The 72,089-nt window shown below is 35.4% G+C and overlaps 2 protein-coding genes across 2 annotated transcripts in view; one reads left to right on the top strand and one right to left on the bottom strand.

The window, feature by feature from the left end:
* Window positions 1–24,810: 24,810 nt before the first annotated feature.
* dicer1 (dicer 1, ribonuclease type III) lies at window positions 24,811–55,963 on the bottom strand. The gene is made up of 26 exons (XM_073826754.1): window positions 55,790–55,963; window positions 54,193–54,346; window positions 53,974–54,101; window positions 53,688–53,822; window positions 50,534–50,694; window positions 49,385–49,553; window positions 48,823–49,295; window positions 47,407–47,539; window positions 47,074–47,316; window positions 46,837–46,991; window positions 46,622–46,754; window positions 46,331–46,406; window positions 46,104–46,243; window positions 44,815–44,994; window positions 44,435–44,648; window positions 42,494–42,647; window positions 42,194–42,376; window positions 41,994–42,099; window positions 41,643–41,818; window positions 39,355–40,174; window positions 37,495–37,647; window positions 34,579–35,347; window positions 31,982–32,250; window positions 31,170–31,332; window positions 30,915–30,990; window positions 24,811–28,737 (listed from the first exon to the last, which is right to left on the bottom strand). Exons 1-26 carry the CDS (start codon window positions 55,901–55,903, stop codon window positions 28,572–28,574), a joined length of 5,643 nt encoding a protein of 1,880 aa, XP_073682855.1. The 5' UTR covers window positions 55,904–55,963; the 3' UTR covers window positions 24,811–28,571.
* A 12,537-nt stretch (window positions 55,964–68,500) lies between these two features.
* Window positions 68,501–72,089, top strand: part of kif11 (kinesin family member 11) — an 11,524-nt gene continuing 7,935 nt past the window's right edge. Inside the window, 9 exon segments of the mRNA XM_073827179.1 lie at window positions 68,501–68,635; window positions 69,144–69,276; window positions 69,385–69,482; window positions 69,701–69,779; window positions 70,508–70,693; window positions 70,805–70,929; window positions 71,192–71,282; window positions 71,368–71,610; window positions 71,693–71,788. Of these exon segments, the coding sequence (XP_073683280.1) occupies window positions 68,562–68,635; window positions 69,144–69,276; window positions 69,385–69,482; window positions 69,701–69,779; window positions 70,508–70,693; window positions 70,805–70,929; window positions 71,192–71,282; window positions 71,368–71,610; window positions 71,693–71,788 (1,125 nt within the window). The 5' untranslated portion in view covers window positions 68,501–68,561.

Genomic DNA, 72,089 nt, shown 5'->3' on the forward strand with positions numbered 1-72,089 from the left:
TTTACTTTTGATAATTCAAGCCTCACTCCCCAAGCTGGAACCAGCAGTGGCATGGCAATTAGGCAATTAAAACTATTTCACAGAATAAGCCATAAACACCTCTAAGTGTATTGTAGCCGGGGTCACATGCCTAGATGGCCATAATGCGTGATCTTTCACCAACTTCTTTTCCAGGATGATTAATAGTTTAATTTCTACGAATTATTCAGACACACAAAATATTTGATAGGCCGACAGCTATTACCAAATCTAGTAATTGACATGTTGTCAGGATGAAAGGTGTAATTTGTTTTCAGAGCACTTAACAGGGTTAGAAAAGCCACCGGTCTTAGCATCATCAATCATCCGTCATTGAGCGGCGGGGCAATAGCGTGCGCGCGGGTGAAATGTGCTGAGCTGAATGAATACTGTCAGACAGCTCACTTCCTTTCTTTGAATGTGTACACACTGTTTTTACTGTAAAGATAATTACAACAAGTCCTCTGGTGCGTTATTTGTCCTATTGAAATGAGTGATCCCTCTGGCAGAACAGTTTTTTTTTCTCCTGTTGAGGTAATTGAGTCACAAACATTTTCCAAAAAATAAAGTTTGTGACACAAATAACTCTGCCATTCATTTATCAAAGGATCCTGACAAAAATGTACTCGGCTGTCTTGAACAGCAAATCAGCATTTTAGAATGATTTCTGAAAGATCATGTGACACTGAAGACTGCAGTAATGATGCTGAAAATGTAGCTTTGATCACAGGAATGAATTACATTTTGAAATATATTCAAAGAGACAGTCGTCATTTTATACTATATTTATACTACTACTTTTGCTGTATTTTAGATCAAATAAATGCAGACTTGGTGAGCAGAAGAAACTTCTTCAAAAATATTGTAGTCCATTGTGTTTAATATGATTATGTTTAATTAGAATGTTTTTTTTTTCTAGAATTAAATTAAATCTGGGTTTATATTAGGTGACCTTAACTACTGTGTAATTACATCAAAAAACAAGTAAAATGTACATAATGTGTTCATATTGTATTGCAAAACACTTTTGCTGCTATTGAGGTGGGCTATTGAACCTGCTAAAGACAGGTTTGGTGCTATAGGTAGTTGTAAGAGTGGGTTAAGGTGCAGTGGATTTATAAATGTAATTACAGAAATTATTTACAGATGTGATTACATGCATGTATTTTTTAAAATATAAGTACAATGTAAAAACACAATAAATGCATTGTATCAAATTATTAATTTAAATGTAAGTACATGGTAGTTAAAACCACCTAATGGTGGTAAAGGGGGACCCACATTTATTATTGTATTTACTTTTTTGGTTCTTAATATTTGTTTGAGTATAATGGTCAGCATGACAGCATCGGCACCCAAAGAAAAAAGCGTAGCGATTAGGAAACCTGTTTGAAAATGATAGCGAAAACTGAATGACTTTTCAGCATACACTATACTCTTTACCTTACTATTCATGTTTTTAATGCAGATAATTAATGCTTTAATGTAAAGTCAAAAGTTTTTGAACAGTAAGACTTTTAATGTTTTTTTTAAAGAAGTATTTTCTGCTCACCAAGCCTGCATTTATTTGATCCAAAGTACTGCAAAAACAGTAAAATTTTGAAATATTTTTTTTCTATTTAAAATAACTGTTTTCTATTTGAATATATTTTAAAATGTAATTTATTCCTGTGATATCAAAGCAGATTTTTTTTCAATATCATTCTAACATTCAGATTTTCTGCTCAAAAACATGCGCTGAGTAGAATTTTTTTTTCAAGTTTCTTTGATGAATAGAAAGTTCAGAAGAACAGCATTTATCTGAAACAGAAATCTTTTGTAACATTATAAATGTCTTTATCATCACTTTTGATCAATTTAAAGCAACCTTGGTAAATAAAAGTATTAATATCTATCATTTCATTCCCCAAATTAGACTGACTCCAAGCTTTTGATTGGTATAGTGTATGATGTTACAAAAGGTTTGTTTTTCCAGATAAATGCTGATCTTTGGTTCTTTCTATTCATCAAAGAATCCTGAGAAAAATGTATTCAAATATTAATAATAATAAAACATGTTTCTTGAACAGCAAATCAGTATATTAGAATGATTTCTGAAGGATCATGTGACACTGAAGACCGGAGTAATGATCAAATTTAGCTTTGATCACAGGAATAAACTACATTTTAGCAGTTATTTTAAATAGTAAAAATATTTCATAATATTACTTTTGCTGTATTTTGGATCAAATAAATGCAGGCTTGGTGAGCAGAACAGACTTCTTTAAAAAACATTAACATAACATGTTTTGACTGCTAGTGTATGTTGTTCTGTGTGTTTGTCATTTAAATGCAATGCAATACGCCTTTCTGTCTTCTTCATCTTTGTCCTTTTGCCAAAGCTAATCTCAGTGCCACGTGTTCAACCCCCAATGGAAGGTGAGCGAAGAGTTTGGGAAACCTGTTTGAAAACAGTAATTTTTTTGGCATGACTTTGTGCAGTAGTGACAGACTTCACCCTAATATTCCTGCATTTCCCTTTAGGTAATATTTCAGATATAAAGTTAATATTTATTTATCATATGCTATTCAGCGCACTCTCGCTGATATTCTTTTATTTAAATTTTATTTCTTTTATTTTCCTGCTCACAAACATTTTTTATTGTACTTATTTATTAAAATATCCACTTGTTTGAGCATCACAACCTTTCACTTTCTTGCTTATCCTTGTCCTTTTGGCAAAGCCAGGCTCACTCCCGCTGATATTCTTATGAGTTTACTTCAAAAGAGCGCGGCAGCAAGTACAGAACGTACAGCATGTGGCGATGAGACGTTAAAGCCAATCACATTGGGAATGGGGCAAATCTGAAGCAGATTTCTTGTATTTACATTATTCTGTGCTTGTGACTTTAAACAGCGTCAGCCAATTACGAGCTCAATTCGCACAAACCCGGCCATGACTATCTGAGGCCTTTGTTTTCCTTTATGTGTACTGTAAAGGAGTTTTCTGTGCTCAGGGGAAGCTGTTTTTCTAAGCAAGCATGTTGACACATCATTGTACCGCTACACAAGGCCATGATTGGGGCCGTGGGTTTTCCAGCACATTTCAACTTCTGACAGACTGAAGGTTAAGATGTTCTGAATTAGATTTGAATTACAACCACTAAATGCCCCTGTCAGAGTTAATTACGCCTGACACTGGCCATATACATCCAGCTGACTGGCTCTTATAGGAAAGCTCATAGCTTAAACAAAGACAGACTCTAAAGGCATATCTCCTAAAATTGTCAAAAGATAATGAGCTAACAGAGGCACATTTCTGGTTAAAGAATGCTAATCCATCTTTTAGCCGCGACTATTGCTCCACAAAAATGCCAGCAGGATATTCGCGCACAGCTGTGAAGAGGGAAAAAACTGGACAAATCGTGAGCCAAGGGCTGGTTTTAAGGTTTTGATTATAAGGATCACACAAAACGCATAAACACACAGCAATTTTCTAATGCATTTCACATCCAAGTGTAGAGCCTGCTTTGAGTTCGCTAATATTTGCAGTCGAGTCTCTAGCACGTTTGAGGGATTGGGATTCAAAAGTGTCTTGTTTGATATTATCATAACGTCTAGCAGTGATGAAAATACATCAGGATTTTATTTCAGGGATTAGAACAATTTTTGGGGCTTCGGGGAGGCGGATTCGCACAAGCTGCAGTGAGGAGCGGCACAGAAAATCAAAATGTAAAGCTCCCTTTCACTCCGCTGTAGTTGTTTAAGTCTTTTGACACAGTAATTGCCCAGGGCTGTGCACATGGGAACAAGGTATCCTTAAACAACGGTCAAAGTCTTTGCTAAAAAAAAAAAAGAAAATGAAAGAATGAAGAAATAAATTAAAATTCCTGTGTGAGATGCTGAAAATAAACAGTGTGCTAAGGCTGGCATCAACAATTTGCAGGACGGCCTCTGCTCTTTCTCAGACCGAGAGCCTCCCAACTTGACTGCAGCTCAGATCACACTTCCCACCCCACCAGGTGTGAAAGGCCCACCTCGTCCAAAAACTTTAGAGTCCAAAGACACAAATTTATAGGCAGTGACCTGGGAAACATGATCTGGGAATTTAATCTAGTATTAATTTGTGTACCATCCTTAAGTTTAGGGATTTGATGTAAACCTGTTTTCACCTCAGAGTGCAAAAATAAACATGCAATTACAAGATACAGTTTAAAATAAGAAATGAACTGACACTGAAATAAAAAACTACACTTTGAAATATAGTCACATTTCTGAGAAATAATTGCAGTTGTTAGATATAAAGTTACAATTATGACGTGAAGTTAATATTGATGTAAAGCAATTATGAGGGAGCTGTAATTGTTAGTGATATAGTCAATATTTTGAGAAATAGTTGCAAAATGAGATAGTCAAAATTGCAACTGTTAGATTCAAAACTAGTAATTGTGAGAAAGAATTGAAATTTTGAGATTTAAATAAAGTCACAATTGAGAGATATGACATAACGATTACAAATAGTCGTAATTGTTAGCTATAAAGTCACAATTCTGAGAAAGAGTTGCTATTGTTAGATATGAGAAATAAAGTAGTAATTGTTAGTGATATAGTCAATATTCTGAGAAAAAAGTTGCTGTTTTGATAAAGTCATATATAAAGTCGAAATTATGAGAAATAGTCACAACTATAAGTCACAATTTTGAGGAATAGTTGCAGAATTGAGACTATTAGATTTCAAGTCATTGTGAGACATAATTTAAATTTTTAGATTCAAATAAAGTCACAAGTGCAAAATATATAGTCACAATTGCAAGATATGAAATAACGAATGCTAAAAATAGTCACAACTGTTAGATATAACGTCAAAATTCTCGGAAATAGTTGCAATTTTTAGATAGCAAGTTGTAATTATGAGAAACAAAGTAGTAATTGTTTAGGGATATAGTCAATATTCTGAGAAATAGCTGCTGTTTTGATAAAGTCATAATTGCGACATATAATGTTGCAACTAGGGTTGTTCCGATTCCGATACTAGTATCGGAAATGCCGCCGATACCACAAAAAAATCTAGCATCGGAATCGGCGAGTACTTGAACCCACAATAAAATAATTTATTACTATTATCTACAGCTGTATATACAATTACACACCCAGGTATCGGATTAGTACTCGGTATCGGCCGATACCCCGAGCCCAGGTATCGGAATCGGTATCGGGAAGGAAAAAAGGGTATCGGAACATCTCTAGTTGCAACTAAGATAAAAGTCGCAATAACAAGAAATAGTCACAATTTTGAGAAATATTTGCAAAATTGAGTTATTCTCACAGTTGTGAGAAATAGTTGCAATTGTTAGATTTAAAGCCATAATTGTAGATACTTGAAATTTAGAAATTGACAAAGTCACAAAGTGCAAGATATGTCACAGTTGTGAGATACAAAATAATGATTATTACAAAAAAGTCGGCATAGTTATATATAAAGTCACAATTCAGGGAAACAGTTGCAATTTTTTAAATAGCCAATAAAAATTTTAGTAATTGTTAGAGATGCAATCAATATTCTGAGAAACAACTGCTGTTTTGATAAAGTCTTAAATGCAAGATTTAATGTTGCAACTAAAATATAGGTCGCAATAATGAGAAATAGTCACAATTGTAAGTGACAATTTTGTGAAATAGTTGCAAAATTGAGATATTCTCACAGTTGTGAGAAGTAGTTACAACCGTTAGATATAAAGTCACAATTCTGGGAAATAGTTGCAATATTTAGGTAAGTTACAATTTGGATGTAACGTTGTAATTATGAGAAACAAAGTAGTAATTGTTAGAGATATAGTCAATATTCTGAGAAATAGTTCTGTTTTAATAAAGTCATAATTGCGAGATATAATGTTGCAACGGCGATTAGATATAGAAAGTCATAATTACAAGAAATAATTAAAATTGTAAGTCACAATTTTGAGAAATAGTTGCAAAATTGAGATATTCTCACAGCTGCAAGAAATAGTTGCAAATGTTAGACCTAAAGTCACAATTATAAGAAAAGATTTCAATTTTGAGATTTAAATAAAGTCACAAGTGCAAGATATAAAGTCACAATTGCGAGATACAAAATAATGATTATTACAAAAAGTCGCCATGGTCAGATATAAAGTCACAATTTAGGGAAATGCAATTTTTAGATAGCAAATTACAATTAGGATGTAAAGTTGTAATTTGAGAAACAAAGTAGTAATTGTTAGAGATACAGTCAATATTCTGAGAAATTACTGACGTTATGATTAAGTCATAAATGCGAGATACAGTGTTGTAACTAAGATATAGGTCATAATAATGAGAAAGTCACAATTGTAAGTCACAATTTTGAGAAAAAGTTGCAAGAAATAGTTGTAATAAATAACTATTAGATTTAAAGCCATAATTGTGAAAAATAATTGAACTTTCAAGATATAAAGATATAAAGTCACAACTGTGAAGTATAAAATAAAGATTATTACAAATAGTCGCAATTGTTCGATATAAAGTCACAATTCTGAGAAAGAGTTGCAATTGTTAGATATAAAATTACGATTAGGATGTAAAGTTGTACTTATGAGAAACAAACTAGTAACTGTTAGAGATACAGTCAATATTCTACATAGTTGCCGTTTTGATAAAGTCATAATTGCGAGATATAATGTTGCAACTAAGATATAGGTCACAAAAACAAGAAATAGTCACAAATTTGAGAAATAGTTGCAAAATTGAGATATTGTCACAGTTGCGAGAAATAGTTGCAACTGTTAGATTTAAAGCCATAATTGTTAAAAATGTATATAGTCGCAATATATAAAGTCACAATTGTGAGATACAAAAAAACGATTAGTACAAATAGTTATATAGTAGAGCAGTTGTTAGATATAGTCACAATTCTGAGAAATAGTTGCATTTTTAAAGTCACAATTTCAAGATAAAAGTCACAATTATAGCAGTCACACTGTAACAAAGTAACAATTATGATAAATGAATCTGCAGTATTAGTTGTGCGTTACAAAGTCACAGTTGTGAGATACAAAGTTGCAATTCCAAAATCTAACTTTAAATTTAAAGGGATAGTTCACCCAAAAATGAAGATGAGTGGGTCTTACGTGTTTGGAACGACATGAGGGTGAGTAATAATGACCGATTTTTTACTTTTGGGTGAACTATGCCACTAAGACAACTACCTTTTTTATTTCTTTATTCAGTTTTCATACAAATAACACACTTTTGCGGTGGCGTACCTCAAAGCTTAGCTGTGTAATTTAAACTGAGAGCCTGGCCCAGAAACACCTCATTAAAAACTCACAAGTACCCTCTCAGGTGTGCCTAAATGGATGCCCACTTCATGACGCTTAAAAAAACGTTACTCGCCGAGCTATACACATCACTGGGGAGCCTCAGAGTTGACCCAGAGAATCAGCTCCCCTGCTATTTATAGGTATACATTACACACCAAGTGAAAATTAGGTTACCCAGTAGTGTACACAGAGCAGTGGCCCACGGGTCCTAGCCGACCCTACGAAGCGTGTTTAACAAAACAGTCACTGAGCTTAATATACTCCGCTTATTATCAAGGGTAGGATTAGGGTAGGATTTGGCAAGCCATAAATATATCATAGCTTCATTAAATCTGGACACTGCGGTAACGTACACCAGAAAATAAACGATTTAACCTCCCAACACTCAACAAACCCTAAATGCTCTTGTGCAGTGCTATAAGGGGGGAAAAAGGCCTGGTCTGAAAGGGGCTTACATATGAAACCACTTAATTAGAGCTCCCAAAAACTATGCCCCGCTGTTCCAAGCAGGCATTAAGCAGTTGACATGGTGAGTTTGTTGTGGTGGGGCCTAACAGGCTTGTGTTTGTGTCTCATCATCAGCTGTTGCGGTCTTAACTCAAATGTTATCTGAGAGGCAAGAGCCATTTAGATCAGCTTTGATGGCTTTTAGGATAATTGTATAAACAACCAATTGCTAGTTTAGAGGGATTACTTTGTCTGAATCAGCCCTCTGGTTCATTTTGAAAAGCGAAATACTCCTAATGGCCAAGTAGGTCTTAAAGGAATAGTCCAGGTTCAAAAGTTAAGCTCAATTACTGCATACGTGGCATGTTGATTAGTATCAATAACGTGATATCGCGATAGCAAAACTGTCTCGATTTAGAAAATAGTATAGTAACTTCTTATTCTAACATAACAGGTATTTATGGTTGTGTTTTGGGCCATTATGTTTTGGAACAGTATCTGTCAAATGAACTAAAACCGAAAGCACAATATGGCTCAATTCTTTTTATCAAGTCTGTTTTCGCTGTGCATTTCAAAGCGAAGTGCGCACTTTAATTAGGTGATCAGCTCGTGATCCAGTGTTTTCTGCATTTCAGAACGGCTCAGTTCACAGCGAATGCAGTTGAACTGTGATTTTAGCACATGTTTGGGAACGCAACAGCCATCGGTTATGCTTTATTTTCATGGCAGATGATTACAGCATTTCACTAGATTTGTAGTGAGCCTGTTTTCACTGAAGCTTAAAAGTGCAGTATGAACTGCTGACAGCTAGCGGTTTAAATGGTAACATTACTGCAGTCCAAATTCAAAATATCTCTTTCAAGTGTAGAAATTAGGAAAGAAATATTGTATCTCCCTACTGTAGTGTAAAGCAATAGTAATGTACCTATGAAATAACATTTTCATTTATTTTGCAGTGCAGCTGTTTTGCACTATAAGGCTATTACTGTCATTGTTATTATTATGTGAATATAATTTCGATTGAGTAAGTATATCACAAATAAAAAGAGGGTTAGAGTCCTTTAAAGTTCAAGTACAAGTCAATTCACTGACTTTTTCTGAAGTTTTCTTAGTTAAGAACATGGGTTGGAGCTCTTATTTGGAACTCTCAAAGTGCATTAGATAGAAGAATTTAACTTTAAAATGTACAAAATGTTCCATTTTCTTCAATTTTAGTCACAATCTCTTATCGTGAGATTTTGATATTTTTACACCCCTAATTGTTTTTTTTTTTTTTAACGTTTCAGTGACGCACTTAGAGTGAAAGTCAATAGGGCCGTTTTTGAAAGATTAAAAGATGTGAAGCTTATTCTGTTAAAATTTGTATATAATTTTAGTTGTCAAGTTGTATGGAAATTTTAATGTTTACATCTTGTGGCTTTATTTCATTAAGTATTTTAACATGAATGGATGGGCCCCTTTTACTTCCATTGTTAGTGCCTGTAATCCAGATTCAATCCAGATTTTTTTTTTTTTTTTTTTGAGGGACAAGTAGATGTAGTAATATAATCAAAATGATTCCGTAAGAGCCGTCCGGTGAGCTTAACTTGTACTGAACCCGGAATATTGCTTTAAAACCATTTTGATGTTCATGCATAGTGGCAGACGTTACATTTAGCAAAACACATTTAAGCATAAAAATCGGTTTTAGCTCCAGCATGTGCAAGCCAAAATGTTTTTTGTCTAGTCCATATTTCTGACATGCATGTCACAGTTCCTCTGATTCCATCATCCGCAAAACACATCGATTATACTCGCCCCATGACAGATCTGGCTAATTGTCGGCCTGTTGGTTTATTTAAGCTACATACCAACCTTACATTCTCATGCGTTGCGAGCATACAAAATCAATTCAAGCCCTTCCCTCAGACATGCCTGCGTGGAGCACTTTACGTACAGTAAGAGAATATGCGCTCTAATAATACTGTAATGTTATATATTGGCTTATTTTTCTTTTCCTTAATAATACATGTGTTGTGTTAAGTTCAGCCGGCAGGAATTTCACTGCGTATGTTTGCCTAGACAGAAAATAGACAGTCCAAATCTATCCCAGGTTGCCTCTTGGTGAAAATCTGGCCTTCTTAAAAGGAAAAATATATAGATGAAGGGTTTGGATATCAGATTATCATCAAGTAGCACAAGTTCCCCCTGTATTTTGTAGCAGATTTTAGTATCAAGTCTCGACTTCAAAGTAGCTCATTACACTAAGTCCTGATTTCATGGTCACAGCTGCATTGTATTAGCAATCACAGCATCTATACATAGTGAGCTGTGGTTTCTTCTTAGGGAATGGGCGGAATATTGCGGCTTATCTTACAGATATCCATGTCATTCAGGCGTGTGTGATTGAGACGCTCCTTTTGAGGCTCCATCGATGATGAATCAAGTTCAGCAATGAAAACAAGCCCAATAACAATTTGATTGCCACACACACAAGGTTGATAGTTCTAAAAAGAAAATACAGGAGTTTTTACCTTCTCTGTTGGAGTGCAGATATTACAGCCACTCATGAGTTTCCAATGGAAGTAATTTTCCCAGCATTTCCCGCCTGGCACACCAGTCATCGGCCTCCTCACGCTCTTGTCAGTCTTGCGGTGAGTCACAATTTGTGGCGTAAACATGATACGCCAAACAAAATATGTGACGTTATCAATTCCTAATTCAAATGGACACATAAATTGCAGTGGTTTAATTCCTGAAGCATACAACAATTATTTGAATTCATCCCATTTAATAATAGATGCCTGATGGCTGTGTGTTCACAGGGATCCCGGCACAATCAAGCTCAAGGATTTGTATCGAGTTACTCATGACTACGAGTAAAAAGAGGACTAAGTAACCAGACTGTTTGAAGACTGGACTGTCTAATCACACTATGTGGGCTCACATGAAAGCCTAGGAGGGATTATGATTCAAACATCAGTTCTTAACATATTTCTGGCATCTTTTTTCCCATTTATGGACTATACATCAGAGACAGTTTCACTAAATCCTTTAAGAATATTGAACACTTAAAAAAACTATGGTACGGTGACGAAATCAGAATCGTTATTTATCTTTTCTTCACAATGACAGTCAACAGTGGCCTATAGAGGGGTGTCAAGCACTACTTTTTTATACAGTCGTGGCCAAAAGTTTTGATAATTACATAAATATTGGAAATTGGAAAAGTTGCTGCTTAAGTTTTTATAATATCAATTTGCATATACTCCAGAATGTTATGAAGAGTGATCAGATGAATTGCATAGTCCTTCTTTGCCATGAAAATTAACTTAATCCCGAAAAAAGATCTTTCCACTGCATTGTTAAGAAGGCTTCAGGGCGTCCAAGAAAGTCCAGCAAGCGCCAGGATCGTCTCCTACAGAGGATTCAACTGTGGGATCGGAGTGCCACCAGTGCAGAGCTTGCTCAGGAATGGCAGCAGGCAGGTGTGAGCGCATCTGCACGCACAGTGAGGCCAAGACTTTTGGAAGATGGTCTGGTGTCAAGAAGGGCAGCAAAGAAGCCACTTCTCTCCAAAAAAAACATCAGGGACAGATTGATCTTCTGCAAGAAGTATGGCGAATGGACTGCTGAGGACTGGGGCAAAGTCATATTCTCTGATGAAGCCTCTTTCCGATTGTTTGGGGCATCTGGATAAAGGCTTGTCCGGAGAAGAAAAGGTGAGCGCTACCATCAGTCCTGTGTCATGCCAACAGTAAAGCATCCTGAGACCATTCATGTGTGGGGTTGCTTCTCATCCAAGGGAGTGGGCTCACTCACAATTTTGCCCAAAAACACAGCCATGAATAAAGAATGGTACCAAAACACCCTCCAACAGCAACTTCTTCCAACAATCCAACAACAGTTTGGTGAAGAACAATGCATTTTCCAGCACGATGGAGCACCGTGCCATAAGGCAAAAGTGATAACTAAGTGACTCGGGGACCAAAACGTTGAAATTTTGGGTCCATGGCCTGGAAACTCCCCAGATCTTAAAACTTGTGGTCAATCCTCAAGAGGCGGGTGGACAAACAAAAACCCACTAATTCTGACAAACTCCAAGTGATTATGAAAGAATGGGTTGCTATCAGTCAGGATCTGGCCCAGAAGTTGATTGAGAGCATGCCCAGTCGAATTGCAGAGGTCCTGAAAAAGAAGGGCCAACACTGCAAATACTGACTCTTTGCATAAATGTCATGTAATTGTCAATAAAAGCCTTTGAAACGTATGAAGTGCTTGTAATTATATTTCAGTACATCACAGAAACAACTGAAACAAAGATCTAAAAGCAGTTGAGCAGCAAACTTTGTGAAAACTAATATTTGTGTCATTCTCAAAACTTTTGGCCACAACTGTACATATAAAATGATAATTATGCTCGCGTACACAAATGATATCCAACTTATGATAGTACTGATAATAAATTGCGCGCTATAGCGTTCATCACTTGACGCGCTATAACGACTTTACGCGCACTTCTTAATACTCAATACAGTAAATAAGCTGAACTAAACAAGTAGCGACTTAGACTGTGATCATGTGCTATGATAATTATTTACTACATATAAATGGAGAGGCTCATAACATCTCACCGATCTGTAGAACAGCGGCCATTCTACACTCCTTCATTATGGCAAATACCATTTTCTTTAATGCGGAAGTAACGTTAAGCTTATGAGTGAGACTTCTGTTTCATTAGCCCCTATATGGAAAAATAAGAATAGCATCCAGTAAATGGTAAAACTGCTTGCACTACAAACCAGTGTGTTCATAATTAAGATAATACCCTAAAATAATATGGTAAGACACAACAATTTGCAACATCAATCCGCAAAACAGCTAGCAAAAATAGCTAGACTCTGATGAGACCTGAAGCCAAACCTATAAAATGTACAAATGGCCGCGCCTGCTCTTACATTGGAAAAAAAGGTGTATACATGTCTCTTAATTTATTGTTGTGTTTTATCAATGTTTTGGACATTTTTTAAAGTTCTGCACCTGTTTTCTCAACTACAAACAGGTTTTAGGACGCACTGTGACATTAAAAACTAACTAGCTTGAACCGTTACCACTTATTTTTCCCATAAGAGTGGGCACGGCCATTTGTAAATTTCATGGGTCTGTCTTCCGGTCTCATCTGCGTTCAGCTATTTTTAGCTGTAGAAAAACAACATGCTTTGCTGCTTGATATTGCAAAAGTTGGTGTGTCTTACTATATTGTTTAAATGTATTATCTTAATTATGGTTTGTAGTGCAGATAGTTTTACCGTTTACTGTACATTATTCTCGTTATATCCCTATAGTGGCTAATGAACTGGACATATTTCCCATATGCTTATGTCTGCGTCGAAGAATAAGGTGGTTATGTGGAAGGAAGGAGGCCAATTTTATTTAGTCACTTTGGTTTGATGCCATTTTAGACAGAAGTTAAGGATGTTGCATCATTTGAATATCCACTCTGATTGGTCAGTTTAGTAATGAGAGAAGCATTAAAGGAATAGTTGACCCAGAAATAAAAATTGCTAAAAATTTTACTCACCCTTACGCCATCCAGGATGCACAGGTATAGTCAAAAGTTTACATACACCTTGTAGAATCTGCAAAATGTTATTTTACTAAAAATAAGAGGGGATCATACAAAACGCATGCTATTTTTTATTTAGTATTGACCTAAATAAGATATTTCACATAAAATACATACAGTCCACAAGAGAAAATAATAGCTATAGCTATAATAGCTATATATATATATTTTTTTTTCCATTTAGTACTGCCCTTCAGAAGCTATTTGCATTTTTCCCCCAAAGACAAAATAAGTTAAATTTAAAAAATAAGTTAAAGTTTTACCCCCCAGTAAAAACCCAAATAGTTGCATATGACTCCCTCAGTTGTCCTCAGTGTAAAAGGTGGATCTCTAAATCTCACAGTCATTGTTGGAAAAGGTTCAAAAACACAAAAATGCTAAAAACCGAAATAATTTGTAGGACCTGAAGGATTTTTCTGATGAACAGTGGCAGTTTAACTGTACAGGACAAACAAGAGACTCATGAGCAACTATTACTAAACCAAAAAAAAAAAAAACCTAAGAATCAAGTGTATGTAAACTTTTGACTTTAACTGTATATTCATTTATTTCTTCATCAGAACAGATTTTGAGAATTTAGCATTACATCTCATGCTCACCAGTTAATCCTCTACTAAAGTAAATGGGTGCCGTCAGAATTAGAGTCCAAGCTGCTGATTAAAGCAATAATCCAGTTCATCAATTAACGTCTTGTGAAGGGAAACCTATTATCTGAAGAATCTAATATTTTTTATTTCAAACAAACAAGTTTGAAGGACATGAGAATGAGTAAATAATAACAACAAGAGTCAAGTGTTTCTTCAATATCTAATTGTAATACTTCATGAGTGGAAAAAAATAAGATATATAATATAATTCTTTATAGAGAAACATATTTTCTAAGACCCAGTCTATCCGTGACATGAGTTGCTCTCTTAGACAGGAAGGATCAAACAGTCTTATGTTCAACGAAAACAAATCTTCCACTCTTGTCTTCTCACCTCTCAGCATCTGGAATAAATATCCAGCTCTCCCTGGAACCATAACTACACAGAACATAGTTATTCCATGTTATTGGTGATTTTCACAACAATCTAAAATGTGTCAGGGCCACTACTCTCTGTTATCTTATCCGCAGATATTAAAAAGGCTACATTGTTTAATTGGAAACAAGGGCAGTCACTCACTCCACAGTGAGACAATCTGCAACCATTTATCCAGAAATGACGTGGGTGGGAGAAAGTCCGAAGAGTGAGTCCTGGGAGAAAAGCGAAAGGTGCCGTTCAGCTGGGTGGACTTGTCCATCCGTGCAGGCCCTCTTGCGAAGACAAGGCTGGGACGCACGACTGCTTTGTATCACGTCTCAACAAACAGTGCGTTTCTGCTCAGGAGGTTCAGCGTATAAGGGTAATTACCTTCAGATGAAAGGGAACATGACTGACCACAAACCTGATGTTAGGCATTAGAGGCTGAACCACTTCACTGAACACAACTGCGAGGGCTGTGAAAAATAAAATACCATAATCCGTGTCCATAACAACGGATACGAAGCGGGTAAAAATGCAGATGGTTGAGTTGAGGATAACAGGTGTCGATCACAGAGACCAGGCCAAGATTTTTTCTTTAAAAAAGTATTTAATTTGTCATGCAATTTTGTTTTTTTAAACACAAATTTAGCCAGGCTAAAATGTGTCAGGAAAGTCAATTTCACACTTCCTGTATTCCTTCAATCATTGCTTTTTGGACTGGCACATGCCATTCTGACGGACCCGTGATTGCATCTCAGACGGATGACATTTCTCATTCGAGTTAAACGAGGGGAACATGACCGTTAGACTAAACTCTCATTACTCTCCTCTGCAAACAGTGGGGGCAATTTACAGACACCACTCAAGACTAAAACACTGTTATTGCAAATGGAAATAGGCCCTGGGACCCAAATGATTCTGTTAATTATTTCTGCATCTCGCCAGCCCGAGATGTCATGCTGTTCCAAAGCCCCCTGCTCAGACTTCATTTCAATATTCCCCAGATTGCTTTTGTGGTTCATGAGAGGAGAAAATGGGTGCGTGGCCAGGAGTGAGAGGAGAAGGGAGGCAGACTTGTCTGAGCTGACGACAGGTGATGATGACAAATCAAACATACCCAGTGGCTCATCAGAGGAGCTGTGTATAGTAATTACCATCTGATCATGGCTTTCATCCTGCTCTCATTACTGCTAACTGTGGACATTATAACCTGGGCTCTTTGGGGATTTGCTTTCAGAAATATTCATATTCCATTTCTGTTCAGCATTTAAGAATCCTAAAATGAGAGATTACACATATGCCCGCCTGCATTGTTGCTCTAATGTGTTTGCAAAATACGTCCTTGGTGCAGATTAATGGGGAATTGCGTGATGGTTAAATTCTGTTCAAGCTGATGAAGAACTACAGCTGTATCAATGCATTTTCTCTGTGTTGGTGAGTGATATGTACACATACACAGTGGGGTCCAAAAGTGAGACCATATTGAAAAAATAAAGAAATATAGCAACACTACTAAATAAGCAATGATTAATCATTGCACAGATGATGAGATGTTCTTACCTCCATCTCAAATCATGCCGGAGAACACTTTACATACACTTGATTCTTAATACTGTGTTCACGGGTCTCTTGTTTGTCATGAACAGTCTACTGTTCTTCAGAAAAATTCTTTAGGTCCCACAAATTTAGATTTTTTTTAGCATTTTTGTGTGTGACTGTGTGCTTTTGAGATCCATCTTTTCACACTGTGGACAACTGAGGGACTCATACGCAGCTATTACAGAAGGTTCAAACAATCACTGATGCTTTAGATGGAAAAATGATGCATTTAGAGCCAGGGGGTGTAAACTTTTGGAATTTGAAGATCAGGGTAAATTTAACTTATTTTGTCTTCTAAAAACATGTATCTTCTGTAGCTTCTGAAGGGCAGTACTAAATGAAAAAATATGATATTTAGGGAAAATCATACACATCCTAATTCTGTTCAAAAGTTTACACCCTGGCTCTTAATGCATAATGTTTCCTTCTGAAGCATCAGTGAGTGTTTGAACCTTCTGTAATAGTTGCATACGAGTCCCTCAGTTGTCCTCAGTGTGAAAAGATGGATCTCAAAATCATACAGTCATTGTTGGAAAGGGTTCAAATACACAAAAATGCTGAAAAACCAAAGAATTTGTGGAACCTGAAGGATTTTTCTGAAGAACAGCAGACAGTTCAACTGTTCAGGACAAACAAGAGACTCATGAACAACTATCACTAACACAGTATTAAGAATCAAGCGTATGTAAACTTTTGAACAGGGTCATTTTTATAAAGTCAACTATTATTTTCTCATGTGGACTATATGTAACATCTTTTATGTGAAATGTATTATATTATCAGTACTAATGCAAAAAATAACATGCATTTTGTATGATCCCACTCATTTTGCAGATTCTGCAAGGTGTATGTACATTTTTGACCTGATGTACATCTACACACAAAGCAAATTTGTGTTTGGTTAAATTCTAAAATATCAACTCTTTCAACACAGTAAAGAGTAATGTTATGAAATACTATCGCAATTTTATTACTCCATCTGGTTTTACACAATCTCGTGGAGTTCGTGCAGCTTGCGTGCCGCTGGTTACTAAAGCAAAAAGGGGGATAAACTAAACATACAAGCTATTAATAGCTGTGTAACTGCATTTCCCGTTGTGTTACGCATCCATAATGTTCCCAAACAAAATCCACAGTGTTAACAGAGTGCTGGGGACACTCCCATTCTAAACCGCTTGCAAAGCTCTCCATGCATAATGAGATGAAGCAATTAGCATGAGCCAATTCATCCTAAATAGGGAGACAATGGTTCTAGCTGTGTTTTAGCCAGCTAACAACTGACTTCCTAATTGTACAAGTGAAAAGATAGCGGGGATTAAGAGTGTGTTTATTCTGACACTCCATTAACACCTGAGCCCCCGAGAGTTAATCCCCCTGTGAGACGGAGCTTTCAGATGCACCACACAGACATACATATGCTGGTAAGGGGCCCAGGACCCTCACTGTTTACTCCGCTAATGAACTACATTAAGAGGAAGGAGAGGGCATTAGAGCAGTGGTTTTGTATGGCTCAAAACAATTTGCTTTACCAGTCGAAATAATGAACACACTGAAGGCTTTATTACTTATATGTGTGTCTTAAGTAGCATTGGTATATTTGTAGCAAAAGTCAAAAATACACTGTACGGGTCGAAATTATAGATTTTTTAGATGTTCCATGAAGATATTTTGTAAATGTCCTACCATAAATATATCAAAACTTAATTTTTGATTAGTAATATGCATTGCTAAGAACTTCATTTGGACAACTTTTAAGGGGATATATCAATGGAAAGCTTATTTACTCAGATGACGTAAAAATCTCAATTTTGATAAATTTACACACACACACACACACACACACACACACACACACACACACACACACACACACACACACACACACACACACACAGACACACACACATATATATATATATATATATATATATATATATATATATATATACCCACACACACAAAATATTGAATATAGGTAATTAATTAATTGTTATACCTTTAAATAAGCAGCAAACATTTTTTAGGATTTTTTTGATAAACAGAAATTTTAAAATAACAGCTTTTTTAAAGAGAATATAAACTACCAGTCAAAAGTTTTTGAACAGTAAGATTCTGAATGTTTTCACCTTACCAAGCCTACATTTATTTGATCCAATGTACAGCAACAATTCTGAAATATTTGTGCTATTTAAAATAACGGTTTTCTATTTGAATATATATTTTAAAATGTAATTTATCCCTGTGATTTCAAAGCTGAATTTGTAGCACCATTACTCCTGTCACATGATCCTTCAGTAATCATTCTAATATTCTGATTTGCTGCTCTAAAAAAATATTATTATGATGTTAAAAACAGCCGAGTAGAAGTTTTTCAGGTTTCTTTGATGAATAGAAAGCCCAGAAGAACAGCATTTATCTGAAATATAAATATTTGTAACATTTTAAATGTCTTTATCATGTCTTTGATCAATTTAAAGCATCCTTTTTAAGTAGTAAAACTACTATTTGTATTATGGATTAAACAAATGCAGGTTTGGTGAGCAGAAGAGAATTCTTAAAAAAAACCATTAAATATCTTACTGTTCAAAAACTTTTGACTGGTAAAGTATTAATTTCTTTAAAAAGTGTTCAGAGTTCACTTAAATATCTGTACTAGCTCATTCCATGATTTATCGAAGCAATACAAAAAATTACATTGCAACACTTCCCACATTAGTCTCCTTATGAAGAATGACTTTTGTTGTAGTATTCCTCATTTACAAGTCCCTTCGGATAAAAGCATCTGCTAAATGAATGAACCTAGACTCTCAAACTGATGATGCAAAGCAACTCTACGGACCACAGCGCCCAACCAGCAATTCCTAGAAGGACTACTCTGTCACCAACAGACACAGAAAGAACCACAAACCAATAGAGAAAAAGAGATTTGACTGATAGAGTGATGCTAAATGTGATTGCTGATTTGGGGCCGTATATGTGGGAGCGCGTGCGATCCTTATCTCTCCTGATGCCGGGGTTATTCCGCGGCCTGCCCTTAAGACAGGGTGCACGGAGCTGGATCTAATTACACGTGAGGAAGCGCAGGCCCGCTCCTGAAGCTGAAGGGCCATCAGTAAACCGGCGCATTAATAACCCGCTCGAGTTCTGCGCATTGTAACGGTCCGACTGCGACGCACTGTAATCCTCGAGTGAAGGGGAATCGAGAGCGACTGTACAAAAGAGGGAAACAAATGAGCGCATGAGCACGGCACGGAATGCCTACGCTCGATTTCGATTGTCGCCTGCTCCCGGAGCTCAAAAGAGAGAGAAACAAGATGCTGAGGTCGAAAGGGCGACTTGTGTAAGCGCGTGTGCGCTGAGTGACAGACGGTTTAGCGCTGGTTTGGGACCTGCGCTCGAAAGGTCAGTAAAAAGTTTTGGCAACCGAGCAAGCGGAAAACAATGAGCCCCCTCTGCATATTTATTCGTCATCTCTTTGTTTTTATAGCGCGGAGAATAAATGGCTCAAATGACACGGCGCAAGCCTGCACATTGTCAACACAGGTAATAAGTCACCATTAGCCTCTCATTCCCACACTCAGCATATCAGCCCCGCCTGATCCCAGCCCAGCGCAACTGGCCGCCATTTGCATTCCACCTACATATATTACCCGGAGAAACATATGTATGCCTTTTCAACAGCTATAGATATTTCTTTTCCTCCTTTATCTACATTTTGATGAACAAAGCCTTGTTCAACTTTTCCCTCCTAGATTATCTCAGTGGACATGGCCCAGGTGATCTGCTACAAGCACTTCATCAAGAGCGCTGCACTTTGCTCAAATCTATTTGAGAGTATTTTTTTTGTGCTTTTAAATGACGCAAAGCAGTTTAATCAACTCCCTTTGTCAGAGCTGGAGTCATGAACAGAGCCTCAAAGACTCAAGAATCAGGATGTACATTTTAAATTAAAGAAAGATATATTGTGCCCTCTGGCATTGTTTGGATCAAGGGGTCAAGTTTGGCTGGTTAGTATGACCCTGTTAACCCCTGCTGGTAGATATTGTAACTACACCACAAATAAAAGAGAGGGAAAATGATATATGTGACCCTGGACCACAAAACCAGTCATAAGGTAAAATTTTACAAAACTGAGATGTATACAACATATGATAGCTCAATAAATAAGCTTTCTATTGGTGTATGGTTTGTTAGGATAGGACAATATTTGGCCGAGATACATCTATTTGAATATCTGGAATCTGAGGGTGCAAAAAAATTAAAATACTGAGAAAATCACCTTTAAAGTTGTCCAAATTAAGTTCTTAACAATGCATATTACTAATCAAAAATTACATTTTGATATATTTATAGTAGGAATTTTACCAAAAATCTTAATGGACCATGATCTTTACTTAATTTCCTAATGATTTTTGGCATAAAAGAAAAATCTATAATTTTGCCCCATAATGTATTTTTGGCTATTGCTACAAATATACCCCAGCGACTTAAGACTGGTTTTGTGGTCCAGGGTCACATATGGTCAAACCAAAACTTATTCAGACACCAGATATAATTTTTTAATATTTTTTTTTACTAGTGGTTGCAGAGCACTATAGTTAGCACCCCAAAAAAATTCATACAGTGGACTATGAGCAGGGGTGCACATATATTTTTTTAGCCTGGTTCTCATAAGAGTAAACAATATTGGGACCAAAAATTATTCAAACACTTTGACATGTCCATGTTTTGCTATATACCTTTCTATCAGTTACCTGACATTATCAAGATGAATTAGTTTTGACACTTTTAAGTTCTTGTCATATTTTATTACCATTTATTACCAACTATAGTGAATAAATTGTGATAATGTCAGAAATGTTGAAGTATCTGAATAAATTTTGGTTTGACTGTGTATCTCATTAGGAATGAAAATTAGGATTTTTAATAAATTCCAATAGGGTGTCCTCAACAATTCTTTTGAATTTGAGGAAACAGGAATGCAATTTTGTTCCCCACTGGGATCATTTTAATAAATGTTATTAAAAAAGTGGTTTTATCTGTCAAAACTTACATAAACACTGTTATATGTACTACAGGGTAACCACATAAAACTCTCCACCTCAGACAAGACATCAGTGAGTGATTCAAATTAATTCAAATCTGTGCTGCATGATTCATTTGTGAGTTTGTCATTCACTAAATATGAGCACCTCATAAAATCAATCTTCATAGGTTGTGCTGAACAGTAATGGGAACACTTTTACAGTGTTTCAGAATTTAGTTACATTTGAATCAATGGAAGAAAGCACAAAAAATATTCCATGGACATATTTCCACAACTTAAAAGGTTTAATTTATGGATTAAACCTTTTAAGTTGCCAAAATAATTTTAATGAGTTCTTTTGAATATCATTTCAAACTCAAATTCCTGTTATTTCCTAAAATAATAATAACAAATAAACATATATAAATAAATAAAATGTAACAATTTTCTTACTCCATTGACTGAGCAGTGAATACATAAAGGCCAGCAACATCTTGTCTGTTAAACATTCAGCACTGCTGTTTTTTTGGAGCAATCAACAAAGGGATAGTTCACTCAAAAAAAGGAAATTGTAATTAACTCCTCACCTTCTTCTTGTTTTAAACCTGTAAGACCACCTTTCATCTTTGGAACATGTATTAAGATATTTTTGAGGAAATCCAAGAGCTTTCTGAGCCTGCATAGACAGCAACGCAACTTACACTTTCAAAGCTAAGAAAGGTAGTAAAGACATCATTAAAATAGTTGATGGACATCAGTAATTCAACCTTAATTTTCAACAAGAATACGTTGTGTGCAAAGAAAAAAAATAACAACTTCATTCAATAATTTCTTCTCTTCTGTGTCAGTCTTCGATGCATGTTCATGTGAGTATAACGACATGCGTGTGGTGCTGCTGATGCAGAAGTTAGCATTTTGGCGTAGAACCCGGAAACACTTTGTTCATAAACAGTGGAAGATCCATGCTGTATATAAGATTTTGACAAAGGAAGAATTGCCCAGCCTTATTTAAAGGGATAGTTTGCCCAAAAATGAAAATTTGATGCTTATCTGCTTACCCCCAGGGCATCCAAGATGTAGGTGACTAAGTTTCTTCAGTTGAACACAAAGATTTTTAATGGTGCGTTCACACCGGACGCGACTTGCGCGAATGAATCGCGCTATTCGCGCGTAGTTGGACGCTTGAACATTTTAGTTTACTCGCTTCATTCGCGCGTGAAATTTACTTCACAATAGACGCGAATTCGCGTCATGGGAGGGGCTTCTGCCACTACTCAGCGGGAAAGTAGTTGTAAAATAGGTGAATGAGCTCAATTTGCCAGCTTTAGCTTGCTTGTAGTCTCAATATGTATATATAGGTAGGTCAAATTGAGTAAAGAGCGTTTTTTTTTAAACTTACCAGATTGTCCAACCTTTTCACTCACTTTCTTCCAAACAAGATCCTTTTTTTTCCGTTTCTATAAAAGTACAAAGATGTATGGAACAGCTCCGAGTAACCACAGACAGCAACGGTGATTTTGTCCTCCATTGTTGTTTCAGATTTCTGCCTCCGTCACTACTAGAGCAAGCTCCTGATTGGTTAACGCGGCGCGAATTTTCGCCAAAATTCAGATTTTTGAACTTGCGCGATTCGCGCGAATGGTGCGGCAAACGCTTGAAACGCTCAACTCGCGCCGCGTCTTTCGATCGTTTCGCGCCGCAGGATGGCTATTCGAGTCTTTGCATTGACTTAACATGTAAATTACTCGCGCTTGCCGCTTCATTCGCGTCCGGTGTGAATGCACCATAATTCAAACCGTTGCAGTCTGTCAGTCATATAATGACAGTCAATGGGACTCACGGCTTTGAGAGTCAAAAAAAAAACATAGACAAAACCAAATTAAACCCTGTGGCTTGTGAGGATACATTGAGATCTTAAGACACAACACAATCGGTCTGTGCAAGAAACTGAACAGTATTTATATAATTTTTTTACCTCTGATCCACCGCAATGTCCAACTGTCCTGAGCGTGTTCACAACAGCCAGCAACGTGCTCTGGCATAGTGGGTATGACGGCTACTAAAAATAGTAATTACTTGTGCTTATCTTGATTGTTGCAACTGATTAAAAACTAAAAGATTACACTTGCTTGCACAAACTCATCTGGGAGTGTTGTCTTTTCACCGACTCCCAACTTTTGAGACTGATCGACTGAAGTTATGGTTGCTTGCTCTTCGTCATGCACCGGCTGTTGTGAATGGGCTGAGGACAGTTGGACATTGGGGTGGATCATAGGTGTTAAAAGAAAAAAAAATTACATACTGTTCCGTTTTTTGCACAGACTGATTTTTTTGTGTCTTAAGACCTCAATGTATCGTCACAAGCCGCAGGGTTTAATTTGGACAAACTTCAATGGTTTGTGTTAAAAATCTTTGTTTGTGTTTACTGAAGAAACAAAGTCACCTACATCAATTAACTAATTGATTTTCCGTGAACACATCGTTGAGACTGACACGAAAGAGAAGAAAAGTTGAATAAGTCATTATTTTGGGTTTCTTTCTGCACAAATAGTACTCTTGTAGCTTCATAAAATTATGGCTGAACCACTGATGTCACATGGACTATTTTAATATTGTCCTTACTACGTTTCTGTGCCTTGAACATGGTAGAAAGTTCTGATTTTTTAATCAAAAATATCTTAATTTGTGTTCCAAATATAAATGATGCTCTTATGGGTTTGGAAGGACCTGAGGGTGAGTAATTAATGACAGATTTTTTTTTTCATTTTTGGCTGAATTATCCCTTTAAACATTAGTGATTATGCTAAAAAAAAGTTGTTCCTCTAACTCAGTTTAATTTGTTGGTTGAACAATTTCATTAGAAGTTATCACAACTCAAAAAAATTAACAGTATTGAACATCATGATTCTGAAAGATTATTTCTTTGCCATTACAGCAGATGGCTTACAATTCAAAAGGAGTTTTTCTCTGCACACTGCACATCTGTTTAATGCCTCGGCTCCTAGTCACTTGTGGATTTGGATTGTGTGCATTCCTATCAGAGCTAGACGTTCTTACACTCAATACCTTTGAAACATGTCTTATTTAAATTCATAAAGTCCCTTTATTACAGTTTTCAAAACCATAAAACAATTTCAGATTTGAGTATAGTCTCAGACTTGGACCCTACTGTAGGTACACTCAGAGCATCATGCTGGGATTATGAGTCTCCAACTGTCTGAAATCACACTAGAAATCATAATTTATGACACACTGCTGAACATGTCTTTTCAAATCCAAATTTTAATTAGAAATACTAATACTGTGGCAAAACTCTCCTATCAGAATATAAGCGCCAATGCTTGCACAGCTGATGTGAGGTCATTTCTCACCTACCAAGAGTGAGCGCTCCAATGTTGTACTTTTTTACCTCTTGGCAAACATCGACGCAGCCATACAAAATGTGTAAGCGGCGAAATGGATACACAACACCATAAAAAGGCCCGCCGAGAGTGAAAAAGTATACTTGCAAACACAGTTCATACCTACTTCATCTATTACATAAGGCTCTGTGCAAATGTGATTAAAACATCGGTCATGCTTGCCGAGTCCATCTAAACCCGAGCGGCCTCCGAACACTCGTAAACGGGAGGCAAGAGCTCTCCTTGGGTTAGGAAAATACTGAGGTCATCACAGCGAAGCCCACACTTACACTGTGGCCTGTGACCGGCTTTTCACACAGTATTAGTAGCCGCAGCCGCGCAGCCCATAAAACAATCTAATACATCATTCCTCCTTTCAGAAGCGTAAAGAACACACGTACGCCACAAATGAACGACCATACCATAACTTTATTGTAGATATACTCAGCTACAATTACTTAAAAAAAAGGGGGGGAAACAGAATTCTTAAAGGTTTTTGTGATCCATAAGGTGCAGAATGCAAACCACTGCAGCACTGATACAGTATGAATGAGAAATTCAAATACACGTCCCTTAAAAATACAGAAGTCGCACTGCAGTTTGTGGCCCATAATTCCCGTAATTAAAATCCCGTACTGTTAGTGCTCTACGGTGCTCAACATTCCCATAAACCCCTTCAAAAGGAGCTCGCCACTCATTCCAGTCCCGCTCGGCCTTTATTGAACACCTTGCTGCTGCTAAGAGTGCATTTGACTTGAAATCAGGCGAAAAAGAATGACACTTTGCTATGAAATAAAGCCCTTTAAATAAACCCCAGGGCCGATTCAACCAGATCTATACAACGTATTTAGTCTAAAAAGGAAATACAGGTGGGTGAGAAGGGAGAGTCTTCACTGACATGCACTAATACATCTGGATTTATATCATCTAGAACTAATATGGCTGGGAAGGGGGTGATTTAACGTATTAAATTCATGCCAGTCGAAGGACTTGACGGGTTACATTACAATTCCATATTCAAAGTATTACATTAAGGCAGGACATGAATGTACACATAGGACACATATTTAGCCCCAGATTGTAGAGATTCGAAACTACTTTTCTACAGTGTATTTTCTCTGATGATATCCTGCAGGCACATTGTATCTCTCTGATTACTTTTAAATACATTGGTAAAATACCAGCGATGCAAACAGCAGCAAGGCCAAAACCACAAGTTATTCCTTTAAACGTTACGGCAACATATATACAGGTTTTGTATTTTTTTTCTCTCGTTCTGACATGAGGTAAAGTATGGCGCCCGAGTGCAATGCTTATTTGTGCTACATGTTTAAAAAAGAAAAAAAAAAGAAAGAAAACAACACACACAAAAAAAATTATTCTCCACCATGAAGGAAAATACAATCTGCAGCATATGATACGATGGAGGACCACTTTAAGAAAACACTCCCACAGATGATGAAAAACTCCAAATCTTTCCTTGTTTTACAATGATATCTCGTTTGGGACAAGCTCTGGCATGACGTTTGTCCGGGAAAAACAAAAAAAAAACTCCATATCCATGCGGTGGCACCATATGTGTGATTTCACATTCTCTGAAAGTTAAAACCAACAGTGAGAAGAAAGCTTAAACAAACAAGTGAAGGGAAATAAAGTGTGTGCCTTTCAGAGGCTTGGGGGAAAAAACGTAACAAGCTGGAAAACACAAACAAAACAAAAAAAAGTTGCAATAGTCTGAGGGTTACGGGTTACAGAAACAGTGTCATATCGCAGGGCCGGCGCGCATTGACCCTGATACGCAAACTCACGCCACTGGTTGAGGGAATACGGAAACTCATTTCCAACGACTTTCAATACTCAGCTCTGGGGTTGCGACTGAGAGGGTCACTCAACTCTTGCTAAAAACCAGATTGCACTCGCCGGAGCTTCGAATGTTGTCTATATTGGCCTAGAACACAGTTTCAATAAGTCTATAAGCAGGAAAAACGAAAATCAAAAGGCGATATCCAGTATGAAACATGGCTCAGAAAGTCGAAGACTTCCACCATAATGCAAAGAGAATGAGTTTGAATGAGTTTCATGTTACATCAAGGTTGAAAGGCACCACTTTAGAGCAAACTCCGTTTGAAAGATGCAAATTCATGTCAGTGGGAATGTATTCTAGTGCAAATAGTCGTGAGAATATATATATAGGTATATTTATCCCCCTGTAAGGTGCTGATGAGCGTATACAATACTGTGCCTCAATGCCTATCGGATTTGTAAAAAGGCATATCCACAAATTGACGTTTTATGATAAGGCCAAACTATTCGCAAGGATCTTCTGAGGTAGCAATGCCTGGGATTATGTAACTTCAGGAATAGTTTGTCCGTAACATAACAACTGACGTATACAGACTGAGGAGGCGGAAAAGATTAGGTAGCCTTGAAGACGTCAAACTTGGTTGGTTTTTTGTTTTACGGTAATTAGAGTTGGACTGCAAGAGAAGAGGCGAGAGAATAAGCATGGCTTATACGTATCAGAGTGCAATCTATCGATTTTCTCAAGTGTTAAGTAACCCTTCTGATCGAATGCATGTGAGAAGGAAAATCCGAGCTCATTAGAGAGGCATCAAGCTTATGTGCGGAGAACGTTTCGCTTTTTTTTTTTTTTCTTTTCTCAGCATTTCCCCTTCAAGCATAAAAACCAAAGAACCAAATGGGGAAACATTTCTACAGCTTGAGCTGACAGAACAGAAAACCAACCCAACAGATTTCAAAAAGGTAAATTAAGAGGTAATACAGTTACAGTGCAAAAAGATGAGAAATTCAAGCTTAAACATAGCACCAAAACAAAAAATGCATGCAATTAACTGAGGTATTCAAGTGAAGAATGCCTATTAAAATGAAAACATTTAGGCTTAGACAAGAGGCTACAACACATTTACACTAAAAAAACAAAGGCTGGTTACCACATCTCCAAATGTGTGAATGTTGAGGGATTTGATTTAACAGGTGCAACCTCACAACGCTGCATCAGTATCGACTTTGGTAGGCGATGCTTGTGAAGTCATCTAGTGAAATATCGCTTTGTCCTAAAGACGCATGTAAAGGTGCTTTGTGTCTTACAGAATTATCCGATCCTAGTTTTCTCTTTCCGTTTTTAATATAAAATCTGCAGCATATTTTCCCAGGTGATATGTCCTCCTGTTTATCGTTCGTGTCGTTATATATCAAAACTAAGTCAGTCAAGTCAGTCTATGGAGACATCTAATGTTCATACAGACTGTCAACTAAATATCATCAATATCAGTATCAAAAGACATTACTGAAACCCAAGTATCAACGAATATGTCATAATAAACATTTAATTTCTTTTTTTTTATGTATATATATTTATAACGTAGCTTGTTTATACAACCCACGGCTACACGAACATGCATCCTCAAGTGCCGTTTACAAGTACGATGATTACAGTAATCGGGAATGTCGAATTCCTATCCGTCTTAAGGATGCGAGGGCAATTCTCTCCGAACACAAAACAGATCTAAACAATTTAGCTGCGATCTGACAAAAAACACGCTCATGACTCGTCAAAATAAAGCGGACCCTACAGAAGTGCAATTTTGATTGAATATATCTGTCATTTCACACCAACGTCATCTTTCTTTCTATGTGCCCAAAACTGGCACTAGTGCACAGATTGAGGAAATTTCTGTTTTTATGTCACTGTTTTTTTCTTATTTAGTTGATACCTTGGAGTTTAAACTATGTACACTGTAATACTAACTAGAAGCTTTAGCTTTTTAACCACTACCACGAAGCAGAGCATATATCTTTTTTAAATGTTAATAAAATAGGGAAGGGAGGGGAGAAAGAAGACCTGACCTTTTTCTTAACACTTGCGATACATAAAAAAGCAGTCGTGATCAAACAAAGCTGGGGAGAAGGGGAAAAAAAAAAAAAAGATTGTGTTTGCGCACGTAAAGAATAAAATGAAATATGAACCCTATGTGAATTAGGCTGAAAACTTTTGACTCGATTCATGAGTTTGACAACCCCGGTGAGAACGCAGTCGGCCACGATTCGTCACTCGATCGTAAACTGTTGCCGAGAAGGGGTTCTGCTGTTTTTTTTTTTTTGTTTTTGTTTTTGACTGGTTGCGTTGGGGTGTCGTCTGTTGTCTGAAGCTCAGTTGTTTTGGACCTGAGGTTGATTGGCTTTGAGACTGCGCAGGGCTCGGCGGGCGGCCGCTGACTTGGCTATCCGGTAGCTGCGTCCCACGCCTTTGAACTTGCCTTTGCCCACTACTTCCACCGTCACCCGTACTTTTCCATCGTAGGTTCTCTCCGCAGGGCTGAAATTGACCAACAGAGATATGGCTATGATTATCTAAAAATATGACAAACAATGACAATAATTACTGATGCAAAAACAGATTAACTACAAAACCTTTTAAAATAATAATAAATCAATTTAAATTAAGTTTAATTAAGCTATAACAACCATCAAGGATACTATGTGATGTACTGGTGGCAAAAAAGAAATTCACCATTTATTTACATAATTTTTCACATTTCAGTATCTTACCTGGGCTGCAAAACAGCTTTTATTTATTAAATTATAAAAAACATAATAATTTGCAACAACAACAACAACAACAACAACAACAACAACAACAACAACAACGTTTAATAATAATAATAATACTATAACAATAAACTCTTATTATTATTAGCATCATTTTTGATATTAATAATTAAAATAATTTTAATTAAAGTACATTTTTAATTAACAACGAAATTAACCCCAAAATGTATACACATATTAAATAACAACAACTATTATTATTTATAATACTATTGTTAATAATTAACAAATTTGGTATATAACATTTATTTTTAATTATTAACAATTAAATGAACATTTTAAAAAACAGATTAAATACTACTACTACTAATAATAATAATAATAGCAATAATAACAACAACAACAACAACAATTATTATTACTATTATTTAATGATATAATTATTAACAGTAATTTGTATAAAATAATTTAACACTAATTTCAATAAAAAAAATTATTAACAATGAAATTAACCAAAACAGTTTGATACATAGATTAACTACTACTACTACTACTAATAAAAACATTACATATAATATTAAACACAAATAGAGAATTAATATTAAATAAAAATTTAATTATAACTATTATCTTTATCATCAATACTATTAATAATAATTAATATTAATAATTTGTACATAACTTATAATTAATACAATATATATTTGTAATTACTAACAATGAAATTAAGCAAAACATGTTAATACATAGATTAAATAATAATAATTATTATTATTTACATTATTATTAATACTATTAATAATTAACAATAATTTGTATAACTAAAATGCTTAACAATAAAATTAAATCAAATTATTAACAACGAAATTAAAAAAGTTGATACAGATTAAATAATAATATTAATACCAATTATTATTATGAATAATAAACAATTTGTGTATATCATAATTTTAATAAAATATATTTTTAATTAACAATGAAATTAACCAAACCATTCTGATACATAGATTAAATAGTAATAACAATAATTTGTATAACTTATAATTTACTAATAATTTATCAAAATAAATAAAGTATATTTTTAATTAACAATGAAATTAAACAAAAACGTTGATACAGATTAAATAATAATAATCATTATAGTCAGCATCAATACTAATAAACAATTTGTATATAAATTATAATTTTAATAAAGTATATATTAATTAACAAAAAAATATTATTAGTAGTAGTATCATTAATACTATTAATAATGAAAATAATTATAATAAAATAACTAACAATACTTTGTATATATATAACATAATAATTGAATAATACTTTTTATACAAAAATATTTTAATTACTAACAATGAAATTAACCAAAAAATGTTAATACCTAGATTTAATAATAATAACAATTAATAAAATATTGTTGGATTTTTCGCATTCTAATATCTTACATAGGCTTCAAAACAAATTACTTTAATTTATTAAAATATTTAGTAATATTATTTTAGTAATAGTTAATAATAATAGTTAAAATAGTTTAGTAATAATAATAATAATAATAATAATAATGTATATATAATTTACAATGATAATGTAATATTTTATAAATATATTTAACACAAATGATATGAAACTACACATTTTTGATTTATAGACTCCCACAAAGTTAACATGTTCATGTAGTACTGATTCTGATGCACCAAAGACAAAATTTTGGTATCAATTCAGCCGTACTTGTATTACAGCTTCCAATCTCTTAAAGGGCCGTTGCAGGAACTCGGAAATTGAGTCGAGATTCCGAATGTTTAAAATGACCTCATATCTGCTCTGAACCACGCACTGATGCAGTAACTTTTACAGCGTTTTGCACATTCAAATTATCACTACTGTGTGTGTATCTGGCAGGTGATTATGTTAAGAGCTTGCTTGCTTGTGAGGGAAAGACATTCCCACCTGAACTTAGCCGTCTCCGGTTCCATCTCCAGGAGTTCACGCACTGGGGATCGAGGGACATTAGCAGAGAATTTTTCTAGAAAACGAGGCGAAAACAAAAGCAGAGCATTTCAATCTGGCATTTCATCACGCATAAAAATGGCACGACGTTTGAAAATGACTGAACTTATGGTCTTCGCCACATGAGCCGGCAGACAATCAGACGGAATAGAAACGCAGGACTGATTTACTCGTCTGTACGTCTTTGGCCCTTACCTATGAGCGGCCTCATCATTGGATAATACACTTGCCAAACTGTCTCAAGTGACATCCCGCTATCCATGTAAATTGCACCAGCTAGCGATTCAAAGATGTCTCCCATTGCTTTGGGGACCTCGATGTCTTCCTCCTTCTCCTCGTCTTCCTCCGATCGGCGAAGCTACGAGAGAGCAAAAAACAATTCCACTGCTTGTTTTTCCCTTCGCATACACTGAAAAATAAGCGTTTCCTCTCAGGAATGAAAACTGTGCTTATCCATGGCAAATTCACATCCCCAAACTAATCACACACAACAAACAGAAGAAAATGGTTTGCTGAAAAAAAAGAACTGCGTCGTATCTTAAAATGTGAACTGACAGCTATGCTGCACCGTAATGGTATTTCCTCTCAAACCGAACTGCGATCAATTACTTTTAGCATTACGCTTAAAAGAGCTAAATGTCCAATATTGGGGACAACATTACCCAGCTATGTAATTAAGGGGAACATTACTTATTTTATTCAATTTGTCTTTCCTCTTTCAGTATCCAGTGTTGTCCCTTAGGCATAAAATGCTTTCCAGTCAAACAAGAGCAGATTCGGTGCCAAGATAACCATTTCGAAATAAATTAAATCCAACTGCATTTTTACAATCCAAAAACGAAAACAAATACAAACACAGACCAGATTCACGATGACCGCGAGTGATAGGATGTCACGGTACTAAATCTTGATGAAATATTATCCATACATGCTGACAATGGCATAAATTAAACGACGGTTTCCAAGGCCTAATATCTTTAACAGATAACGGCGAGATGATAGCTCACCTCTGAATCCATTCCTTGCATTTCATTCTTCTCCAGCTGAAATTGCACAAAGTCATCGATCACGTGGAACAGTTCGGGCGAGACAGCTTTGAAGTACTTGTGGTAATCGTACTTGACAGCCAGGGAAGCAAATATGGTGTTGTTGACAAGTGCGGAGCGCAGGTCGGTCAGCACGCCTGGGGAGTGCTGCCGGGGATCTTCATAAAGGTGCTTTGTTATGAGGTAGTCTAAAATTGCATCACCAAGGAACTCCAACCGCTGATAACAATCTGTCCAAAGGTCACAGTGGTACAAAGAAGGTTAAAAAGAGACTATTAATATCACAGAACCTTCATATACAACGGAGTCCACAAGACATATGAGCTGATTGTGAAAAGCAACTGAAAATACAGAGTTGTTCTCGCCAGGTGCGTGCAACAAACATACAGTACGATAAGGTTAGGCCAATTTGTAAACAAATGATTCTTTTGAGCCAGATCTTCAAAATAAATTTGTAAAAAGTTGTCATGAGTTAGGTTTGAACCTAAAATACTGATCTAACTTCATCAGTCTGGTTTTTGGTATAATAAGCATCACGTTCATCGAAAAAAGATAATTCAGCTCACGCTTGGAGTTGCAAGGCTCACCAATACTAAATATTTTTTGTGTAAATTATATGAAATATATTTTATGTAAGTAACCCAAGTCAACTGTGGAAATGAGCTAAAGCATAACATTTTATTATATGATTGTTTGTAATAATCATTATAATATTATATTTAAGCAATAAGGTACGAGAGGCCGCGCTGTATCGTAAATAAATCACGGCTGAAGGGCGTTGTTAGGCATGACGCGAAGCGGCCGTGATTTATTCACGATACAGCACGGCCTCAAGTACCTTATTGCTTTTATAAAACGGTTACCACACAATAAAAATATTAAAATCAAAAATATATATTAATTTATATATATTAAGTTGTATGTTTTCATAAAGTAAAATCATTAACTGCCTTCCGCTGTAAAAAGTAGTCCCTAACTGCTACAGCTGTGTTGACGTTGCTAAGGGTGGTTGCTAAGGGGGTTCAATGATACACAAAACCGTTGAGTGAAGCGGTCATAGCAGTGCTGTATCATGAATACGACACAGCTGCTGACCAATCAGAATTGAGGAATGGAACTAACCGTTTTATAATAAATAATAAACCGCATTGTAAAAGCTTTATTTAAATGGCCACTTATTACTTATACATAGTAGCAGTAGTAGAAGTAATAATAATAATAATAAGTTATAATTCCGGCGTAATAGTCAAGGAAGTTTGCTGCCGTAATATGGCCGAAGCAGGCGGAGTATTATCAGAAATGAGTTCCCAGCTAGTTTAGCATTTGCACATGTGCTGCGTGGTATTACTGCTCCTGCTTCAACCTTATTACGGCAGCAAACTTCCTTGACTATTACGCCGGAATGGGAGTGTAGTTCCTAATCTTATCAGCCTAGAAAACTGAAGCTTTGTATTTCCACCGGTCGATATAACTACATTAGAGTCAAGTTTTAAATAGGACAAATATCAAAACTCGTTGGTCATTTTTGAACGTGATGCTATTGGTCTAATAGGATTCAATGATCTATGCTAAGCTATGCTAAAAGTGATATCGCCAGAACAGGAGAACGGCTGAATGGATTTCAAAACGGTAAAAATCAACTTATTAACTCGGGGGGAGTTGGAGAATGAGCCTATTTCCAAAAAAAAGTGGAGTGTTCCTTTAAATTATTAATAATCATTTAATATTACATTAAACTATTATATAATAATACTAAATTAAAATGTATAATATAGCAATATGAACTAATAATAATGAACTAAAAAATAACAATTACTATTACGGTTTCTAAATGGTTTATTTTAGGATAAAAGAATAAATGATTATTATTAATCAATTAATTAAATTAAATTACTATAATTAATGCTAAATTAAAATGTAATTTAATATAAATTATTATTGCATATATTAAATTAGTATAGCATATTATATCAAATTATTTTATAAAAAAATTATGAATTTTATAAATAATGAAGTAATTATTTATTATTTAATATTATATTAAATTACTATATAATTAATAGTAAATTAAATAAAGTAAACTAATAATAATAATAACAATAGCAATAGCTACTATCACTATTTTCTTATGGCTTATTTTATGATAAAATATTTTTTTTATTATTATTACTAATAGTAATAATGTAATATTTTAGTTAAAATATAAAATTACTACATAATACTAAATTAAAATTTAATTTAATATAAAATATTAGGTATTAAATAATAAGTTTTAATAAATGAATTATTCTTATTATCATAAATTACATAATTCTTTATACATTTATATAATATTATCATCATCACAAATTAAATCATATAAAATATAATAATAATACTTTTGCTGTAATAAGTAAATTAAATAAACTAGTATGAAAAGGAAAAAAAAAAATCTTAAAGCAGTACTGTTTCTGTTTAGTAAGATCGAGAGGAGGGTGTTTCTAATAAATTACTAAAGGAAATATTGATGAAATCAGACCACAATTCAAAGAAACAGTGCTGCAACAACATCCACGGACCTGTGATGGTGTTGTAATGATACGAGGCGTGAGTGAAAGCCTGCAGAAGATATGCCTTGTTTTTAAACGTGTAGTTGATCTTCTTCTCGAAGTTCTCAAAGCCAGAGATGAGGTGGTTGAGGGTCCGATCGGCATCCGGGTGGTCGAACATGCAGCGCGGAGGGATCTTCAGCCAGCCGTACTGCAGCTCGGCCGACCCCCCTGAACTCTGCTTCTCCGCCGGGAGCACCTTCAGGCCGAGGGAGCACAGAAACAGCTGGGCCGCCCTCTCCCCACAGCTGGTGAGGTAGCACCCCAGCAGCGCCTCCACGCAGTCAGCTATGCTCTTATCGGCGATGCACTGCTCAGTGTGGAGGTCGTAGGAGATGGACTGTTTTCCAATATCTGTGCCACAGTTTTCCTCAGAGGGGTTCCAGAAGCCCACCACGAAGTCATCCTCTTCGCCAGCTTTGCTGGGGTCTAGGTAGCACATGGCATCCCAAGAACTGTAATCGAACTCGTCAGCGCCGCCGTCTGGGGAAAAGTGGGAGTTGTGGGCCTTTTTGGGGGCTTTCCATTCATAGCCGGGCTCGGCCGGCTGGAGGGAGATCTTCTTGCCGAAGGCGCCGGAGCCAATCAGCATGTTATCGATGAATCTGATGTGCTCATAGTAGTACTCCAGCTCGTCTTCCACATTGACCTCTTCTTTAGACGGCTCGACATCGGCATCCTCTGCCTCGTCGTCGTCATCCTCATCATCGCTGGCTTTTCCGTTGGCCAAGTCTTTATTCTGAAAAACAAAAACAGATTTCTCAATGTCGTACAGCTCAAACAAAACAAACCAAACAACATCACGAATGGAACCTTGAGTCCAAGAGCCCTCTAAAGCCAAGGCTCAGTATCTACAACAGATTTGCAAAGATTACAATTTTAAAGTGTTTTAGTTCAACCACAGTATTATGTTTGCTCAGGAGAGCTCTAACAGAGCCGAGGCTTCCAGTCCAAGTCAATGACTCATCCAATCTAATGTGATTCAAAAGCTGAAACGTACCCATTTTTTTTTTTTTATCATTAATATGTCATAACGCTGACCATATGAGAAAACGTCTATTGCATATTCATTAAAATGTTAATACCCTTGACACCTTATACTGTAATAATACATGGAAGTGACACTTAAAATTACAGTACCCGAGGCAAATTTAGTACACTCGTACCATACGTATACACCCCGAACCACACAGAGCGACCCAAAACATACAGCCAGTCTCCGTCGAAACCATGGAGAGGGCTGGTAGAAACCAGAAGCAGAGTTCTTTCCACTTTTCTTACTTGGTCCTATGCACATATCCTAATACATCACATATGCTTAAACACAGATGGAAAACTGTGGCTTCTACTTAATATTTCATACATTTCATTTTAAATAATCGTAGGACCTCTTCCTGACCCGTCATGTTGCTTTAAATTGCACCTAAGGTTAAGAGCTTCAGATTTTTCATGATATATTTATGTATTGCGAGAAGATTTGAATCTAGAAAGTTGTCAAATTGCTGAATAAAAGCTGCTTCTGTTTTGATAATGTGAAAAACAGTCGAGGATTGGAAAGATTTTGTCATGTTTTTAAGACGTAGTCTCTTATGCTCATCAGGACTGCAATTATTTAATCAAAAATGCATTGCCAACTGTAATATTGTGAAATATTATTACAATTTAAAACAAACGTTTTATATTTCAAATTTCAGCAGCCACTGCTCTAGTCTTTAGTGTTACATGATCCTTGAGAAATCATTTTAATGTGCTTATTTGAAGTCAAGAAAACATTAATATAAATGGTGAAAACAGTAGTGCGGCTTAATATTTGTGTGGAAACAATGACACGTTTTTAAGCTCAAAAGAACAGCATTTATTTATTTATTTGAAATCTTTTGTAACAATCGCTTTTGATCAATTTAATGCGTCTACATTTATATATTATTATAGTATTATATTTATTTTAAATACTTTATACTACTACAATTCGATATGTTCTTCATAAAATATAAAGCATACATTCATGCATTTACATTTGTTTTATGGTCTTCATTTGTGCACATGGTTTTAATGAGAGAGATTGAATCTTTATTGTATAATGTCATTTCATTATTATAACGCTTTTACTTTACAAACAAATCGAATTTGTTTAAGGGTCATTTCCTAACTCTACAGACATTTCAGCAGGCGGGCATTATTATATTTAATCTAATATTAGTTAAGCTGCTACCTTTTACTTTATATAAATTTCTTGTATTCAGATGTGCCATTCTGAACTATTTCTAATCTTTTCCATGTCATAAATAAATACGCTTTCCACTGATGTATGGTTTGTTAGGATATGACAATATTTGGCTGAGAGACAACTATTTGAAAATCTGGAATCTGAAGATGCAAAAAATCTAAATATTGAGTAAATCGCCTTTAAAGGTTTCCAAATGAAGTTCTTAGCAATGCATACTACTAACCAAAAATTACGCTTTGATATATTCACAGTAGGAAATTAAGAAAATATCTTCATGGAACATGATCTTTATTTAATATCCGAAAGACTTTTGGCATAATAGAAAAATCAATAATGTTGACCCATGCAATGTATTGTTGGCTATTGCTACAAATACACCCATTCTACTTACGACTGGTTTTGTGATCCAGGGTCAAAAATAAACAAATGCATGAAAAAGTTCCTTTCTAAAAACCAGCTTCACCCAGAAAGGATGAACCTGCCCCCTAGTGGCGATGACTGGAAACAGCTGCGGTTGAACGCTGCCAAGATGTTCCTCAGCTCAAGGCACAGAGCCATGTAAACAGACTTGTAATTGTGCATGAAGATGCATGTTGATATTGGGTTAAGCTTGACTTGAGCTATCTGGTAAACAAACGAAGATGCTCTCTGACTCATACCTCATCTGAGTCCCACTTGTCTGTGCTGCTTTTGTCCTGATTCACAACGTAGCCCGGGGGAAGCCAGTTTACCGGAGGATCAAATATGGATACCACCATTCGACTAGGAAGGCCCTTTTTCTTTCCCAGGCGATAAAGGTTACAGTTGCTGACCTGGAGATAATGGAACAGAAGAAGTTTGTTTTCTATATAACACGTGAAGTATTCAAATGAATATGAAACATATTGGCTGCCAAAATCTTGATAAATGGTAACAGTTATTTGAATTAAATTATAATTTCCTCAACAAAACAACAGTAATTTCAAATGCAAGTCTTACAAATGTATCAGTTACATTTTGAACTGTGAATATTCGTATAGAACAAGGCAAAAGGAAATTCTAAATGTGACTGTCAAATTTATAAAAAGCAAACATACGTAGCAGCACAACTAAAGCTGACATTATCAACAAACAAAATGAATTTCAACCTAAATAATGAAACATAAAAATAAATACCATTAAACCAAAAACACCAGATATCATTTTTTATAATTGTTTACTAGTGAGTGCAGGATACTATAGTTAATTTATGTGAGGATAGCAAAATAAACATATTATACCCAAAAATTCTTCATACGGTGGACTACCAGTAAAATTGATACAAATTTGGGACCAAAAATTTGTTTTGACACTTTGACCTGACCATGTTTTGTAACATACCTTTCTATCAAATTTATCTGATATTTGAAGGTGTCTGAATAAATTTTGGTTTGACTGTAATTCATTTGTAATTATCAAGATGAATTTGTTCTGACACAGTTTAACTCTGAGTTCTTATATTTTATTACCATTTTCTTAACTATAGCAAATACTGTGATAATGTGAGGAATGTTGAAGGTGTCTGAATATATGTGACCATGGACCACAAAACCAGTCATAAGGTTAAATTATACAAAACTGAGATATATACATCCAAAATCTGAAATCTAAGGGTGCAAAAAATCAAAATACTGAGAAAATCACCTTTAAAGTTGTCCAAATTAAGTTCTTAACAATGCATATTACTAATCAAAAATTACATTTGGATAGGTTTACAGTAGGAATTTTACAAAAAATCTTCATGGAACATGTTCTTTACTTAATTTCCTAATGATTTTTAACAAATGAAAAATCAATAATTTTGACCCATACAATGTATTTTTGGCTATTGCTACAAATATACCCCAGCGACTTAAGACTGGTTTTGTGGTCCAGGGTCACATATTTTGGTTAGACTGTATGATAATAATAATAATAATAATAAATATATATAATACCACTATTTATTAATAAATTAGAATACACTTTAGTTCACACATTAAAGTGTATTAAAAATAAACTTTAAAAAAAATAATAATAATAATTTAAAATATACATTTTAATTATAAATATAATTATTTAATTATTTAAAATATATTGTAATTAAATTTCACACACTGAAAAAAACACTGAAAAAAACAGCAAGAGATTCTTACTCAGAAATTTCACAATTGCAAAGAGTTAAAACTAAATTTTGAAATCATATTTGCTTGTAAAATTCACTCTTAAAATCTGTTTTAATTTCCGAGTTCAAAATATAGTTCAAAGTTTAAAAAATAATAATTTTTTACAGTGTAATAATAATATTTATTAACAAATACTTAATAATAATGCATACTACTAAGTAAAATATTCAAGCACATGTACTATAAAAACTATTAGAACTGAAAATTGAAACTATTCAAGTAAGTCAATAAAGTTGATTTAAAAAAAACTATTAGTAAAAAAATAAACTCAATGTGAAACCTGTTTTTTGCTTTGCGGTTACTCTAATAATCTTAGTCACTGCAGCTGAATCTTACCTTCTTGCTTCTCATGTATGACAGCCTGCCCTCATGGGCATCAGGGTAAGTGCAGAACAGGTAGGTGGTGATGGCGTGTTTCAGAAAAGAGTCGCCCAACATCTCCAACCTCTCCAGATTGAAGCCGTCACTGGCGTTGGAGAGGGTCAGGGCCTGCAGGATGAGGCCAGGGTTGGGGCCCAAGGTTTTCGGAGAATCCCATGCTGGACCTGTGCAGGTTGATGCAGATGTCACATCAGAGACCTCTGATGACACTTCTGAAGGTGCTGTGGTGCTGGTTGCCGGCTCTGGTTTGGGGCAACAGTTTGAGGTAGGTTTTTTCACATGTCCGTCGCAGAGATCCGAGTTCCTGCCTGGGGTACATTCATCGCTGGGCTGGGGCTGTGGCTCGCCGGCTGGAGAGGGCCGCACAGGAACTGAGGTAGTGGTTTGTGTTGATAGGTCACTCTCCAGAGGGCCCAGCTGAGAGCATTGGCAAATGTCATGTCTGTGTGGAAGGTCGTCGCTGTCACCCCGAGTGCCGTTAGGGAGGTTTCGAGAACAAACGCAGTCGCTCTCGTCTTTGTTCGGTGTTTGCAGATCAGTCACAGGGAGCACGTGGGTTTCTAGCTTTTCATCTGGTGTGTTGCAGTTCTCACAGGGGAGAGTGCCCTCTGGAGGCTGGGAGGCCTCCGTACTGCAGCCCTCCTGGGCAGTGTGGTCTGAATCTGAGCTTGTGCCGTGTTTACAGTGATCGTCGTCTTCCAGACATGCGCTGGAGCAGGAAATGAAAGACTTGCTGTCGATGGACTTCTTCCATCCAAAATCCAAATTTGGATACCTAGGGTTAACATTCAATGAGACTAGGACTCAAATGGGAGCACTTCTTAAAATGCAGAAATTGCTTTGTAAGGTAGAATCCTAACTTAGATGTTACCTCAAATTAACTGAAACACTTTATAAAAGCAGAAACCCGTTCCGATCTAAATCAAATGATTTGCGATATGCAATTTGAAGTAGGGCTGCACGATTAATCGCACGATGTTGTGAGGCGCGTTTTGTCAATGAAGCCGGTACTTTGATTAGTAGTAAATCTCCATCACGTGCGTTCAGCGTTCGGCAATTAATACACAGAGGCGTAAATCACTGACAAGCTACGCCAAATGGCGCTAAAAATCGAATGCGATTTTGAGCACGATTTGGCGTAGCTTGTCAGTGATTTACGTCTCTGTGTAGTACTTGCCGCTCCAGCTGAACGCACGTGATGGAGATTTACTACTAACTAATGTAGTCAACTATTGTTAATTAATAAACCTTATTGTAAAGTGTTTCCGTAAAAACAAAAAAAGGTCAATTAAACAAATTAAAAATAAATGTATACTGCACTCACACACTTGCATTCTCAGTGCTGTCAAAATAATAGTCCTGCATCGTCAACAGTGCCAAAATAGAGATCCCACTTCCAACATTTATTGGGAAACCAGAAAGATTTATCGGTCAATGCCAATACTTAAAATTGGCAAAATACTGGCCAATATGTCAGCCTTGGCAATATATTGTTCAACCACTAACTAGAATCGACCATTTTTAACAATTCACCATTTGAGCTTGACACAGTGCATTATTTGAGACTGCCTTCAGAACAAAGCAGAATTCTGTCAAAACAATGTGTAATACCTTTTATAACAGTCTTTGTGTCAAGAGTGGGCTAAGAATGCCTTAAAGCAATAGTTCACCCAAAAATGAAAATTCAGTCAATTTATTTTATTAGTTTATTTTCGGAACACAAATCAAGATATTTCTGATGAAATTCAAGACCTTTTACCACGCAACTACTATGTTCAAAGGCCAGAAAGGTAGTAAGGACATTGTTAAAATAGTCCATTAGAATACGTTTTGTGCGTGTAGCAAAACAAAAATATAAAAAAATTTTCAACAATTTTTTTCTCTGTCCTGGCAGTCTTCAGCACGCATTCACAATAGAAGCTACAAGAAAAGTATTCTTATAACTTCAGGTTAAACCACTGATGTCACATGGATTATTTTAACTATGTCCTTACTATCTTTCTGGGCCTTAAACATGTCAGTTGCATTGCTGTTTATGCAGGGTCAGAAAGCTCTCGGATTTCATCAAAAATATCTTAATTTGTGTTCTGAAGATGATGGAAGGTCTTAGGGGTTTGGAACAACATGAGGGTGAGTAATTGATGACAGAATTTTTATTTTAGGTGAACTATCCTTAAAATGCTGTCAATGGAGAGAGCTAGGTTTTGGAATTGAGCAAACAAGTGTAATGCATATGAACTGACCTGAAATCAGGAGGCAGGGTCTGAGCCCCTACACCAGCGTCTATGGCTGTCTGAGACCGCAGCTCTTCGGCCGTCAGAAGGCAGTGAAGTCTGTAGAGAATGCTGGGAAGGCAGACAGCTTTCCTCCACAAAGAGGCTGGGATGGGGTGAATGGCACAGAGCTCCGGAACTAAAATCTACGCAGATGGAACAGAAACACAACCAAAAAGTGTTATCTGATGTGAGTCAAACCTCTGTTCGTACGTTACTGCTCTCAGAGGGAGGAAATAGTCAAACAAGCGGTGTGATTAGACTTAATTCAGGTATGAGGGCTCATAATTATCACCGCAAATTCTTTCCGTCAGTTAATACCTGTTTGTTTTGTAGGCTTTCCCACTTGGCCTTTCTCTTCTCTGCACTGCTGAGAGGAAGGGCTTTCCCCTTTTGATTAAGGTGCCGGGGAGTTAAAAGATTCAATCTACAAGAAAAGACCACCATGGACATATAATGAATTTCTTAGGGAAGAAAAAAAAGAGCACATACAAGAATTTGACTTTTTTTTTACTTCCTACCTTGAAGATGTGTGGTCCACATCCAGTAGGGGCTGGTTAACATTAGACAGGTCCAGGTTGTACTTGGTTTTGTAGTACTCAGCGAAAGTCTCGTACTCTGGAGAGGGGAATTTACTGAGCGGGGTGAGGTCTGTGTAAACGTCAGCCACATAGAACCGATGCGGCTGGTCAAAATTACGATACCTTGGAGAGAGGAATGGGACAGAGGGCTAGAGTTCAACTTCAGTGAAAACAAAAGCACAGTATAAGTCATCAGAGAGCTTAATTGCAAGGGCAATAAGACTCTGAGTTCACAAGTACCTTGGAATGATGACAGCATCCTGGTAGTCCTCCAGTTTGAACATGAATGGGTTTTGCTTGGTGTACTGAGTATTTGGAATGCCAATGCGTGCTTCAGACTTTTCAATACCCTCCATGAACTCGAAATCCAGGTCCAACGTATTGGAATCCTCAACTAAAGAGAGCACAAGTTATGAGACTATGGCTGCAACAAATCATCAGCTAATAAATATTTCATAGCCAATATCTTAGAGAGAAAAATCATTTGAATTTAAGATAATAAAACTGTAAAATAACATTTATATTTTAGATAGCAACTTCATGATTCTGCAATCCTATTATAGTGTTTCTGTATAGTATAAAGAAATGGGGAATGATGTATAAAAAGGAATCACTCATTCTGGTAAGTCTGCACTGGAAATCATATTTTTTCAAAGACAATTTTACATACAGTACACAACAAACATGACGAATATAACAAAAATATGGACACAGGACAGAAAAGTTTGAAATTAAGGATTTGAACTGTCACTCATTTTTATAACAATGCACACTTTCTGATGATCTAATGGATCACTAACATTTGGAAGATTCTTGGAATTAAATATTTCTTAGATATTTAAAGACTTGTTTAAATTGCACATTTTTACCATCCAGATGGTATATGAGAAAGTTATAGACTGTAAAGACTAATTTTAAATTCATCTTTTTATATTCCATTTACACTACCAGTCAAAAGTTTTTGAACAGTAAATTTGTTAATGTTTTACATTTTAAAAGAAGTCTGTTCTGCCCAACAAGCCTGCATTTATTTGGTCCAAAGTACAGCAAAAACAAAAAAAAAATTTAACTTTTTAAAATAACAGTTTTTTATTTGAACATATTTTAAAATTAAATTTATTCCTGTGATCAAAGCTAAATTTTCAGCATCATTAGTCCGGTCTTCAGTGTCACATGGTCCTTCAGAAATCATTCTAATATGCCGATTTGCTGTTCAAGAAACATATTATTATTATTATCAATGTTGAAAACAGTTAAGTTCTTTTTTCAGGATTCTTTGATGAATAGAAAGCGCCAAAGATTAGCATTTATCTAAAATATAAAGCTTTTGTAGCATTAAACACTATACCATTTACTAGCATTTTTTTTAAATACTTTTATTTAGTTAGGATGCCTTAAACTGATAAAAAAAAAAAGATAAAGACATTTGTAATGACACAAAAGATTTCTATTTCAGATAAATGCTGTTTTTCTGAACCTTTTATTCAAATAAACCTAAACATTTTTTAGCTGTTCAACATAATAATAAAAAAACGTTTTTTGGGCAGCAAATCAGAATATTAGAATGATTTATGAAGGATCAAGTGACTGGAGTAATGATGCTAAAAATTCAGCTTTGAAACAACAGGAATAAATTTTATTTTAAAATATATTCAAATAAAAATATACCAATATTTCAAAATTTTACTGTAATTTGGATCAAATAAATGCCGGCTTGGTGAGCAGAAGAGACTGCTTTAAAAAACAAAATAATCTTACTGTTCAAAAACTTTTGACTGGTTGTGTACTTTTTTGACTGTTTTCTGTAATAATTTATTAGACAGAACTGTTAACTAATAAAGATGAAGAATGACAAGGTCCTGTGCATATCAGTGCAGTCAAAATAAAAGTCCCGGTGCTGTCAAAAAGTCCTGGTTTTCATTATCAGCTGGGTCTGTGTGCTGTGAAATGGATTACCTCTGATGATTTTTTTTTAAATGGAAAAAAAAAAGGATAAGACTCATGTCTGTTCAATAAAATACAGGTCAGAAAATTTGGCATTTTGTCCAAACAGTTAAATAAGTATTTGACAGATTCATTGTGGATCTAGATAAAACCTTACTCTAAACTGACAATCAGAGACAGGACTAACTTTAATCTGCTGTTCAAATCAATCTCGCTGTGACTGACTGCAGCACTCACCGATGTTGAGAGGTAGAACGCAGTAGGCAGAATCTGCCTCTACGGGCTTAAACTCTAGCGCTGGCTTTTCCAGACGAAGGATGTGGGAGAAAATGTACTGGTGCAGACGTGTGATTAGCTCCAGCTGCTCTGCGCTCAGAGTGAAGTCCGACTTCTGAAGCTCAATCGAAATGGTCACCTCACCAGAACGTGTATACACAGGGAAGTGAGGGATCTGAAAGTTCAAGGCAAGTTAATGAACTTCAGATATAATCAAAGGAAGAATACATTTGACTGTAGTATAAATAATTATCAAAGCATTTCACAATGAATGAAGATTAACAGGTTCTTCTCCAAGGATCTCCAGATTCAGAAAGAGAAGTTAAATGAAAGGTGATTACCCGAGGTATTGGTTTAGCTGTCAGAATGCCAAAACATCGGGTGGTGTCCTCCGGTGGGTACAGCTTCCTCCGCCGGAAGTTGAGTTCATCAGGAAGAGGGGTGGTGAGGACCATCCCTATGACGTAAAGGTAGCAAGGCTGCTCTGGCACAGGGTAACACCCTCGCAGACACTCTGGTATCTACAAGGCAGCATAGGCAACATTATTCTATACCTTCTACACACTGTACTTAAAAAAAGAAAAAAAAAGAAAAAGAAAATAATCCTTTAATTAGCAAGGATGCATTACACTGATCAAACGATGACTTTAAAGACGCAAACATAATGTTACAAATTATTTCCATTTGTAATTTCTTTTGAACTATTGAAAGTAACCTAAAAAATACAAAATGCATGTTATTTTTTTATTTAGTAGAGCCAGGGGGCTCTTAATGAATTAGAATATAAAGATTAGGGTAAATTGAACTTATTTTGTCCTCTGGGAAACATGTAAGCATCTTCTGTAGCTTCTGAAGGGCAGTAATAAATAAAAAACTAATAATATTTAAGCAAAATAAGAAAAATGTACACATTTCATTCTATTCAAAAGTTTACACCCTTGGCTCTTAATGCATTGTTTTTTCTACTGGAGCATCAGTGAGCGTTTGAACCTTCTGTAATAGTTGCATTTGAGTCCCTCAGTTGTCCTTAGTGTAAAAATATGATATACAATTATTGTTGGAAAGGGTTCAAATACACAAATATGCTGAAAAACCAAAGAATCTGTGAGACCTGAAGGATTTTTCTGAAGAACAGCAGGCAGTTTAACTGTTCAGGACAAACAAGGGACTAATGAACAACTATCAAAAAACAAAACAAAAACAAAAAACTGGATCATTTAGGTAACAACACAGTATTAATAACTAAGAAGTGTGTGTAAACTTCTGAACAGGGTCTATTATTTTTTCTTGTGGACTATATGTAAACATCTTTTATGTGAAATATCTTATTCCGGTCAGTACTAAATAAAATAACATGCATTTGGTATGATCCCTCTTATTTTGGTAAAATAATTAACATTTTGCAGATTCTGCAAGGGGTATGTAAACTCTTGACTTCAACTGTATTTCTTGCACACCAACATATTAGTATGATTTCTGAAGAATCATGTGACACCAAAGACTGGAGTAATGATGCAGAAAATTCAGCTTTGCAATCAGGAATAAATTACATCCAAAACAATAGAAATACCAACAAAAGCATGAATCCTGACAGCCTTCTAAAAATGTATTTTGAGTTCATGACACTTACGGCTTTTGGGTAACACTGTCTCCGTTTGGTGGAGCCTGGTCTTCCTGGCACGTTCGTCTCCTCCTCATCATGCAGGTCTAGCTCCTCCTCATACTTTACAGTTTCCTTTCCCACTGGCATCAAATGATCATCCAGCTCACCTAGACGCAAACATCACACATCAGTTAGTGACTCTCAGTCTCAGAATGCATTAGAAATCTCATATAATTAGACTTTTTCATGCTCACCAACTTTGTGCAGCCTTTCACAACAGAGAAGAGCGACAGCTTTTTCTGCAAGTCTTGCACAATTCATTGTTGGCCCCTGAAGAGGTAAAGAAACTTTTAGAAGGCTTTTTACTTTCAGAGATTTATAGAATACAAATTACACACTTTTGAAAGTCAGTCTAACAAGTTTGGAAAAACACAAGGGTGAGGAAATTCTGACAGTCTGGATAAACTCTCTTTTTAACTCTTAGCAAATAGACTAAATGTTAGATTATTTAGAAAAATGTCAAATATATTTTGTCAAGAACTCACGGTGACAGGAACTCTTAGTGGTGAGTTAATGGGTAGGAAGAGTGTGGATTGATAACCTCCAGTCTTCAGCTCCACAGTTTTACACTTTGGAGCAAGGTGAGTGAACGGATCACTGGGCAAGCGTGCACAATATCTGCACAACACACAAAAGCGTTTAAACATGACATTACGTGCAACAAAATACAACAGTCTTTGATTTAGAGAAGAGTACTCACCTGTTGACGTGCCCAATGGCTGTGTTAATCGTGACACGGGGGCCACCGTCCTCTGAGCGCAGGACGTAAGGTGGTAAAACGTTGTCGTCATCGGTCACTGGCTCCAGTTCAAAATCACTGCATTCTGCTGACTTCGAGCACTTATTTCGGAGAATCTAAAAGACGTACAACTCTTAGAATGACGTATTTTAAATGTACACACAACCTCTTTCAGGGAATCACATTAAGCCTGCTGACCTTCTCTATGGCCTTGTAGGTCTTAAGGTCTTCTTCAAATGTTTTTGTCCGCTCGCTGTCAGCTAGCATGATGTAATTGGAGACTGGAGCCCGTGCGCGACCTTTAGATTGCACGTATGACCGGTACTCTGTCGGCAGGTCAAACCGAACCACCAAATTGCACTTTGGAATATCAACGCCTTCTTCCACAATGCTGGTTGCAATGAGCAAGTTGGTTTCATGGGCTCTGAACTTCCTCAGGACCTGGTAATGTGAATCAGCAAAAACGTTTATGATCAGCACAAGCTATGGAAGTGGCACCAGGGGCTTTCTAGGACTAGTGGACTCACTCACCTCCTCTTGCTTTCTGAACTCCACCTCCATTTGTTTGTTGCGAGGCTGGTTCTTGCCAATGCTGTGACCCGTGATGAAGTTGCTACTGATGTAGGCCAGCTCTGGGTCCTGCTTCCCTGCCTCCTTGATAAGCCTGATACACACAAATAATACATGGTGCATTCAAGTACCTTTGGATAATTCAAATAAGCAATCTGCTAAACACTAAATATACACAACATTCGAGTGAACAAGAGTAAAGACATTTCAAATGCAACAAGATATCCATTTCAACTAAATACTGTTCTTTCCAATAAAATCAAACGTTTTCACAAAAGTATTCTGCAGCACAACAGAAGGGTCTGAAAGATCATGTGACACTGAAGACTGGAGTATTGACTGCTGAAAATTTAGCTTATCACAGGAATAAATTACATTTTAAAATATATTCAAATAGAAAGCAGTTTTTTATAATTGATACAATATTTCACAATTTTACAGTCTTTACTCTCTCTTTGATTAATAAATGCAGCCTTGGTGAGCAAATGAGAATTATTTCAAACTGTTTTATAGCAATCAAAGCAGCTTATCAAACAGAACCATTGAAAAATACTTTTATTAAATATTAGATTTTCTAATTTATCTGCAAGTATAAAATATTTATTGTATCTTTATGTATTTAGACTGTCTTTGCCTCTTCAGTAACGCTCAGTTACTATTTAAATAATCTAATAACACTAATAATTGTAATCTATGGAAAATTTAAAAATATTGTACATTATAATGTTGTGATTTTTAAATTCACTTTTTAATATTATTGATTTGTATGGAAGCTGTTTCCAACACAAGTATTGCAACCTTTTATCTCAAAGTTCTGACTATCTCACAATTCTGATGTTTTTTCTCAGAATTGTGTGATACAAACTTACAATTCTGACTTTTTTTTTTTTTTTTTAGAATTGTGAGATATAAACGCACAATTGCGAGTTTTAAAGTCAGAATTGCGAGACATAAACTCGTAACTGTGAGAAAAAAAAACAATTGTGAGAAAAAAAACTGAAATATAAACTTGCGAGTTATAAAGTCAGAACTGCGAGATATAAACTGGCAATTGCAAGAAAAAAACTCAGTATTGAATATAAACTCACAATTGTGAGAAAACTCAGAATTGTGAGATATAAAATTGTAACTGCAAGAAAACTCAGAATTGAGATATAAACTTTTAGTTCTAAAGTCAGAACTGCGAGATGTAAACTCACAATTGCGAGAAAAAAACGCAGAATTGCGAGATACATTTTTTTGCTCACTATTGCGAGTTTATATATTGCATTTTTTTTTATTCAGTCCCAGAAACAGGCTTCCATATATTTTAGCTTTAGTGCATTTTATTATTTGTCTAGAATTTCTGAGAAACACAATGGAGCACTGAAAACAAACCTGTTTAAAACAACCGCTGTATATCGTCTTTCCACAAAGATGATTCCACAGAGGATGTTGGTAAAAGGCGACGGAAAATTAGCTTCGGGCTTCTCCTTTGCCTCCGCCTCTTCATCCTCATCTTCATCCTCAGAATCGCTCCAAGAAACATAATTGTCCTGATTACGATTGTTGTACCACTCCACGCTCTCGAACTGCTGCCGTTCGAAAGGTTTGTACTCGTGGAGAATCTCCAGGAGTTTGATGACCTTGGGAGTGACAAACTTCAGGTCTAGGGAAGCTGGAGAGAAATGCTCCTCACATAAGGCGTGGATTTTTCTCAGAATGGTGTCTGTGAACAACAGGAACTTGCGGTTTAGCTCTTCCTGTTCATGTTTGATATATTTCTGGAGCTCTCGGACCATGATTCCCGCAGCTTTATCGGCACACCAAGGGCCCAGCACAGTCAACACTGCGCGACAGTCATTCAGCACCTTGGGATAAACAATCACACAATCAAAACAGTGATTTGAAATCACTACTGTCGACAGCATCACTTCAAAGTAAGACCATAAGGGAGAACCTGTTTGGAGATGAATGTGGGATCTCTATCTTCTCTGTGAGCAGTTAAGTTGCAGTCATTAAGAAAATGAAGGGCTTCATCCAGCTCATTCAAAAGCCTCTCAGAGAGCCCACTCTGATCCTGGTACAGCCCACAGTCCAGCACCACCTCACGAGGTTGGGATGCATACCTGGACATAAAGATGCAAGAAACGTCTATAATAGATACTTAAACGACAGATTAACATTTTTTTAAAGCGTTCCTCCACCCCAAAATGAAAATTGTCATCAATCACTCACCCCCATGTCAATCCAAATCCGTAAAAGTTTTGTTCGTCTTCAGAACACAAATTAAGATATTTTTGATGCATTCTGACAGCTCTCTGAGCCTCCCATAGACAGCAATGTAATTAACATGATCAACGTCTAGAAACGTAGAGAGGAGATCGGTAAAATAATCCATGTGACATTAGGGGTTTAACCGTAATAATACGAAGCTACGAAAATACTTTTTGTATACAAAGAAAGCAAAAATAACAACTCACTTTAACAATTTGACCCCTCTGCATCACCCTACCGCCATTTTGGAGAGTACACACTGAACGCAAACAGCGTACGCTGTTTTGTGTCAGCCGCACCACACGGATACATTGTTTCCGTTTAAACAAAAGCGTAAAAAACGTAGTAAACGTATCTGCATGGTGCAGCTGACACAAAACAGCATACGCTGTTTGCGTTCAGTGTATACTCTCCAAAGTGGCGCTAGGTTGATGCAGAGGAGACAATTGTTGAATAAAGTCATTATTTTTGTTTTTTGCGTACAAAAAGTATTCTCATAGCTTTGTTAAATTACAGTTGAACCCCTGATGTCACATGGGTTAGTTTACCAATCTCCTTGCTACGTTTCTGGACGTTGATTGTGTTCATTGCTGTTTTTTTTTTTTCAAAATGCATCAGAACATCTTCATTTGTGTTACGAAGACGAACAAAGCTTTTTTGGGTTTGGAACGAAATGTGGGTAAGTGATTAATGACAAAATTTTCATTTTTCATTGGGGTGAAGTAACCCTTTAATCCTAGTGTGCAAATTAGATGGAGACAGCTTTACAAGAAATCATTTCTGTTGGTGCAATAAAAGCAAAAATACATCAGGGTGTAAATCTTTAACCTACCTATCCAGCACCACAAGATCAGTGGCAGTTTCCGCATTGCTCTGCAGAATCTTCTCCAGGTTCTGAATCTTCTCCTCCAGATCACAAGGGTCACATTTGCCATTTAAAATGGAAGCAGTCAGACCCAAAATGCGAGGGCAACCTGGAGAACCCTCACAAATCTGTAAGAAGCATTATAGCTAGGTATGGTTATCAGCAACTATCTTACAATATGATATCTATTTATCTTGAATTGTGATAAAAAAAAATAAAAAAACTGAGTTACAGGAGTGATCGATCATGAAAACACAATTGTGTAATCCAATTTATATTTCCAACATATGCGTTTTAATATCATGAGGGAAAAAAACAACCATGTCAATGCATTACTGTTCCAGTACAACTGCAGGGTTTCTGCAGATATGAACAAGTGAAATTTAAGACTTTAAGACCTTTTTAATACCACCTTATATGAAATTTAAGACCGAAACCTGTAATGGAAATAGATATTATATTACATGCATATATGTAATATTTAACGTGTTTAATGTAAAAAGTAAACGCAATTTCATGGCTGTCATAAATTAAATTTATTACTACGATATACAGTGAACTTTTCATATCAGCAGATACTATTCCACACAAAATATCTCCATAAAAGTACCACTAGAAATATCTGATGTAAAAAAAAAAATTCTGAAGCAATATTTTCATCAGTGCTCTGTTAGCTTTTACATCTTAAATCTGCATATTTGATTTACCTTTATAAAGGCCTTTTTTTTTTTTACTTTTGAAATGTATGCCTTTGAAATTTATTTTATGAATTTATCAATAAATTCTAAATGGCTGTTAGCAGTGAGATTACATAATTTACACTGCAAAATTAAAAGTGAGATTAATGTTTTAAATACATTTATTGATTTATAAATATATACATTAGAAATGTTGGGTGTGGAGGCATACTTTTAAATACACTAAATTACCAGCAGGTGGCGGTAAGTCACTTCATGAGCGAGTTATTTCAACTGATTCGATCAAAACGCTGAATCATAGCAGAACGTTGCTAGGAGAATGCTTCTGCTAATGTTGCATATTGTCTAATATGTAAGTAACTACTTGACTAACTACTTTTTTATTGAGCTAAAATTAATGTAACATTTGTAATTGTGAGAATTTTTAGCAAAAAGCTCACTTGGTATATTACTGAACTATATCATGTTATAAATAAACTATACATTTGAAATTTTTACCTCAGTGTGTTTCTTTAGAGTGCTGTTTCATTCATTTGTTTTAAAGTATGTCACGAATAGACCAGAAATACACTATCCATTATCAATTTCTGTTTACGTTGAATGTATTAAAAAAATATGAATCTTTCTTGCCTTTGGATCCTTCACTAGTTGTTTTTGTCACTTCAGTTTTAATCAGGCGGTTTGTTCGGTCGGGCAAGTAAAAAAAAAAAAACATTTTAAAAGTATTTCGAAGGCTGGCGGTCAGCTAGCTCGACCTATATTTCTTATTATTAGCCTATTGATAACATTATATACAGAAAAAGGTAGTTTGACCTGTATTCTGCTACTGCGATTCTGAAGAAGCAGTAACTTCCACAGAGGGAGAAAAAAATCTAGTTGTTAGCAACTGGCCTTAGCTTGAAAAAAACTGAATATAGGGCTTGGCTAAGTATCACTAAACTTGCACTTCCCCATAGCTAAAAAGTTAAATCCATTTTACTTCTGCGGTACAATCCGAGAGAGACTCGCGACAATAACAGAAAGCTGATTGGCTATTGCATGCTGGTCTCATTTGTAGTTTAAATACTGCTAATTATATTTGGAATAGTGAAATAAAGAACTACAACACCATGGAAACAACAAAAAGAGAATTTAAATGAGCTTTAGAGGTAGCGTTACATGGACATCGGAAAAATAAGACCTGTGTAAAATTATTTAAGACCTAGAACAGCGAATTTAAGACTTTTTAAGGCCTAAAATTTAGATTTTTAAATTTTAGACTTTTTAAGACCCCGCGGAAACCCTGAACTGTAATTCTGTCATTAATTACTTACCCTCATGTCAATCCAAACCTGTAACACCTTTGTTCATCTTCACAACACAAATTAAGATATTTTTGATGAAATCTGAGATTCTTTGACCCTTCATAGACAGCAACAGAACTACTATGTTCAAGGACCAGAAAGTTAGTAAGGACATTATTAAAATAATCCATGTGATATGCAAGGAAAAAACTGTTGAATGAAGTCTTTATTTTTGTTTTCTTTGCTTAGAAAAACTATTCTTGTATCTTCGTAAAGTTACGGTTGAACCACTAATGTCACATGGGCTATTTCAATGATGTCCTTACAACCTTTCTGGGCCTTGAACGTGTCAGTTGTGTTGCTGTCTATGCAGGGTCGGGTTTAATAAAACATGTCTTAATTTGTGTTCTGAAGTTGAATGAAGGTAGGTCTTACAGGTTTGGAACTACATGAGGGTAAGTAATTAATGACAAAATTTTTAGATAAACTAACCCTTTAAATAAATGCAGGTTCCACAGTGATGATATGCATTTTGTATATTAGTAAGTATTATGACTAAAATATGACTACCCTCAGAAAAGATCACACATTCAAATTAGTCAGAACATCTGCATTCAGCCAATCTTTACATTTAAAAAGATAATTTGTCCAAAAAACGAATTCTGTCATCATTTACTCACCTGCATGTTATTACAAACCTGTATGGCTTTCTCTCTTCTACACAAAAGAAGAAATTTCGTAGAACGTTGGGAACTAAGCAACATTACACCCAATTGCCTTCCATTGTATGGATGCATTTCTCAAAAATATATTTTTACTTACAAGAACAAAATTCAGTCATTCAGGTCTGGAATGAGGGTTAAGTAAATGACGACAAATTTTCATCAGTTTTACTCTGAACTTAGGATGTGCTACAAAGTGTTAGCCTTCAAAATAAAATTGCAACAACATCTTATCAGAGTACCTGCGTTCCATCTCCAGGACTAAATACACGCCCATTAATACTATAATAATGGATCGACATCTTTTTAGCATCTCTGTGGAGTGACAGTTAGATGAGCCCTTTATCATCCATCTCTTTACACTGACAGTTGTGATTTCATAGCACCCGTTCAATGCTGTAACAGACTGCAATTTCACCTTCATTATTTCCCGATAAGGATGGTCTGTGATTGCAAGGTGGCATTCGTCAAAAACCAGCAGGTTGATTTTTGATAGTGGCAAGACTCCATTCTTCAACACATGCAGGAAGATGTGGCACGTCATGACCAGCACCTGAAAGAATAGACATTATGGAAAAGAGAGGAGGATGAGGAGGATGGGAGAACATCAAAGCAGAGAGACTGCATGATGACACCTGATCAAGATGTTCAACAATTATATGAATAAATTCATAGGCACGTTAAAATGCCATGAATAATCACACCTGATTCTCTATCATCTCTCTGTTCCACATCTCCTCGACACATGGCGTAATGTCTTCTGACACATAGTCGCCTACCTGGAGATCAGAGTGGGTTCTTACAGTAGATGCTTGCTGAACCACAGATGATGCTTGTATCAGAAAAAAACAAACAAGCCAGGATTAGGTTTAATGAAAATGTATGTTTTAATAGGGTACATTGCAGACTAGACAGTTCCTCACCTGCATTCACCAGGAAAACTGTTCTCTTCCCATCCTCTCCACGGATTTGGTGGGAGAGTTCTTTGATTAGGAGTACTGCGATAAAGGTCTTCCCTGAGCCAGTATTTAAGCAGACTATAGTATTGTGTTCAAGAGCTGCTTCAAGAAGTTCAACCTGGTAGGAAAATGCAATTGGGTGAAATTATTCAGCAAAATGTTACATACCATTTAAACTACCGTTTAGAAGTTAGGGGTGAGAACGGTTTTATTTATTCATTTATTAAGATTTATTCATTACGATTTTTTTTATGTCTGTGTGTATATATGTATATATTTAAGAAACATTGTATATTTGAATATAAAAGATTTACATCGATATATGATTTTTGAACAGTAAGATTTTTAATGTTGTTTAAAGAAGTCTCTTCTGCTCACCAAGCCTGCATTTATTTGATCCAAAGTACAGCAAAAATAGTACAGTTTTGAATATTTTTACTATTTAAAATAACTGCTTTCTATTTGAATATATTATAAAAACTAACTTATTCCTGTGATTTCAAAGCTGAATTTTTAGCATCATTACTCCAGTCACATGATTCTTCAGAAATCCTTAAATTCTTAGAATCCGTAGAATTTTTTCAGTTTTCTTAAATAGAAAGTTCAGAAGAGCAGCATTTATCTGAAATAGAAATCTTTTGCAACATTATAAATGTCTATCATCACTTTAAAATCAATTTAAAGCATCCTTGCTAAATAAAAGTATTACATTTCTGTCATTTCTTTCCCAAAATGTACTCAACTGTTAAATATTGATAATAATAATAATATGACAATAATAATAATAATAATAAATATTATATATAAAAATTTAAATTACATTTTAAAATATATTGAAATAGAAAGCTGTTATTTTAAATAGTAAAAAAATATTTCACAATATGACTATTTTTGCTGTATTTTTGATCAAATAAAGGCAGGCTTGATGAAGAGAAGAAATTCTTTAAAAAAAAACAACAAATTTTACTGTTCAAAAACTTTTGACTGGTAGTGTATGCATACACAGATTTAAATATATTTTTTTTTAAATACACATGTATATGTGTGCATTTATATTTATACACTAGTTCTTTCTGGTCCTCGAATCTGATTGGCTGAGAGGACTGTGATTCTAGTGATATCAGAACTCCAACCATTTCACAATTTGTATCACTCCGCTTGCAGTATTTCTCATTTCGAGTGTTATGGCGGATGCCCAAATCCACTATAATTTAAAAAATAATACAGTTTTTGTGTCACGGAACATAGTTTTAAGAGTTTTAGGCAAAAATATACTTCTTCAGACTTAAAATATGAGGTTTATTAATAAAGATAATGTCTATTTGAAAACTTGCTTCAAAGTTTTCAGAAATATGAGCTTCAGGGTGTTGGCTATGAGTGTGATATTGCTCATATACATAATAAATAATACACAGTACACATACATATATTATGTATACACAAACTTTTATTTTGGATGCGATTAATCACGATTAATTGTGATTAATCGTTTGACATTCCTAGAGATAAAAGCACTTCGACTAGCTTAAGTATCAAAATCGAACCAATTCAAAAGACTTGCCTGATATTTCCTTGGTGTGTATATGTTGTCATGGATAGCTTCCTGCTGCCACGGGAGACCGAAGAAGGGCCCCATGGGTGAGGAGGCAGGGGTCACCAGCTGTAGGCCAGCCATGCTTAGAGACTGTTAAGCAGGGGACCTCCAGTCATCCAGTGTTTATCTCATTGCATCATGGCCTTCTAATGCTCACTGCGAGAGACAGACCACGTAACATCAGATCAGTAGGATGTCACAAACAAACAGCGCTAAAATCAAACATGTCACGTTGCTGTTACGTCTGGAGGTATTTTGAGCGACATGTTATTTAGTTCTTGTTAGAGGCCATCTGGATCAGGTGGGTTACTGATTATAGATGAGTGTGTTTACTCACAGCTTGTAAGTTTCCCACTTTGCTGTGTGACCGGGCTGCACTTATTCTGGGCGTCATTATCAAAGCTCCTAAAATCAGCTCATTCTTTTTCCCCTCGAGTTACTCTGCTAGGAAAAAACAGACACACACTTAGAATCTGCAAATGTGTTTAACATATAGTGCAAACAGGCAGAGATTATTCAGTTTTTTCCATTTCTCATTACAATGTAGTGATGTGAAACAAACCAATTTTAAAGGGATAGTTGACACAAAAATGAAAATTCTGTCATTAATTACTCACCCTCATGTCATTCCAAACACAAATTAAGATACTTTCGAAGATATTTTTCCTCTCTTCTTGAATAAAGTCATTATTTTATTTTTCTTTGAACACAAAAAGTACTCATAAAATTACGGTTGAACCACTGGATGGACTATTTTAACAATGTCCTTACTACCTTTTTGGGCTTTGAATGTGGTAGTTGCATTGCTGTCTATACAGTGTCAGAAAGCTCTCAGATTTCATCAAACATATCTTAATTTGTGTTCCAAAGATCAACAAAGGTCTTACAGGTTTGGAACGACATGAGGGAAAGTAATTAACGACAGAATTTAAATTTTTGGGTGAAATATCCCTTTAATAAATCTGGGTTTTAAAAGAAAAGCCTATTTTACACAAAATATTAACTCAAAAAATCATTCAAAAATATTTCAAAAGAAAATGTGCCTTATTTATTCACAACACTGTTGGTAAATTTTACTTTTTGACACAAAATAAATCTGTTGATTGCTTTACAAGCCACTTAAGGTTTATATGACATTCACATCTTGATTAAACAAAAAATTTATTACTTCTTCCTCAAAAGCACTCATAAACTATTCTAATGCAGTATAAAACGATTAGTCACGATTAATTTTACGTTTGCATACTATATGTGTACTGTGTATATTATGTATATATAAATGCATACATACATGTATATATTAAGAAAAACTAGGTTTTTTAGATTTACATACAAATAATTTTTTTAAAAATATATACAACGTATTTTTACATATTAAATATACACAGTACACACACAGAGTATGCAAACGTTTCACAGCTCTAATAATAATTATCATAACCATCATTTATATATGTAGAACCAAAGCGCACCTAAAACGGTTTCAAAAAAAGATTTTGAAAATCAGAAAAACAGTAAAACTGAATTATTATTTTTCTCTTTTGTTATATTTTAAAATGTTTAAACAAAAGGCATACAATTACTCAGCAAAAGTGAATTTTTAGTAGCATTACTCTAGTCTTTAATATAACATTCTAACTTGCTGATTTTGTGCTCAAGAAATGTTTTTGAATGTTTTATCTGCCTAATATTTGAGAATTTTGTTTGTTTTGAGAATTCTTTAGTGAGCATAAATTTCAAAGGAGCAGCATTTATTTAAATACATTTCTTTGAAACTTTATAAATGTCTTGCTGAATAAAAGTGCTTTTTTTAAACTTACTGATCGTAAATGTTTAAACAGTAGTGCATCTTCAGTCAGTGACAATATAACATATGTGATGAGCTTTCCACTGGTTTGTTAGGATATGAGGATATTTGGCTGAGATACAACTATTTGAAAATCTGGAGTCTGAGGAAAAAAACGAAATATTGAGAAAATCGCCTTTAAAGTTGTCCAAATAAAGTTCTTAGCAATACATATTACTAATCAAAAATTAACTTTTGATATATGGTAGGAAATAGTCAAAATATCTTCACGGAACATGATCTTTATTTAAAATCCTAATGATTTTTGGCATAAAAGAAAAATCGATAATCTATACAATGTATTTTTGGCTATTACTACAAACAGTGGACATTTAAACCAGGGCTCGAAATTGCGACCGTTTTGGTCGCATATGCTCCCCAAATTTAATCTGCGCGACCTCAAATTATATTTGGGAGCATTCGTGCGAGTAATTGTTGTGGTGCGACTTACTTTCATTTCTTTACAAAACTCTGGCTAGCCTAACTACTGCACAGACTATTGTGAGCTGATGCAGTGACAGGTTCGCCGTTCTCTCCTTTCATTGTGGACAATTAGAGGGTCTCCACAATCTGCTTTTGAAGAAATATATTTCGTGCTACAGCGTACATTCTGTCAGATACAATTCTGCCGCCTCCGTCTCAATATACTGTACATCACCGCATAAATTCACATCAGATGGTAACTCAGCGGCAGAGTTCCACTCACGCAGGGGCGTTATTACCACTCGGGACACTTTTCAAAATCCCGTTGGTGTCCTCCCACTTTCAAATGGTTTTGTTAAAGTAATCTTTTGTATTGTAGAATGCACGCTCAACACCGTCGAGAGTTTCACGGGATCGTTTAAACGAAACCAAAAGTAAAACTCGCACACGCATTCAAAAGCAATTTTAATACCCCACGTTTAGAGAGCGACTCCCCAATGCGCGCAAATTAGGCTACATACAATATCTAGGCTGTTATTAGTATGTGGGCTATAATAAGTTGTATTGTGTCTATAGCTCTGTATCAGAAAAATTCATTCAAAGGTCATTTGCACTTTGAATATTGAAAGAGTAGCCTACTTTGATCATGCCTGCATTTATTGTCTACACGACTAAGAAAGAAGTGTCCTTTATTTTTTGTTGTTTATACTGTAGATTGTTTACAAATGCAGTGGCTGCCTCTAAATGGCTTTAACTCTATCTTTAACCTCTTTAAATGGCTGTAACTATAATAGAGAAAATAAACATCTTGTTCATGTACTCATATTTTCATTCATTCTTGTTCCTTGCTTAAGGCGTAAAATAAATATATAGGCTTTCAGAATCAGCCCATTTGCTTGTAAAACATCTGCATTGAGAACTGACCATGAAGAATCAAGATCGGCGCATTACTAAAACGAAATTAGGTGCTCCTAAAATTTTTTTGGTGCTCCTAACTTTTTGAAGTTGGGAGCACCAGTGCTACCAAGTAAAAAAGTTAAGTTCGAGCCCTGTAAACATATTGATTATGAAACTATTTGTATTTTCCTATTCGAGCAGAGAGAAATGATCACAGTACCTTAATGCTGCAGATGGGGGAGGGGGCCTGAGACAAGATTCTTTCAATACTCTGAAAAATGGAGAGAGAGGAAACAAAGCTTGTGATAATGGACATATCTCTGGCAAGGAGAGGACAGCTGAATTTGGATGACAACTGGCTTGTCAACACATTTTTGCCACTCAGGATCGAGCCCACACTCTCCTCCTGACCACCGCTGTTCGACACAGCTGCAACAAATCACCACAAGTCATTTCAGCTCAAGTAACACAAGGCTTCATTTTCAGTGAGCGAACACATTTGCTCTTGGTTAAAAATCTGCTCTCAGACTCCATGTTCGGGTTCATGAATCTCTAATGCAACCACATAGGTTATTTACTTTCAGATTTTGAAAACGCTGACACACATCTGTTTCGGTGAACGAAACATTCGATGTTAAATGCTTGACTGCACAACAGCTGGCCAGGTCACGGCTGCCCGATTCCACTATGCACAAGCAGATTTCCAGTGTTGAAAATTTACGCTCAAGACAACTTGTTACTGGCACTTTATCTTAATTAGGCAGATCAATACCATCACAAAAACAGTTACTACAGTAAGTATATCATCATATCAATGAGATCTCCTTTAAATAGTGTTAAGGGCTTCCAGAATGTGTCACTTTAAGCTCCAACAACTAATTGGTCAATTAAATAAAAATCAACAATAAAAATAGTCACCAATATCGCTCATTAGGTTTTTTTCCCCTGCATGCATGATCAGGCTACAAAGTAAGTTTCAATAAGAAAAATAACAGTACACAATATATTAAAGTATTAATATTCTAAAGATTTTAATTTACATATTTGCAAATAATAAATACAATTCGTGCATTACAAATCTAGATTTGACAATTAGATTAATGATTGAAATAATAACCAGAATAATCTATAATGAAAATACTTAATAGTCACTAGTGTAATTTATTTCTTTTTTATAAGGAGATATAAGTAGTGGCCAATAACAAGTTAGCACAGTTTTATAGTATTGCATTTAATACTATCCTTCAGTGACGGTAAGGGCTAGGCGACATGGCCAAAAAAAAATTATCAGGATGAAGTTTGTATATTAGTTGATATCGATAATTATCACAATAAATTTCGAATCTTTATTTCTTTTAAGTTTAAAGGCAAATGTTTGCTCTTAAGTGAGAGTTAATTGAAAAGATTGAAAAGCCTTCTGACTGTATTGTTGGTTCATCTGGCTTTAAACTATAGTAGTCAACATTTGAAGTGGATCAAAACCTTTCAACAAAGTTGTCCTAAAACCAAAACAACAGGACAACTTTGAACTTTTTTGATCCACTCAAATGTTGACTACTGTAGTTTAAATCACTGAGTCATTTTTGTAAAGCCAGCAATACTAAAATTAACTTAGGATCATTGACTATTTACAATGCTGATTTACTACAAAGGAGACTAGTAAAGTTATCAGCGCTTATTCTAACATAGCAGAACTATGTCCACTTGAATAAAACGGTGTAGACGACGTCTAGACTTTCTGTTAACCTCTAGCCACACTGTAGGCAAAACGGCAGGCCAGACTGGCTGCATACCGCAGACCCAGTCGAGTTTCAGAACAAAGCGCTCAGCATGACCTACATTACCATGTGAATGACTCTATGATTCTGTGAGGACTGAGTGTTTACTACGAACATTCAGTCCAAGAAAAAACAGCTAAAATCTTGAACAAAAAGGCAGAAACATAGACAAAAAAGGAGAAAGTGCACTGTGGAACAAAACCAGAAGCAAAACCAGAAGTCCTTCAACATGTTCAATCAAAGCCTGCAGAAAAAACTAGGCTAAATCAATAAGCTATCCACTTAGGAGAATTATGAGCTTCATTATTACTCAAATAGATTAGAATACATTCATAGACATGAAAAAAACTAGCTTCAAAGTAATTCCACATGCAGGAGCACCAACACAAACGTGCCCAACACCTGATTTCCAACACCACCTCTAAACTCACACTTGTCACATAAAAGGGCCCCTCGGGCCAACCTAGCAAACAGGTCACCTGATTTGACCCTGAAAATAAAGGGCAAGTCTCTGTAACCCCGTCTCACATGCGCTCATAAATTCTCATCAATAATTCATTCTGCTTACATTACTGTCACTTTATTTTGAAGAATGCAACTAGTTGATTTAGAGGGATATTGCATTTGCAGCGCATGTGTTTACAAGTGTGAAAAATTCTAATGAGATGCTGCAGCAAGCAGTTTATGAACTTGGCGAACGGATACGCAACTTTTAAAATGTGTTATGCTTATTATGCTTATGTCTGCATGGAGTTGACAGTAAGTCACAACTTCAGAATAAACATTAACCGGTTATGGAATAAGCACGTATTAAATGGCATCAAACTTAAGAGTTTGACGCCTCTGAAAACAGTACAGTTTATTCTAATGGCTCAATCTACATTTAAAACATTAAAGGGATAATTAATAGTGATTTGAAAATGAAAATTCTATAATACATTACTCACCCTCAACCCATAAGACCTTTGTTCATCTTCGGAACACAAATGAAAATATTTTTGATGAAATCCGAGAGCTTTCTGACCCTGCATAGACAGCAGCGCAACTACCATGTTTAAGGTTTAGAAAGGTACCAAGATAGGTATCAACTGTAATTTTATGAAGCTACTAGAAAACTTTCTGTGTGCAAAAAAACTAAAATAACTACTTTATTTAACAATTCTTCTCCTCTGCGTCACCCCAGTGCCATTTTGGAGAGTACCACAACGCATACACATGCTTTGTTATGATCAAATTTAATCGGATTTTATCAAAAAATATCTTCATTTGTTTTCTAAAGATGAACGAAGGTGTTACAGGTTTGGAACGACATTAGGGTGAGTAATGACAGAATTTTCATTTTTGGGTGAACCATCACTTTAAAAAATAATTATAATAATTGGCTCTATACACATTTAAAACATAAAAAAGAATTATAATAACAGCTCATTTTGCTGTTTGAATAAATTTATGACCCTTTTTTTAATATTGAAATCTTCCAATTGGAAAAAAAATTATCAGAGTTTAATGACACAGCATTTTTAAATCAATATTAATTACTGGCTTACAATTCTTATACACACAAACACACACACAGACACATACACACATATATAGGATGTAACGATATTATCAATATCCTGGTATGGCAAAACTGTCACGATATCATTGTGGTCACATAACAATATGAAATGAAATGTCTTCCGGGAAAAAAAAGTGTAGTTTTAAAATATATATAAATTTCTTATTCTAACACAAAAGGTCTTTAAAGTTGGGTTTTGGGCCATCATGGTGTGTTTGGGGCATATTATCTGTCAAATTAACTAAAACCGAAAAGCACAATATGACTTAATTCAATTATCAAGTCTGTTTTCGCTGCAGTGTTGTTTTTGACAACCATCTTAGATTTAGTCTTAGTCTTAGTCTTTTGGACTAAAATGCTTCTTAGTTTTAGTCAAATTTTAGTCACTTCTATATGTGATAGTTTTAGTCCAATTTTAGTCGAAGAAAAGTCAAAAAGGTTTTAGTCTAGTTTTAGTCGACGAAAAGTCAAAAAGGTTTTAGTCTAGTTTTAGTCAAAAAAAGGGAAAAAAGTAGTCTTTTAACAAATTAATGTAGGTCAGTAAGTATTTTGCTGTTGGGTAGTGTCACTTATAAGTTCTGAAAATAGCAGATCTATAGTTCAACACAACGTGAGCTTCGGGATCGACTATTTTCACCAATAATTACAATAATGAAGGAATGTTTTAGAACATAAAAGACAAACAAGGATGGAATGCTAAAACGGCTTGCCATACTAGTATAGCAAAGAGTATTTAATGCTAAAACGGCTTGCCATAGCGTCAGATACTTTAAGTTTTAATTGGCATGCACAATAAGTGGAAATGTCATGCATTTTAAACGTCTGACGGACCACCCACTAACATTTTCATCTATTCTCGTCTCGTCAACGAAAACTCACACACGTCTCGTCATGTTTTAGTCATCAACGAGCCATTTTTATCTCGTCATCGTCTCGTTATCGTCATGAAAAAAAGTGGCGTCAACGAAATGATTTCGTCATCGTCATCGTTGACGAAAACAACACTGTTTCGCTGCACGTTTCAAAGCGATCAAGCACTTTGTTCAGGCAAACAGCTTGTGATCCGGTGTTTTCAGCGCCTCAGAACGGCTCAGTTCACTGTGAACGCAGTGAACTCGTTTATTGCACGTGCTGTGAGCTTAGCGCGCATTTGGAAATGCAACAGCCACCAGTTAAGCTTTACTTTTCAAGCAGATGATTACATCATTTCACTAGATTTGTAGTGAGACGTGTTTTTGTAAGCCTGTTTTCACTGAAGCTGGTGTTTTGCGTCAAAATTAAAGCTCTACTGTTGTTCCCAACAAAATAAAAGCTTAAAAGTGCAGTATGAATTGCTGACAGCTAGTTAAAATGGGTAAAATTACTGCAATCCAAATTCAAAATATCTCTTTTAAGTGTAGAAATTAGAAAAGCATTGTAATTTCCTAACTGTGGTGTAGCATTTTCATTTATTGTATAGTGCAATTGTTTTACAATATATGGCTATTACTGTGATTGGAATAACAATAACATAACATTGCTGTTATTATTACCATATTCTAATTTGTTTGGCTTTCTAAAACACCAGTATGGATGCAATTTAGACTGCAACAGTATGTCACAAATAAAAAGAGGGTTGAGTACCATTTAAAGTTCAGGCACAAGTTAACTCACTGACTTTTTTCCTGACTTACGTTTTCTTAGGTAAGAAAATGGGTTGAACCTTTTAATTTTAACTCTCAAGTGCATTACATAGAATAATTTAACTGAAAAATGTGCAAACTTTGTATTTTTTTTCCAAGTTTTCATTTCTCTCTCTCATTTTTAAATATTGTATCGTGGACTTCATATCGAGATATTATCGTATGATGAGATTTTGATATTGTTACATCCCTAACATATATATATGTGACCCTGGACCACAAAACCAGTCTTAAGTCGCTGGGGTATATTTGTAGCAATAGCCAAAAATACATTGCATGGGTCAATTTTTTATTTTTCTTTTATGCCAAAAATCATTAAGAAATTAAGTAAAGTTCATGTTCCATGAAGATTTTTTGTAAAATTCCTACTGTAAACATATCAAAATGTAATTTTTGATTTGTAATATGCATTGTTAAGAACCTAATTTGGACAACTTTAAAGGTGAATTTCTCAGTCTTTTTGATTTTTTTGCATCCTCAGATTTCTGATTTCAAATAGATGTATCTCAGCCAAATATTGTCATATCCTAACAAACCATACATCAATAGAAAGCTTATTTATCGAGCTTTCATATCATGTATAAATCTCAGTTTTGTCAAATTTAACCTTAAGACTGGTTTTGTGGTCCAGGGTCACATATAGACACACACACACAACACATTGATAATATTAAACCACCAAAAGCCAACATAAGGTGCATTATTATTATGAAGGTTTATCCTGCAGATTATACTCATTCTATTTTAGGACCATGATTTATATTAAAGTACTATAGTACCAATTGATGCCATGACTGTACTTTTCTGAGATACACCACAAAAAAATACCATGTTACTACCATAATTTCTTGAACATATAATCTGGAGTACCATGTAAACATTTAGTTCTACAATATGTTTTATTAAAGTATCATGGCAATAACACAACCACAATACTTTTTGTTAAACATCATTATCATATTCCTTTATTCGGTTATTTATAAGATACTTGTGGTTTTACTAAATGTCCAAACAGCATGGAAATACCATGGTAAGACAAAAAAAAGATAAATACAATTAAGATACAATAAATAATCTTAATTCAACATCACATTTAATATATTCTATAGTTAAAAAAAATACTTTTAATAACCCTTGGTGGCACACAAACAAAAACCACCCACATTTCTTACAGATGAAAACCAATGCCCTCCAGCAACATATTTACTGCACTACGCACATCATAACAATCACAGATTCATCTAAACACTATTAATCACATGCTAAAAATTATTATTCATGCATATCAGTTAGGCCTCATTGCGACCTTGGCCTTGAAGCCAGCAACACACCCAAGGCCCCCAAAAATCCTGCATCTGTCACTTTGCCAATCACAAACGTGACTCTTGCACCATGTTCATATTTGATTACATATGAACTGCATCCCAATATCCGAAACTGTCCTAATAATCAATACGCCTGCCATGTGAATCAGTCTTTCAGGGGCTAACCGAAGCGTGTAGCTAAAAAGGCACCGTCATGCAAGATGAAAACACATTATGCATTAATTTACCTCACTTAAAACGTTTTATAATACGCTCCATATTGCATTTACACCGATAGGTATTGAATGCACGAAGAGTTTTCAACAAACGTACGCCGGACAGTTCGGTTTTTAGGGTGATAGTGGTTAGCAAGCGAGCTCGTGTTAGCTTCGGTTGTTTTTATTGATTATTCAGGATCGCGAGAGGAAAAACACAAGCGGTTAGCACACGAGGTGTTTGTAGATTGAGGTGCGTGCTCACCGATGGTGAATTGTTTTATTGGTCGTGTTGTGTTGAAGAGTGTCTTGTTAAACGGTGCGGTGCCCCTCTCTCCCCATTCCCTCCTGCTGCTGCTGCTGTTGTCAGGCTACTGCACGCCGGTGAAGCCTGCGACGACGAGGAACGAGAAACGTGAGCACAGCTACTATGACAACCGAACAAGTCCGTAGCTATGATATTTCTTTAAAATAAAAGTCTCCATCATTTTTTGCCAGAAAGCAGAAAGGCCACTTTGGCCTTTTGGAAAAAAAAAAAAAAAAGAAGCGTGTTTCCCACACTCACATTAGCATTTGACATACTATCATAGGAAAACGTCTGTAATTGGTGTCTTGTTAAAGTCATAAAACATTGTGTTTTAATCAAAGTTTTTGTTGTTCCTCTAACATTAATTAGTAAACTAAGCAAACAATATTTTTAGATTTTCGTATTTAGTACACAAATTATATAAAGCTTGTTTTTTCGTTGTTTTCTTCACGCAGCACATCACACCTCAAGCATGTTCTTCATTGACACTGTTTGGCTTCGTTTATAACAAGTACACTGACCTTTTTGGGAAATGGGGCCCAATTGTTGATTTCAGTGGGGATTACATCAACCATCAGAGCGTTTTCATTTTTGTAATGTAAATCATTTTCACATAATAAACACTGAATAGTTTATGAAGATTTTCTTTTGTGTTTATGATTTACTTTCAGGTCTGGGTCTAATACAAAGCAAAAAGAAATTATGACAATATGGTAAAATGTTTTCAAGAGAGTTTTAAAGTGACCTTCATATAACAAAAGGTAAAGCTTGCACTTACTTTTGTTTTGTGGAATACATAAAACTAAGTACTATAGTAGAAATGGAGTAAACAAATAGTGTTAACAATTAATGAAACCGTGTAAAAGTATCAATCAGGACATAAAAGGAATTATTTATTAATTCTGTAACTAAAAATAATAAGTACTAATGTGAGAATGATAGAAATGGAGACAGAGCAAAAAGAAATACTTAGTGGTGATTATTTCTGAAGGATCATGTGACAATAAAGACTGGAGTAATGATGCTAAAAATTGCTAAATCAGCTTGGAAATCACAGAAATAAATTACATTTTAAAATAAAATAAATTTTTTTACTGTGTTTGCTGTACCTTGGATCAAATAAATGCAGGCTTGGTGAGCAGAAGAGACTTCTTTTTCACTGGTAGTGTACAACTGTAATTGCACTGTATGATTTGCTCTTCAGGCCAAATACATTTAAAAATAGTACCAGTTGGTACTATATGTGACCCTGGACCACAAAATCAGTCTTAAGTAGCACAGGTAGATTTTTAGAAATAGCCAAAAATACATTGTTTGGGTCAAAATTATCGCTTTTTTTATGCCTAAGTAAAAATCATGTTCCATGAAGTTATTTTGTAAATTTTCTACCATAAATATATAAAAACTTGATTTTTGATTAGTAATATGCATTGCTAAGAACTTCATTTGGACAACTTTTAAGGCGATTTTCTTAATATTTAGATTTTTTTGCACCCTCAGATTCCAGGTTTTCAAATAGTTGTATCTCAGACAAACATTGTCCTATTTTAACAAACAATATATCAACGGAAAGCTTATTTACTCAGCTTTCAGATGACGCAATAATCTCAATTTTGACGAATTTACACTTATGACTGGTTTTGTGGTCCAGGGTCACATATGAACTGGTAGGCCTAAAATGTCTACAACTGTTCACTAAAAGCACAAGAGTGTCATGGTTTCTCACCACCATCTACTGGTAATATTGGGAACTACAGTAGATTCAAGCAAAAGGCGCTGTCGGAAAGAGACTTCTGAAACACTTTTGAAGCGAATTTTGAATCTAGATGTTGAATATAAAAACAGCTACAATGAAGTGGAAAATATTTAAGATCATATGTATATATCTTTCCTTTTATGCATTTATATATTCTGTACTGTTGCACAATACCATATTTCAAACATACAAACAATATAAACACTAGTCTAACGATAAAAAAGGAATTAACTGCGTCAGTGAAAATAAGTATTAATTTAATATTCATTTAATATCTAATTTGTTTGAAATAAACGCATTTACGTTTTATATCTGATTCATTTTATTCACACCTTATATACGGCTTATATTCGTCAACTTTATTTAAAATGAATATACTGTACAAAAGTAATGTATTTAATTATACGTAATTCAATTTATAAATTCAATCTCCATTCATCTCCTCATCCAGTACTATTCAAAAACACTGCACTTTCCCGAGATGCATCCGCTCCAGCTCGCCTCCTGTACACCAATCAGAAGCATGGTGAACCAGCCCTCTTCTCTGATTGGCTTAAAGCTGCAGATGCGCAATTTTCAAAGTCAGCTAACTGCAGCGCTTGAATACTCGTAATCAGAGCGTACAGCAAATAGAGCGTATTCAAATAACCTGCGTTACTGGTGGGATTTTAAACGTCTTTGGCAGCTTATTTGATCGGTATGTACTTTTGATACATTTGTTCTTATTAGCTTGTTCGTGCAATTTATTTTGGTTAGGCGCCATTTAGACTAGAAGACAATGTCATACTAACGTATCTGGTGGTGTTTACGGTTTATCTGTATTGTTTATGTTTTTAAATGGCTTAAACTTTGTTTATTATTTTCCAGTGTGACTTTGTGACTTAGATTTGTCTGTTAAAACCTAATTTTGTTTAAAGGTTACATTTAAAGGGCATTTTCAGAGCTGGAGCACAGGAGACGCTCCTTTAACATGGCTTCAACACAGTTACCAGCATCCAAAAAAGATGAGAAAGGCAGAAATATACAAGTGGTTGTACGATGCAGGTAAATATACAGGTTTTGTGTGCATTTGTCTTTCTAAGTAGTGTAAACATACCTCAATCACATTTTTTTTGTATGTTGTACCATATATGCATGGCCAATAACCAACATGTTTACGTTGGTTTTTACACTCTTAGTTCAAAACCCCTCTTTATTATATTTTTTTTTTTAAATGAAATGTTGCTCTAAAACAGATTTTTTACTTTTACTAGTTTTTTTAATGTGACAGCTTGCCCCTCACATGACATGATTTAAATGACCAATTATTAATCATGTCGTTTGCTAAAGCAATATATTTGTAGTATTTTCATTGCTTTTTCAAAAATGTGTTTTTGTAATTGCTTACATTTTAGCTGAAAAGCCTAGAGTGGTTTATTTTTTATATATTTCTTGTGTAATGTTAAGTCTTGCTTTTCTATTACTTCCTTTTTTTTTGTTATTAAAATTGTGCATATTTCTGAGATAAAAATGAGTGTCACCACCATTCTCATATTTTCTGTCCGATTCACAGACCTTTCAACACAGTGGAGCGTAAATCTGCCTCTCATACTGTTGTTGAATGTGACCAGAACCGAAAAGAGGTGACGGTTCGTACTGGAGGCGCCACAGACAAAGCAGCAAGAAAAACATACACTTTTGACATGGTAAGTGTTTAGCTTGTTTTTCACCGAAATTCTGACTATTAATGTCATGTAAATCTTTTCCTGTGTAGTAATGCCCTTTATAAATTTGTCTCATTTCGATTGATTTAGGTGTTTGGTCCCTCTGCCAAACAAATCGAGGTTTACAGGAGTGTGGTTTGCCCCATATTAGATGAAGTTATCATGGGCTATAACTGTACTGTCTTTGCGTGAGTATCTTTTATTTAAATGTCAAATCATTTGAAGTTACAGATACCTTTTTTGTGTTACGTTTGTACATTTGTTTAATGTTTTATTTCTAAACTCTGTTTTATTAACTAAAGTTTGATTTTTAACATTAAAATGGCTAAAAAGCTGGCATGGTGTTTAAAAAAAATGACACAATTGTTATGTATTTATATTATCGGTTATCTGTTTTTGTTTTAAGATATGGACAAACTGGAACAGGGAAAACTTTCACAATGGAAGGGGAAAGATCACCCAATGAGGAGTTTACTTGGGAAGAGGTAATATTTGAGTCAAAGTTTGGCAATTCTGCAAAAGTCTTAAGTGGACCATACCAATCCAATGGCTGTTTAAACTGCTTGTTTTTACAATTTTACCTTTTAAAGGGTTAGTTCACCCAAAAATGAAAATTTCTTTCATTATTCACCCTTATGTCATTCCAAACCCGTAAGACCTTTGTTCACCTTCTAAACACAAACTAAGTTATTTTTGATGAAATCCAAGAGCTTTCGGACCCTCCATAGACAGCAAGGGTCTTTCCACATTCAAGGTAATTTTATAAAGCTACAAGAATACTTTGTTTTATAACAAACAGTGGTCGAACCACTGATTTTGTTGAAGTTTTTTGGTACCTTTCTGGACTTTGAACATGAAAGGACCCTTGCTGTCTATAGAGGGTCAGAAAGCTCTCAGATTTAATCTAAAATATCTTAATTTGTGTTCCAAAGATAAACTAAGATCTTACGGTATTGGAACAACATGAGGCTGAGTAATTAATGACAATTTTTATTTAGGGGTGAACTATCCTTTTAAGACTTTTATAGCTATATATATATATATTTTTTTTTTTTTCTTTTTTTTTTTCTTTCTTTACATATGCAATGAAGAAATACGTGATCATTAAGGTTTTGCTTTTGGAAAACAATATAAATGCCAACGTATTCATGATATGATTCAATCATGGGTTCTTTTCCTTCTCTCCTCATTTCTTTCATGGCTTCTCTTACAGGACCCTCTGGCTGGAATCATTCCCAGAACTCTTCATCAGATCTTTGAGAAATTGTCCAATAATGGCACAGAGTTCTCAGTGAAGGTTTCACTGCTGGAAATCTATAATGAGGAACTGTTTGACCTTCTCAGCCCTGCTCCAGATGTCACAGAGAGACTACAACTGTTTGACGATCCAAGAAATAAAGTATGTTGATTTGGTTTCTGTAATGCCTTATACCAATAATATCCATGTGACTTATTCGTTTGAAAAAATTCCACGTGTTTGCTAAAACAAGATATTGTCTATATTTGTCAGAGGGGTGTGACCATTAAAGGTCTTGAGGAGATCACTGTACACAATAAGAACGAGGTGTATCAAATCCTGGAAAGAGGAGCAGCCAAGAGAAAGACGGCCTCCACACTCATGAACGCTTACTCCAGGTAATAACTGGATCCTTGCATCACAATTTAAAGAGTTCACCCAATAATGACAATTGTCAATAATCACATGGACATTGGTAAAATAGTCCATGTGACATTAGTGGTTCAATGTAATTTTACAAAGTTGAATTATCCCTTTAAGATGCAAGAAGACAAAGTACATGTATCCCTCCCTTTAAGATGCAAGAAGACAAAGTACATGTATCCCAGTGCTGTTTTGTTCATGGTTTATAATGCCCCTTTTCTCCTTTCTTTCCCCCAGTCGATCTCACTCTGTGTTCTCTGTGACTATTCACATGAAAGAGATCACACTGGATGGAGAGGAGCTGGTTAAGATTGGAAAACTGAACTTGGTAAGTTTACTTTCTTCATTCCTGGTGTTGTAATCTACAATTCTGGTTCATCAGTGTTAACTCATGCTTATGTGTATCTGTTTAGGTGGATCTTGCGGGTAGTGAGAACATTGGGCGATCTGGTGCTGTGGACAAGCGTGCACGTGAAGCTGGCAACATAAACCAGTCTCTGCTGACTCTGGGTCGTGTAATCAAGGCTCTGGTGGAGAGAGGGCCTCACGTGCCTTACAGAGAGTCCAAACTCACGCGTATTCTGCAAGACTCACTGGGAGGACGCACCAAAACCTCCATTATCGCCACTGTGTCTCCTGCCTCCATAAATCTGGAGGTATGACTTGTGCTGGTAGACTTTGTGCTGTTTCTTTATTTTGTCCTCCTTTTAGGAATATTAATTTATTATATACTTGTAGGAAACTCTGAGCACTCTGGACTATGCTAACAGGGCCAAGAGTATCATGAATAAGCCAGAGGTCAACCAAAAACTCACCAAGAGAACTCTGATCAAGGTAAGTTTCTTTACTGCTTGTAGATTATACGCTACCAGTCAAAAGTTTTTGAACAGTAATATTTCTAATTTATTTTTTTATTCTTTTTTTTTTTTTTTAAAGCAGTCTCTTTTGCTCATCAAGCCTTACAGCAAAAACTGTATGATTTTGAAATATTTTTACTATTTTAAAATAACTTTTTCTATGTGAATATATTTTAAAATTTAATTGATTCCTGTGATCAAAGCTACATTTTTGGCTTAATTACTCCGGTTTTCAGTGTCACATGATCCTTCAGAAATCCGTCTAATATGCAGAATTG

This window comes from Garra rufa, chromosome 21 (genome assembly GCF_049309525.1).
Source record: "Garra rufa chromosome 21, GarRuf1.0, whole genome shotgun sequence".
Lineage (NCBI taxonomy): Eukaryota > Metazoa > Chordata > Actinopteri > Cypriniformes > Cyprinidae > Garra > Garra rufa.

Bases quoted from the DNA above. Each gene is read 5' to 3' on its own strand.
- dicer1 (XM_073826754.1), bottom strand. From the start codon at position 55,903: ATGGCTGGCCTACAGCTGGTGACCCCTGCCTCCTCACCCATGGGGCCC. The intron at 54,102-54,192 runs GTGAGGAACTGT...TTCTGATACAAG, and splicing joins AGTTTTCCTGGTGAATGCAG to CATCATCTGTGGTTCAGCAA. The intron at 46,244-46,330 runs GTGAGCATGAAA...GTTTGCGTCTAG, and splicing joins TGAAAGGCTGCACAAAGTTG to GTGAGCTGGATGATCATTTG.